General features: G+C 40.3%; 1 protein-coding gene and 2 long non-coding RNA genes across 3 annotated transcripts; 2 read left to right on the top strand and 1 right to left on the bottom strand.

The window, feature by feature from the left end:
- Window positions 1–38,917: 38,917 nt before the first annotated feature.
- LOC122756571 lies at window positions 38,918–47,291 on the top strand. The gene is made up of 4 exons (XM_044006666.1): window positions 38,918–39,040; window positions 44,989–46,091; window positions 46,174–46,639; window positions 47,166–47,291. The coding sequence occupies exons 1-4, from the start codon at window positions 38,918–38,920 to the stop codon at window positions 47,289–47,291; spliced, it is 1,818 nt and encodes a 605-aa protein (XP_043862601.1).
- A 1,376-nt stretch (window positions 47,292–48,667) lies between these two features.
- LOC120457531 lies at window positions 48,668–49,662 on the top strand. Its single transcript, XR_005616994.1, has 3 exons — window positions 48,668–49,162; window positions 49,254–49,493; window positions 49,577–49,662. It is a non-coding gene; the product is annotated as an uncharacterized LOC120457531 (long non-coding RNA).
- A 1,929-nt stretch (window positions 49,663–51,591) lies between these two features.
- Window positions 51,592–53,012, bottom strand: LOC120457530. The gene is made up of 2 exons (XR_005616993.2): window positions 52,120–53,012; window positions 51,592–52,066 (listed from the first exon to the last, which is right to left on the bottom strand). It is a non-coding gene; the product is annotated as an uncharacterized LOC120457530 (long non-coding RNA).
- Between the last annotated feature and the right edge of the window lie 19,077 nt (window positions 53,013–72,089).

The raw sequence follows: 72,089 nt of genomic DNA, 5'->3' as shown, positions 1-72,089 counted from the left end.
CGCCACCGTGCTCCACGGTTTACTTCACGTTACTTGTTGACTGGACTGTGGGATCTCTAGTCCAATACCAAGAGCGTCCATCTGACTCGAAACGATTAATTTTGATTTCATCTGACCATATAACCTGAAAAAAACTAAGATTATTGTCGTACATAAAATAGGAGAGAAGATACTGACCGTTGAAGTCAGAATATGCAACTATTGTTACAGTTTTGCTCGTCAGTGTACATATACATTCGTAAACCAATAATTTGTAAACCAATCGTAACGTAAAATACACAAAAAAAAATATACACTGAGTAAAGGTCGTCTATTTAGATATATTTATATAAATGTACGTTGGTATGAATGTTTTGGCGGGACGCTTCGGCCGCTACCCCAATCTCACATTACTTAAATTGTGCTGGTATCCTGGAGTTTGGTGTAGGATTTGGGGTAGGATTGGGCGGTTTGTGGGCGTTAGAGTGGGCGTGGAAACATGAATCAGTATATCAGAGCCGTGGAATTATCTCGATTCTACAACCTGGCTTGCGTGTCACATCGCCGAGCATTCCATCAGCATGAGGAATGATAGCCCCCTCAAGAAAAGGTATCATGCGAGGAATCCCGCCATGAGAGGCGGTATCGATGGCCAGATTGACAAGCTATTCCGCGACGTCCAAGAGTCCGCATAGTGCTCCGATCGTCATCGTTGCTAAGAAGAACGCTGACATCAGGATGTACCTCGACTACAGGCAGCTCAACGAAAATTCAGTCCCCGATGCGTATCCGCTACCCAGAATACACCACATCCTGGAGCGGCTACGACATGCCCGTTTCATCTCGACGCTAGATCTGACGAATGGATGTTGGCAGATACTAGTGGCCACCGCCAGCCGTGAATGCACCGCGTTCACCGACCCCGGCCGTGATGCCTTTCGGCTTGCACTCGGCCGGGCCGACTGAATAGTCGTCGGGTCAGGTAGCCGCTAGTTCCTCCACTGCTCTGTTGACTCCTTAGCGTTGATCCTGCTCCGTTCCTGGTAGCTCCTCCCGGAGGTCTTGTCGCGGATCGCCGGCCGAACTGAATGCCTTCCAGAGGGCTGGGAGGATAGTGTGCCCGCATATCCCAACTGATTTTATGCTGTAGTAGTGTGGTCGATCTATTTCGGGCCAGTGTGACCCTTCGCTCATGATCTTAGCGCGCGCACCCATTGTGTTTGAATTTAAATGCGGGTTGTGTGTTACTACTATGTGCGCGTTCGACTCTTTCAGTAAATGGGTAGGTACAGTTGCTATCGGATACAACCGGGTTCAACCCCGCCCACCAGCACTGGGCTCTTCAGTTTTCATGCGCCAACAGGTCCTTTCAAACGCGGCCGAAGGATTCGCCGCAAAATACGACGGACCCTATCGGGTCGTAAAATTCCTCCCGCCAAGGAAGGTACCCCGCGCCGCCACCGTCCGTATTCAACATTTCAGCTTTTACAGCTCTCAGCTTGAGATAGGCGCCCTCCGCCGCCATCTTCCATCACCGACGTTGCCGTTTTCACCACATTCAGCCTGTGACAGAGACACGCACCGCTATCGATAAACTATCGTCGACACCAATTAGTGGCCCGATCGCAGCGGTAAACCCTCACTTTGGAAGTGACTGCCAAACCAGACGGACCTATGTAACGAACTGATTTCTTGGGGGAGCTCAGAGAGTTTATTTGTTCCTCCCACCAAATGTATGATATGTGTGATTGCCCGACCAAAGAGAAGACAGAGTTTCTGATTACAATAGCCTTTATTTAGTGACGCTTGACAAAGGGAATCCTGCGTTCCTCGCCTTCGGGTGTGCGTCGTCACTCCTTCGTCGTCCTTCCTCACTGGTCCCGCGTCGCTCTCGACGTCATATTCGTGCTGGCTTGACTGGGGCTTAGTACGTTATGGGGACAGGGTGTATCGTCCATGAGATAAGCTAACGCTCCTCCTCGAACCACCTTTGCGACCAATGACTCCACCGTGCCTTTGCTGGTACGGGGCTTCGAATGTTATGGGGCAGGGTGTATCGTCTGTGAGAAAAGCTAGCGCTCCTCCCCAAACCACCTTTGCGGCCAATGACTCCACCGACGCTCACTAGTCGTACACCTGTTCCGGGTCTCGTTCTGCGTACTTCAACTGTTAACTATTCCGTTGTCGACCTCCGCGTACTTTCACTGACCGCTTGACTGTATAGTTCTCCACGCACTTTTCTTGATTCTGTCCTTTTCCTGAACGACTGTGTTATTCTCCGCGCACTTTCTTGATTGACTGTGTCCGCACCTTCTGAGTCTGCCCCGTCTGCCCGCACGCCCATGTCCTGGCTGCGCGACTCGCGCCCGCGCTCTGCGATTGCTCTTATGACCTACGCGTGTTTAATTGACTGACTGCCCCGAGCCTTCTTATAGGCCGCGGGGATCCCGCTATTTCACTTTTGCGCACGGCTCGCTCGGATACAAGGTCCAACACAAGTCCCGTTAGTCCACGGTGTGTCCTCTTTGTGTTTGTTGCAATTCCTCTAGATCTGCGACTTGGACCTACTAGTCGCTAAAGAGGACCTGTCAAAGGCGTTGGTAAACCAGTTAGCTTTATCGAGAGCCTCCGACCTTTCTTCAGGGATACCCAAACGGCAATAGTAGGCCTGCCGTGCAGCGAGGCACAAGAGGTTCTTGCCAAGGGAAAGCTTAAGGTTGGATGGACATTTGACCTAGGTGCTTTAAGTGCCTTGAGCTCGGCCACATTGCGGCGAGTTGCAAGATCCCTGCGAATCGCAGCGACTGCTGTCTTAAGTGCGGTCAAATCGGGCACAAGATTGCTAGCTGCACGCCTGGGCAGAGGAGTGGGGCTCAGTCCACACGAACGCAAGAGGGAGAACCCTTCAGGGTTCCAAGGACGGAGCACACCTTCAGTCAAGCTGGAGCAGGATCTTCCACAGCCCCACCAGGGAAGAGGCACTTCTCTCTAAAGAAGCTCCAGCGGGACGCGTTCCTGAGGGAATTTGGGAGCCCCGACATAGGTGAGAACGCAGCGGCAAGCGCAATTAGCCTGACTAGAGCAGTTGAGAAGGCAAGTTGAGCTAACATAAGGGTATCGAGAAGCCACCACCGCCACCAGTCTATTGGTGGACCGACGAAATCGCGGAGGCTTGCAGAACTTGCCATCGGGCAAGACGGCGGCAGCAAAGCGAGCACGGCCACCCCAATACCGAGATTCTGAGGCAAGAATACGTTGGCAATCGAAGGGCCTTAAAGAGACTCATTAAGCAGTCGAAGAGGAGATGCTTCCTGGAGCTATGCGATTCAGCCGAGCAGTACCCTTGGGGATCAGCTTATAAAGTAGTAGTAAAAAAGTTAAGCCAGGCGAAACCACTGAAAACAGGCGACGCGGTCACGATGACAGCGATCGTGGAACGTGTTTCCAATAGTGCCCTCGGATCCGTAGCCTGCGCACGCGGCTCCAGGAGACTTGTCGCAGATAGCGTTCCGACCGAATGAAATTCGCAAGGCCGAAAAGAACATGCCGTCGGGAAAGGCACCAGGTCCGGAAGGAATCCCAGACATCGCCGTAAAGCTAGGAATGAACGAGCACCCGGAAGCATTCGCTACCGTCTTCAACCAGTGCGGAAGGCTTCTTCCCAGAGCGCTGGAAGAGACAGAAGCTGGTTCTGCTCCCCAAGCCTAACAAGCCTCCCGAGAGCCCATCCTCATACAGACCGATTTGCCTCATTGACCACATGGGCAAGGCTTTCGAGCGCTGTATCAGCCTCAGACTGCACGAAGCCATCTCCGCTGCAGGGGACCTCTCGGAAATGCAGTTTGGCTTTAGGAAGGCGAGATCGACCGTGGATGCTATAGCAACTGTCAAGGAGATCGCCTCGAAGGCAATTGAAGACACAAGATGGCACGGAGGCTGCAAGGAGTACTGCTTGGTAGTAACACTGGATATTAGAAATGCGTTCAACTCAGCGAGATGGTGCGTCACCATAAGAGCCTTACAGCTCCTAGGGTTACCGGACGCTCTGGTGGACATAGTCAAGTCCTACTTCAGCGACAGAGTGCTACTGTACGACACAGACGGAGGCACACTTGAGTACATGGTAACCTGCGGGGTCCCCCAAGATTCGGTACTCGGGCCGCTGCTATGGAACGCAATGTACGATGGTGTGCTACGGCTGTCACTACCAGGGAGAACCAAGGTGATTGGCTTCGCTGACGATGCAATCGGCATCATAGTGAAGTGGCTCTTAGCGGTCGGCCTGGACATTGAACACCACAAAACGGAGGATGTGATTATATCTAGCCGAAAGCAGGTAGAGACAGCCACCATCCGAGTCAGAGACACCACGGTCACATCGGCGCGAGCGATTCGATACCTAGGGGTCTTGTTAGACACTAGGCTAACGTTCAAGGAGCATCTAGCGGATGCGAACAGGAAGGCGTCGAGCGTCGCTAGGGCTCTAGCGCGAATAATGCTCAACGGCAGGGGCCCAAGGCAGGAACGCAGACTACTCCTACAGTCCGTCTGCAGGGCAACAGCGCTGTACGCAGCCCCAATATGGGCGAAAGCTTCGGAGAAGAGGTCCTAAGGGTGTGCTCCGGCTTACGGATAATCTCCGACGACGCAGCCCAAGTTATAGCGGGAACTCTCCCTATAGACTTGCTGGCCTTGGAGGCGAAGGAGATATACCACGAGGTGAAGAAGATTGTAGGACAGTGCAGCTCGGCCCAGAAGAGAGCCATAAAAGCCAACGCCAGAACCAACAGCTTGGAAAGGTGACAAAGACGGTGGCAGCAGTCGACGAAGGGACGATGGACCTTTAGGATCATGCCGGATGTGGTCACATGGACGCGAAGACGGCATGGCGAAGTACATTTTTGGCTCACCCAAATGCTAAGCGGGCATGGATGCTTCAGGAGCTATCTGGCTAGGTTTGGCCATGACGACGACAGCCACTGCCCAGAATGCGGCATCGACGAGACGGTTGAGCACATCATTTTTAATTGCCAGCGATTCGACCGCGACAGGGAAGGCTTAATGGAGGACATAGTGGACCCTCCTACCCTAGGGGAGCGCATGATCTCGGATCAGACCTTCTGGTTCGCGGCCCCCAGCACTTACCCGCGGAAGACTGTTCTCAAGAGGTCCATGGACTGCAAGCCGGCCCCGATCTCAAGGCCCATGGGGCAGGTCAGGGTGAGAAATTTTTTCGAAGCTTTCTCTTCCGGTGTTTCTCTTTCCGTCAGAAGCTAGTTGCTATGTAACTAGCCAAAGGATCTCGTCGCTGGACGTAGCATACTTTCCTGTGCTGCTGACGAGTATCCTTGGCAGCAACGCATGGAATCCCTGCGAAAATAGCACCATCAAGTTGGGGCTAGTAATAATAGGTGTCAAAGGAGCGCACCAACATCCAAACCAGGCGCTAACGTGGTACACCAAAAAACGGGGCACTGGCGACCGAGCAGGAGCGGGATAAAACTGCAACATAAACCTGGCAGTAGGTATAAAATGCGTCCAAGTGAGGAATGTCGGTAACTAACAGCACTACTCCAGGTGGCATCTCATGTTTGTGGTCCATGACATCCACAGTGTTGAACACATTGACGGTGTTGTCGAATGCCTTGGACTCCTTGCCGCCCATCTTGAGACTTTTTTATATCTATTGGCGCAGCCGGAATGATTCTAGTTCTTCCTTCAGGAGAATTCCTTTCCCGGTCTTTGATTCTTCTACTCTAAGTCCTGGTATCCTGGTATTGGAATCTCGAGAATTAAAGTATTCCATCGGTGGGCTGAGGTCTTTTTATACCGGCTTAGATCTATTTCTGGTCTACTCCGGACATCGGTCTTCTATGCCAAGTGTTCCCACCTAGGAGTCATATTTATACCATATTCAGATATAGAAAACAGTAAAGGACGAGGATATATATATTCTAGTAAGATCTAAGAATTTGTTAAAAACGTTAGTATTGCTCGCTTTAAGAACGGCAGAGAGTCAGAATTAGAGATAATAGGATAGAATCTATTATAGTCAGAACATAATACTCTGGAGGGATCATGCAACTTATAGTTAGATTGATTGATTTAAAATTAGGGGAGCGTAACTTCTAGTGAATCAGCTTGAAACAGTGAAGTTTATCCGACTAACCAAGTCGGGACTATCAACTTCTCCACAAATAAGGTTGAAAAAAAAGACTGTTCCAAGCATTGTTCTACGGTTAGCTATGAAGGGTAAGTTAATTAACATTAGTCTACTGGAATAAGGAGGTAATCTAAGGTTTGCTTCCCAATTAAGGCAAAAAATAAGAGGTTCTTTTGAACCGATTCAATGCGGTCCGAGTAAACTTCGTATTGTGGACTCCAAACAGGTGATTCATACTCGAGGAGATATGAATAAGGTTTTGGTCATGTAGTGGCAAGGGCCCCAATGGCTGAGCAGCGCACGAGAGCTTTGGCCTCTCAGCTCTTTTGGTATATCGGAAACTGGAAAAGCTTCCAGTCCAAAATTGTTTCCTGGCCGTTCCGAATCCGTCTGATTTCTCCATGAGTTTTTCCAGCTTCAATAGAGCAGTCCGAGTAGCTGCGATTATCTAGCGCTTCATAAGTCGATGCAAAAAGCCCGATATATATAGGAAGGCGATTCAAAGGTCTACTACGTTGGCCAACCTTAATCCATTTCTAGATCCAAAGGGAATTATGAGAGCATGTAGACATGTGAAGGCATCAGAGTCCTTAAGCTACGATGAGAAGCATCCGATCATTCTTCCATATTCCAGTAACTTCACACGGCACATGGGTCAATTTACTCACAAGATTTTATTGTATGGCGGGAGCCAGCTCATGACACGGCTCATCCGATCCAAGTGGGTACGGAAGCTAAAAACTTGTTGAAAGCCATAACGAATTCCTTTCGGGTTTGCACAATCCACATGAAAAGACTCCAATCGCAACTCATGGGAGTTCTCTCCAAAGAGCGCTCCATGTTCTTACGTCAGTTTACACACACTTTGCCGGGCCCTTTGAGATCAAAAATTATACTGACAGAGCGTGTTTGATCATGAAAGGGTATGTGTATGTATTTGTGTGTTTCATCACTAGAGCAATCCATCTAGAAGCTGCTTCTGATCTTACCACGGAGATATTTCCTCCTACAAATACACCTTTGAAGAACTCTTAACCTGTAAAATAAAAGCCTACCTGAACTTCAGACTACTTTCTCCCTTCCAGAGGAACAGTCAGGAGACCAGTAGCGAAACTCGTACTTCTTCCAGCTGTGATTCCGGTTCTCTCTTCCATCTACGTGTTTGTTCCGGAAAATAATTTTCAAAATGTTCTATATCGCCTACAAGCAGTTCACAAAGATGACTCCACGACCACGCAGCAGCAACAACTCCCATCCTGAAGTCGCGAGAGAGTCTTCCGGTTCCGCATCTGCCGAGGAGTGCATGCACTGCGGAAGTGCAATCGCTTTCTCAACTTAAGCGACTCCACGCGGTACTTGCCAACCGCTATTGTGTAAATTGTCTGGCAGATCAGCATTTCGGAAGATCTTGCCGCTTAACGGATACTTATCGTGTGTGCCAGGGTGACCACCACACGCTCCTCCACGTTAATGCCGTCGATGGATCGCGCCGACCGAAAGCTACTAGAGTTGAGAGAGCCCCACGGCAACGGTCAACGGCCAGACAGCCAAGGGCCGCGACTCCTGCCGCTCCTGGAATCACCCTCTCTCTCATTCAAATGAGAAGCGTCAGCATCCTGCCGACGGCGACCGTCTTAGTTGACAGCGGAACCAAGACCTTCAACACGTTAGCCATGCTGGACCCATGGTCACCTCTCAGCCGCATCAACGCCTCCATGGCACGGCGTTCGGCCTAACGGTAGCACGCGCTGGCCAGGAGTGGGCGTGCTCGGCGGTTATACGCTCTCCGGTGACGGAAGCCATCAAGATCGAGGAGATCCTCAAGACGGAAACCCAGCTTCAATTTCGTACTCCGTCCAGGGAATTGCCAGGCTTAAGGAATCCTTCGCTAACGTGACACTGGCAAATGAGAGCTTTTTCAAGTCAAGCTCCATTTCCCTGGTGTTCGGCGATGAAGTCTACAGTCGAGTCCTACTGCCCGGAACCATACCCGGGACCTCAGATGCCCCGTCGGCGCAGAACACCGCCTTCGGGTGGGTTCTTTCTGCTCCTGCAGTGGCTGATCGCCCATTCGCCCCCTTCCGTCTCTACACTATTTCAATTATATTGCAAGGGGGCGGAATGTTTAAGTCCATTATTACTCTTTTCCGGATTCGTCCAGTGGAATAAGTCTATTTCATTTTATCACTATTGTTATCGATTTATTTTTAAGTATTTTTATAAGTATCATCAGGATGTTGATATGTGCGATCTCTAGCTTAAGAATTGGCTCATCATTCATCTTTAATTGGATAAATGAAAAGTTGAAACGTGAAAATTCTTCCGGCGGCCAAGCCCCGCAACATAGGGCCCAGCCACACCGGCGGCCAAGCCATCAAGCCCCGCAACATACTCGACCAAGTCCAGCAACACGGAAAGGACACCAATATTGGCAGAGTCCACAGCAGCAGAGCCACACACAAAGCAACGCACCTATATCAGCAGAGCCCAACACAAAGCAACGCACGACATTACCGGCAGAGCCCACCGACCAATACCGGCAGAGGCCGGCGTAACCAGCCGAGCCAACTTAAAAACAACCGGCCGTAGACCGACGCCGCCACGTGGTTTTCCTCCTCCGGTCGGCCGAAAGCGACAACGCTTGTGCGGGCAATGCGGTCGGCGGCAGAGAAGGGTGGCTGGACGCACCGATCGAGGAGTTGGAATCGGACCACCAAGCTGAATGGACGCCCCCGCTGAATAATAAAATATTTAAATACAAGTGGCCAAGTGGACAGGAAAATTACTGGAGGATCGAAAGACTATTGATGATGGCTGGCCATCATCCCGGAGGAGTAAATTTGGGTGAGCCAACCCTCCCTTGCGGGGAAAGCGTGTGTGTGTGTAGGGAAAATTAACAGGAAAATTAATAAAACTGGGATTTAGGGAGTTAATGCATTAATAAAGTAATTTGAATATGTGGCACCGAAAAATAAAACAATTTCAATACTTTCCGCGAGTCATCCTTCCCCCTCTAGCCCCGTTCTGAGATGGCCCCGCGTATCGGGGCCCACCCGATTTCTGGGTGGGACATCATCTTCGCAACGCCCCAGGGGCGACTCTAATTCCCTACATTTTACACATTCTTCATATTAAAACCCAGCAGGCCCCTTTAATCCCGCCTGTCTCACAAATAAATATTTTTGTGGAGGACTCGACTGGCTGAATATATGTATATCCTGGCCCGTAGCATCTTCCTATCGTCACCAGGCCTGGATCGCTTCTATGCCTCGTCCCTGAAAATGCTTCGCTGTTCCCAGTTGTTGGCTGACATCTTCAACAGTTGTTTCCGACTATGGTATTTCCCGAAGTCTTGGAAACGTGCAAAAGTGATACTCATACTCAAACCTGGAAAGTCTGAAGCCAATCTTGCCTCTTATAGACCGATTAGTCTGCTGGCAATCCTCCCCATTTGTAAACGAACGATAACGTAATATACACAAACAAACAATAATACACTTTGTAAAGGTCTTCTATCTAGATATATACATATATATCGTAACATATCCATTCTACACCTACAACTCCCCAACTCACACACTCACATTAATGTCTAAGTACAAAACCACACACACTATTGGAACAACTCACACGTACACATTAATGTCTAAGAACAAAATGTAATCAAAGATCGAGAGCCCTTCGATTAAGCTTAGCTGTCATTTACGCACAGCATCATATTCTAAAGTCTAGACTCTGTGGCGAGCCAACGACGTCCCTTAAACATTCGATTACTTGGCGAGGCCAACTGAAATAACAAATCGTAAACATTTGAGCCAACTGAAATAACAAAAACTTCCGCCCACGCAATGTTCTCAGGATTCTCCAATTACTCCTATTTTTCGGGAGCTTCTCTCTCATATTTTTCGAGAGCTTCTCTCTTAATAAACAATTATAACTTAATTCTCTTAAACTTCACTCTTAAGCTATCCCAATCTGCCTATGTAAATGCAAACATGTCCCCATAAGGCAGTTCAGTTCTAAGTACGTTATCAATTGCGATAGCTTTGCTAAAGCCCATTTCAACTTCGAAATCCATTGTCCAACTAAGTTATAATCCAAAGGCTCTAGTTCTTCCTCTATTGGAATAAATAAAACGTTTAATAAAATATCACAAACCAACCGTGTTATTTTTTTTATTAAACTCTCGGACTGAATTCGTAAATATATATATATATATATATATATGTCGAATCGCAATCACTTTCGTGTCCTGCATCGCTTTCCACCGCGTCAGCGTAACGTTTTCTGGCCGCGCGTTTAATTCGGGAGCGAGGCATGTCTAACTTCTTCGGCGATCAAAAACTTAATGTGAAGAACAAATGTTGCAATAATGCGTAGAACCCGAGTCTACACGCAATACCAACACACTTTGGAGACTTACTTCACTCCACATACATTAATACCAACACACATACTGGCAATTTTGTCTATTCCTTGCTCGTCCCGTTCTTAGCGGGAATATATCTCTCTCCCTCTCGCTCACGCCCGCGACCAGACTACATTCGGCAGAAACAGTTATTTGCCACGCTGTTGCGAAGTAGAAAATGCGTGTTCTAAGAACATGCAAAACGAAAGAGGCGAACACAAAGTAGCAGAAAACGGTCGTTATATTTGAAATTAAAAGTAAATCTGCGACACGGCCTTCCTGACCTCACACACGTCCTCGTGGGTTAATAATTCATAACGCATTTTCCTTTCTCATTTCATTTACATCATTATTATTTTCTGTTTATTCTTTAAGCAACTTAACACATTTCTTCCAAGTTTCATTTCTTAGTTTTATCATTTAATTTTAAGCCATGAGATCCGGATTACCACCAACTTTTATTCAGAACATACCATATTCATAGTGCTTCTCTGAGAGCGTTTACATTCTTAGTTCATTACATTACTTTCTTCCACTAGCGCACGGTTCATCAAACCGGCCAGTCTATACTCTTATTAGCCTAGAGCACAGCTTACAACTCGACAAACCGGCCAACATACATGGCACACGGTTGACGCAGTCTATAAGCCAGCCAAATAACCAGCACCAACAATCGTTTCCGGGATTCGAATTAATCTGCAATCAAATGGCGAACCACATTAACTCGGGCACCCATCTGAAGAGAAAGTCGTCTCCCGAATCGATCCGAAGGTTTACAAAATCTTAATCAATTTCAAGGTCCCAGCCCTCACTGGCTTGATCCTCATCACAGCCCTCACTGGCTTGATTCACAGCGTCTTTTTCTGCGCCTTCATCTTCTAATTCTGTGGTAATCCCCTTCTCAGGCATACTTCGCAAAAATTCGTGAGAATATTTATAAGTTCTATTATTGTTTAATGCTTTGAGCTTATACCTATCTCCTGGTAGTACCTCGGACACCAAAAATGGGCCTCTAAACTTAGGATCTAGTTTGGTCTGGTGCCGCTCTTCATTTTTGAGTAGGACATGGTCACCAACCTTGTGTCTCACAACAGTAGCTTTATTCTTGTCAAATCTTTCTTTATCAATTTTGGCATTTTTTCCATGTTACGTTTTGCTATTTCTCTAACTTTTTCCACATCGACAGTATTTTCATTATTTATGATAGGTGTTAGACCAAACGGCCTTGCTTCTTTGCCAATAAGTATTTCTAACGGGCTAACTTTGGTCACTCTATTGGGCGTGCTATTAAGAGCCAGTTGAATTTCACATAAAGAATCCTGCCAAGATCCCTGGCCAGTTTCAACCGCAGTTAGCATGGATTTGAGAGTACTCATAACTCGTTCTACTTGGCCATTGGCACGACTAGCACCTGTGGCGATTAAGTGCAACTCTATTTTCTGAGCAGAGCAGAAATCACGAAACCCTGAACTAGCAAAACTACGTCCTTGATCAGCGATCAATCGAGAAGGGACACCAAATAACGTTTAATATCGACCTTACTGCCTTAATGCAACTTATAGTATCTAGCTTTATGGTATGGGATAAGAAGACGAATTTGGTAAATGCGTCTATTAGCACAATTATATATTCCTTCTGATCATTTTTGCCGCTAAGTTTCCCGGTAATATCGACATGAACTGTATGCCATGGGATGTCAATCTTAGGAATGGGATGCAGTTCGGCTTGTATTTTGCCAGACGGGGGCTTTGACAACCTGCAAGTAATGCAATTGTCCACAAATTTGCGAACGTATTTGGACATTTTATCAAACCAATAAAACTCGTACATTTTCTCGAGAGTTTTCTCCCAACCAAGGTGCATGATTGACTCGTGGACATTGTTGACAGCAGACCACCTAAATGGCTTTGGGATTATAGGCAAACAACGAGACTTTCCGTTTCTTTGGATTTTCCTATACAGAGTCCCAGACCGTAGTTCGTAGCTTTTAGCCAAATCTCCGGGCAATTCATCATTACGTAATTTAGACACAATAAGAGCGGTTTCTTCGTCTCTTTGCTGTTCGGCCAACAACCAACCATCAGATATTTCTGTCAGATTGATATGCTTTTCCACTATACCTGCTGAATTCCTAACACTTTCTGGAACTGGATTCCGGGACAGAAAGTCAACATGGGCCATACGCTGTCCAGGTCTATACTCTATATCAAAATCAAAACATTGCATGTACGACCACCACCTATGAACCCTGGGAGTTAACTCTATCTTTGTACGAGAGGCCTTAAGCGAATTGCAGTCGGTGAACACAACAAAATAACGGCCATGCAAGTAATGACGGAAGTGTTTTATGGAGTTGTATACGGCAAGAGTCTCCAGTTCGTATGAATGGTAACGCGATTCTGCTGATGACGTCATCTTGCTAAAATATTCGATAACTCGAGGCTTCTTTTCAATTCGGTGCAACAAAATAGCGCCATAGCCATCGGCACTAGCATCCGTGTGAAGCTCGATATCAAATTGTGGGTCAAATATAGTGAGAACAGGTTCATTAGTTAAAATAGATATTACTTGTTGCCGGATTTGCTCATGCTCCAATTCCCACACAAATGGTTTGCTCTTTGAAGTTAAAGCGTAAAGAGGTTTGAGCAGTTGTGAAAACTTTGGTACAAATTGGCGAAAATACGAGGCGAGTCCGATAAATTGTCTCAACTGAGTGATGGACCGCGGAAGTGGCAGATTAACAAGGGCTTGAATTTTTCTAGGGTTTGGTCGAATCTCACCTTCTCTAACTTCAAAACCCAAATACTCTACACAAGACTTAAGAAACGAGCATTTTTCAATATTAAAAGAAAATCCTGCTTGAGTGAGTGTTTGCAATACTACTCGTAGCCTATCAAGCGCCTCTTCCTTTGTATGTGCAACTATCATTACGTCATCCATGTAGACAATTGCGTATGAGTGGGTAAGATCACCTAAGGCACGATTAATGGCTCTTTGGAACACTGCAGGGGCATTTTTGAGTCCGAATGGCATAGTTAAATATTCGAATTGGCCTTCTGGGGTAACGAACGCCGTCCGCTCAATTGAATTCGGGTGAATTGGTATCTGGTGAAACCCGCTTGCCATGTCTATACAACTGAAAAACCTGGCACCACTCAGCCTAGCGATCTGATCTGAAATAAGCGGCAATGGATATTTCTCCGAGACTGTATTTGCATTAAGCTCCCTATAATCCACACAGAGGCGGTCTGTACCATTTTTCTTTCGAACAAGCAACATAGGGCTCGCAAAGGGGGAATAACTAGGTCTTATAATGTTTGATTCTAACAGCTGTTGAATTAGATGCCGAACTTTTGCCTTTTCGTCTACACTCAACCTATACGGGCGTCTTTGAACCGTCTTATTTTGGTCGATCAAGCGAATTTCTAGCTGTCCTGTAGACACACGGCTTTGTGGAATTCCACTAATAAATGAACCCGAATACTCTTGCAAAATTGATAACAATTGGTCTCTATCAGATCCATGCACGTCGGTGTCAACATTAGCCAAGTCAGGATTGCATTCAGAAACTTGAATGGGTAATATAGATTTTTCGTTAAACATAGTAAGGGCCTTTGATGTAATTGTCACGCCGATTCCCTGGCTCAGAATATCTCGACCAATCAGAGCGTCATACTTGATGTAATCATTTAACACTACATGAAACAATATTTCAAATGAACGTTCACTAATCATAACATTTGCCAGTATCTGTAAAGTGCTACAAACAGTATTACTACCAATACCCTTTAAAATGACTACGCTGCTTATTCTAGTTCCGGATAGTCTCTGCGAGGCGGCTTCTTTGATGAGTGAGCATTCAGCTCCGGAATCGAAGCAGAATTGGAACGACTCACCAGATTGCGATACAGTTCCAACGGGCTCAAGGACAGTACAGATGTTGACTTCTTTTACGATATGGGTTTTGATAGATGACGAACGCTCCTGACGATCAGGACACACAGTAGAAACGTGTCCATCTTTTCCGCACTTGTAGCAGGTCACAGAAGACCGATCTCTTCCTCCCATGTAACCAGGGCGTTGTTGGCCGGGTTGCTGGGTATAAACTGCCACTGGTTTTGAGCGACACTCCGCCTTTTTGTGGCCGGTTTTTCCGCAATTATGACACTTGATGTGAGAATAGAGCTTAGCTCGTTTTCCTGGCGGCGCTGATGTATTGTTGGAATGCTGGCTCGGTCTAGCATCAAACGAATAAGCTTTAAGTTCTTGTTGTAATTCGTTCCGAGTGTCGATATTGGTGGTAAAAACTAAACGCCTCAAACGCCTGTCAATTCCAGCTGCATGTGCCAGCGCAACGGAGACTGCAATTTGTTCCACACTCAGCGACTTCCACCTGGCCATAAGCGAAGTAACCATTCGGCTTCCGTATAATGACAGGCACTCTCCTTCCGTAGGGCATCCTTGTAGCAGATTCATAACCGCTGCAGCTAATGTCTCTGTTCCCGCAAAATGTTGCAAAAATAATTCTCGGAACTGAGTCCATGTTATGCCAGGGAAGCACGTCTGAGATAGCCAATGGGACGCGCTCCCTTCCAGCGACTTGCTGAGGGTCATCACAAGAGCGCTGCCGTCCAGTTGATTTTCGGAAAATATATAATCCACCGTTGAGCACCAGGATTGAGCGTCTGAGCCTGAGCGTTCGGGATTAAACTTTGGCAATACGACAGCATTTGAGTTTTTTGGGTCTCTTTGTGAGTTTTGCACTTGTTTTACCAGTTCAGAAAAATGGCGATTTTGCGACTCCAAAATTGTCTGTAAATTATTTTCACTATTGGAAGTAGGAGTAGGCGATCCCACTTCTGATGTCGAATCGCAATCACTTTCGTGTCCTGCATCGCTTTCCACCGCGTCAGCGTAACGTTTTCTGGCCGCGCGTTTAATTCGGGAGCGAGGCATGTCTAACTTCTTCGGCGATCAAAAACTTAATGTGAAGAACAAATGTTGCAATAATGCGTAGAACCCGAGTCTACACGCAATACCAACACACTTTGGAGACTTACTTCACTCCACATACATTAATACCAACACACATACTGGCAATTTTGTCTATTCCTTGCTCGTCCCGTTCTTAGCGGGAATATATCTCTCTCCCTCTCGCTCACGCCCGCGACCAGACTACATTCGGCAGAAACAGTTATTTGCCACGCTGTTGCGAAGTAGAAAATGCGTGTTCTAAGAACATGCAAAACGAAAGAGGCGAACACAAAGTAGCAGAAAACGGTCGTTATATTTGAAATTAAAAGTAAATCTGCGACATATATATATATATATGTTTATTTATATATTATATATATATATATATAATATATATATATATATATATATCAATATCGCGTGTATTGAGTTGACACGACAAAAGGTCATATCTTTACACTTGGTGCCATTTAATACGTTATCACGGCACTAGGTTTGAAAGCTATCTAGATCGGATTGTAAGTCCAAATGGCGAGAAATGTTCTTATACTGGAGAGATAATTTTACATCATCAGCGTACATTAGTACACGCGAATGATTTATTATTAAGGGAAGGTCGTTACTAAATAAGGTAAAAAGGAGCGGACCTAGGTGGTTCCCTTGTGGGAAACCGGATTTGACTCGGAGAATACAAGAAAGAGAATTTCTAATGAGGACCCCTTGCGTGCTGCCATTCAGATAACTTAGAATCCAATTTAGGAGATCAACCTAATAAATCAAGTTTTTTTTTAATAAAATCCGTATAGATGACATCTGTTTGAAGATTATTTTTGAAGCCCTGTACTACGAAGGAGGTTAGCTCCGGAAGGTTAGTAGTTGTTGTTCTGCGTTTCATGAACCCATGCTGACATGGTGATATAATTGACCTACAAAAGTGCTGCAAATGAGGAGTGATAACGTTTTCAAAAAGGTAGGGGTAAGCAGAAAATTTGGAGATTCCTCGGTAATTACTAGCATCCGATTTGCTACCTTTTTTATGGAGAGGGATCACAAAGGACTCCTTCCATATATGAGGGAACTGTGAAGATTCCGGAGATAAGGTAAGCAGTATTAGTAGTAGAGGTTTATACAAGGCTTCCGCACAGAATGTAAGCACACAGCCATGGATTCCGTTGGGGCCTGGCAAATAGAAAGGCTTAACACGCTGAAGATCGTAAAGCAGTGCGCTTTCTTTTAGCTTGGGAAAATATTAAATTCGACTTTGATACAGCGTAAGAGTAAGGCTGCTCGGAATGAGGTAACGGGGAATATGTTGTTTAAAAAAACTGTGCAACTTGATCGGCTATTGCCTGATCCGATGTTACCGTTGTATTTTCAAAAAATAGCGAGGAAGGGTAACTAGTTTCGTTAGTAACGAAATTATAAAACTGTTTGGAATCATGTGCGAGCTGGAACTTACAACGGTTTAAATAATTCCTATAACACAGCATTAAGCACGGTAAAATTTAACCGAGCACTTACATAACAGATTATTTTTGACTTGTCAGCTTTATTACATGACGGCATTTGTTTTGGAAGCAGACAATATTGGTTTCCATATTTAATTGGATTCTGACCACTGTAACAAAACGTACCGCTAGAGCACAGTCTGCACGCTTAGAACTTTAGGATTTTGTGTGGGAGAGCAAGAGAGCGGGTTTAGTATAAAAACAACATCGACCGTTCGCTTTGAAGCTAAAAGAAGCTGTTGTTCTAGGACGAACAAAATGGTCGATAGCATCGTCGCTATGGTCCACATTTATGACGATAATCGTAGGGATGGACTACAATAAAAAATCGGATGCATCGAAGGGATCGTTCCTGGCAAAGATGGATTTATTCGAGTGCACCAAATTCGAACCAGCAAGGGATCAAGTTGTCGACATGTCCACAAACTAGCCGTGCGGCCTATTTTTTGTTCAAAGTGGATACTTTCAAGGGAGCCGGAATGTTAAGTCAAACTCATTAATTTTATCTAAGCCTCTTTATTATTTGAAATGTTACTTATTGAATGGTTTCCTATTATAAACTCTCATTCTCCAGCCCAGAGTCTCCAAACTCTCTTTTTCCGGGCTTCGAACTTGTTGCGTAACTGGCAACGGCAGGCCCTCCTCATGCGATCACCATCCGCATTTGTGCGGAGTTTTAACTCCTCACAGTACCATGATGTCATTTCTAAGTAACTGTAGACATCTATTGTGGAAAAAAAGGTCTGCCCTTCTTCCTGCGATGGATCGTCTTCCATGTTATCCGGTCTGTCCTCATCTTGTTGTTCTTCCCTATCTTCGTCCTCCCCTGCCAGTGTTATCTCCAGTTCAAGATTTTCAAACCTCAGTACGCTGCGGGCTTTTTTTCTGCCACCCTCTCCAGTATGATAAATCACATTGTGAACACTCTCCCTCTAAACTGGATATTTGCCTCGAACCTTCTCACCTTTCGTCGTAAATTTTCGGCATGATTTTTTATTGCCTCAGCTAGTTTCAATTCCGTTATCGTTGCGAATCCGGATCTCCGAGTATACAGTTTTATTTTGCTTCTACAATTCCTGTATATGCGGTCGAATTTTTCCTGTTCCGATAAGTGTCTAACGGGTTCGGTTTCCCGCTGTCTCAACTGTGTAATCTGATTCTCCAAATGTTCCTCATACCTTGGTGGCATGAAGTATTCCAGCAGCTCCGCCGTTAATTGCGTCCATGTGCTCTTGGACGGCGTTATGTTCCACCAGTCGATGGCGGTTCCTTCTAAATGACATCGCCCGTACCAGTTGGTCCTCGTGTATTCCGTACCCAGCTGCCCATTGTTCCATTTTTCTCAGGAATTCCACTCTAATCTGCTCGGACGCCTCCGTGATGGTTAATCGATGGTTTGGGTGGCTTAGTGGTGACCCAGGGTCAGCAGCATACTCTGTCCACGATTTCTGTTTCCACCCTTTTGTCCGTTTTCCTTTATTTTTCTTCTTCCATCTTCGTGATCTGCTCCTTCGTTTGCGTTACTAGGATTTCCGGTGCCGTATTTGCTTCTGCGGTTCTGTACCTTCGCTGTCTTGCTGCTAACTGTGAGATTTGCTGCCTCTGTATGAGCCGTCCTTTTTGCAAACGGAGCCAACAATCGTCTTAGTTCGTAACTTCTTCCTGAATTGTCTAATCCGAACCCATTCTCGTTTTCTATTAGCTCATTTTTTGTTGCCTGACCCAGCTCGACATTACTCTTCCGGTGTCGGTCTATTTCTTGCAACCACTCTAATCTGTTTGGGTGCCACTGTGCCTCGCATTTATTTATTTGTGTCAGATGTGGTAGCTAGAATAGAAAGCCGATACGGGTGTATTACACGGTTATTAAGTAACGGACCTATTTATTTAAGAGAAAATTACAACAGAGTTTGGATTATGTTCGCCAGGGTCCGCACAGCTGGTCTGGACTCGACGTCTGGCAGGACGTCGAACTGGGGCGAGAGCGTCGTGCCGCGGCGCAACGTCGTTCGGTGTCGGAGTGTCGTTCAGTAGCGAGAGCGTAGTGGCCGCCGTTCGTTGTTGCGAACCCTTTGGAAGGGGGCACTGAAAAGAGAAGGAAGAACGGACAATCTCTTGCGCGGCGTTATTGGAGTGACTCCCTTGGTGCCGTTCAGATCAACCGTGAGTTAGTAGTTCCCCTGGGGAGGCCGCTCGGGTCAACCGCAAGAGCGGGAAAAAAGGAATTGCCTGGAGACCGCTGCACTATGGGGAATTTGACACACATGTATTTGTAGTAGTAGTAGTAGCAACAATGAGCCGGAACAATGTTTTGGAAGGCGGCGATGTTCAAAGACTGGAAAATGAGTTGAAAATATTGAAGGTGCAGAATGAGATCGACCAGTTAAAAAATCAACAACAACGAAGTGACGACACAGATACAAGAATTTCTTTCAACATTTTAAAGGAGATCGTTAAGGTATATGATGGCGGAAACAATTTCAAGGTCGGTGACGATATGATGCGTGCGCTGATTCACTACAAAGTTAAGGGCGATGCTGAAATATGGCTGTATTCAGGCACAAGCGCTACCATGGAGACAGCGGATAAAATGTTAAGCCACCTTGAGAAAAGGTTCGTAATGTCCAAAGAGTCAAAGTTGAGTATGCGGCAGAAGCTACAGAACTGCGTCTGGATCGAAGGTGAGGAGTTCCCCAAGTACTACAACGAGAAGTGGCAGCTGGCGGATAATTTAGCACTGGCAGAAGATGAATTTTTGGAATATGTCATTGACGGCATACACGATGTCAATCTACGCCATCTGGCTAAGTCGCGTTCGTTCAAGACCGGATTGGAGCTTTTTTAGGCATTCCGAAACGTTGAGTTGGGCTACGTTCCTAAGCCCAAGTTACCAGAAGAGTGCTACAATTGCCACAGTCGGGGCCACCTGGCCAGAGAGTGCCGCAAGCCTAAGAGACCAGATGGGGCCTGTTACGCATGTGGCTTGCAAGGACATGTGGCTAAGGAGTGCAACCAATACAAGAAGTCGAAGGGCGGAGACAACGATTAAGTTCTATTTTATTAACATTTTGTACAAAGAATAATATGCTGAACCCCATTTTCATAGAATGTCTCATAGGATCTGGCAGCCCAATAAGTATTATTAAAAAACGTTTTATACCAAGTCAAATAAAAATGGAAAAGACTACCTCTTTAAGTTACGTTGGATTAAATTTAAGAAAATTAAAAAATACATGGAAGCGTAAAATGTTCAGTAAAGTTCTCGAGTAAAGGTACTCCTATGTTATTTTAGAGCATATAGTAGACCAACGACCATTGTTTCAGACAGAGGGACATGTTTTACATCAGATATGTTCGAAGAATTTTTGGAATCAAGAAACATTAAGCACGTCAAAATTGCAACAGGCTCACCACAAGCAAATGGACAAGTGGAGCGAATAAATAGAGACCTAGGACCCATGATTAGTAAGCTCGTAGATGTAGAAAAAGACGTACAGTGGCACAAAGTTTTGGAAGAAGTAGAGTATGCAATGAATAATACAAAGCACAGAAGCATAAATGAGCACACAAGTATAATGCTGTTTGGAGTGAATCAATAAGGAAAAATGCCAGATTGTTTAAAAGAAAAGAAATTAATTTAGAGAAAATTAGAAAAAATGCAGAAGTTTGGAAGGAAAAAGTACAGAACTATAACAAGAAATATTTTGACGCTAAACGACTAGAAGCAAATAAATACAAATTAGGAGACTACATTGTGGTCAAGAATTTTGATTCAACAGTTGGAGCGCCTAGGAAATTAATAACCAAATATAAAGGTCCCTATGAAATCGCCAAAGTACTAGATAATGATAGGTATTGTATCAAAGATGTGAAAGGTTTTCAGTTGACACAAAAACCATACGATGGAATATGGGCGGCTCATAATATTAAACCATGGCTTCGAGAAAAGAATTCGCTATCAAATAATAAAAATACAGATAAGAAAAATGATAAAGAACAACAAAAGTCTAAAGTAAATGTAAAAAAGAAAAACAAACCAAATGTAACAAATACTGAAATAAGTAACGAAAATGAAACAAATGTAATGATTACAAGAAGTAGAGCGACGAGGACCAGGAGATCCTAATTATCAGGATGGCCGAGCTGCAGTAGTAGTAGTAGTAGTAATTGTATATAAGTATAGTAGTATAAGCCCCATTGCAATATTACAATGTAAGAACTAATTATAAGAGTCGCGAATGTAAATAGTATATACACACGTGATGAATAAATAAAGAGTCAGTCGTCGTTGAACTGTCACGGAGCGCACACTAAATATTTTTAAAAGTTTTGCAAATTTTGAACATTTTTTTTTTAAACAGATTAAGAATTGATCAAAGATTGATATTATGTAACGCAAATGTAAAATTAACAGTCCAATGTTAAAAGTTACAGCTGTAGAGTCAGCTGTAGCAAACATAAAGCACGTGGTAGCTTCTTTTTTTTAGTGCTTACTAAAATTCATATCTCCTCAGCCACAAGGCCTAAACCTGTCAAATTTGAAATGAATACTACTTTTTGAGGTGTGTACTATGTGTTTCTACTAATATGTTGCTTATTTTGTGCGTGTAAACTTAAAAATTTGTGTATTTAGCAAGTGCTGTCCTCATCCAACTTTCAAAATAAAATATCAACTTTGAATAGAGTTTTAAAATATTTTTGAAATGTTTTGAGTAAGTGTGTTAGCCCATATTGTAGAGTGATTAATTCTCTATTTAGAACACTTAGGTTTCATTTGCGACTTTTCGCGATCAGCAGCACCAGGGAAGTTTTTGGAACATTTATCGCATATGGAGTCATTTTCAGCTGATCATGATTTCCGCTGATGGCCCTGTCCGTCCGTCTGTCCGTCCGTCTGTCCAAAGACATTAGAATAACAATATGCGTAACGCCATACGATTTTTTTGCACACGATTTTTTCGTGGTGGCTTTTCAAGTGGCTCCAGGCTCTCTCGAAATTTTGTTCAAAAGGCAGAGAGCGGAGAGCTCTAGAGCCACCAGCTCTCTTGTACGCATACAGCGACAGCTGACCACTGTATTGGTGCACACGTATGCACATGCATTGTAAAAATGACAAAATATGTCCTTCATTTTAAAAGTTCTTAGACTTTAAATCTATATTATTTTTTATAAATTGCCACCACTTAAAAACTCTAGTTTTGCATTGCCTTAACATAAAAATTATTTAAATTCAACATAGAAATAATAATAGCACAATCTATGTACATAATAATGCATAATAATTTTCAAATATGATTTTATATTAGAATAGTTTTCATTAGAGTATTCAGCGTGCGACGTGTGAAAAATATAAGAAGACAATGATTCTTCGGTGCTTATGTGCGCACTTCGTGCATCAAGAAATCAATTTTGCAATGAACAGTTTCCAAATTTTTATTTATTTTATAAATAATATTTTACTTTATGAATTATTTTATGAAATATTTATTTTTTAAATGTAATTTCTTTTTTTTGAAATTCTTTGTTTTAAATTACAGTAGTTTTTAAAATTTACTTTGTATATGTTTTTATTATTTATTATAGTTATTTAGTCAAATTACTGGTATAAAAATTACAAATTTTCAATATTTAAAATGCAAATAAGATTCAGATAAATTATTTTTTTTTTATTTTGTTTTGATGTTTTTAAAAAAGCGCGCAATTATGGGTGGGAAGAAAAGCGCGCCAATTTTTTTGTTTTTCCTTTAAAAACCTTTTTTTTTTCTCTTAATACGTTTGCTTAAAGCTGACTATACGTAGAGCTCCTCGATTTTTTTTAAATTGTGTTTACAATCAATTAAAGTTGTTTGGTTGCATTGCTAAAGTACGGAAATATATGTGCGATTTATAAATTGCGATTGTTAGTGATAAATAAGAGAAAATTTCAGTTAACTGAATTAAACTTAATTTCGTAATTTTACGCGCTAATACTACGTGCTGCTGCTACTGCTGCTTTTTAAAAAAGGTTAGAGCTAAAATTTATTATTTTTAATATAAAAATATTTTATTGGCCAATTAGAATTGCCTGGCTATGGCCGAAAAGAAAAGGAGAAACATAAGTGGGAACAAGTGCAGTTTACCACACTGCCAAAAATCTAGGCGCGATTTCCCCACCCTTAAATTGTTTAGGTTTCCTGAAAAGGATCCAACAATTTTAATGAAATGGGCGGAAAAGTGTCAATTTACGGAGGATTTTGTGGCAAGCACTTCATCACTGTTTTTATGCCACGATCATTTCTCCCCAGATGATATTGGGGTAAGATATCTGAGGAAAGGAACAATTCCAGATCGAAACCTTATGACATATAATAATAATTATGAAATTAATTTTAATGCTGTAAGGTCGCCTGCGCAAAAAAGATATCGCTCACAGTCCCCTGTTGAAATATGTCGTCAGTGTCATAAAAACACTAAAACATTAAAAGTGTTTAAAAAAAATATATTTCTTATAAAAAAATGTCTGATGAAAGACAAATTCGAATTAAAATGCTGAGGAAAGAAAACTCAAATTTAAAACGAAAGATAATAAGGTTGGAATCTAAGTCCGAAAAAAACCTACTTTCTCAAATTGATAAAATCAATTTAACGGGAAATGAGAAAATATTGGCAAAAATGCACAAATACACGATGGAATGATTCCGAAAAATTGTTTGCTCAGAGCATATATTACAGGTCGACTTCCACATATACGTTTTTAAGGGACTCTTTAAAATTAAATTTTCCCAGTCCATCATCATTACAAAAGTGGAACAGCATTAAAAAATTACAGCCGGGAGACAACGAATGTTTGTACTCAGCCCTTAGAGAAACCATTAAGGAAATGAATGAATCGGATAAAGAATGCATATTAACTTGTGATGAAGTAGCAATAAAAAAAAACTTAACATATAATGTATCAGTTGATATAATAGATGGACTAGAGCATTTAATTGATCGCTCTAATAAAATGGGAAGCCACATTTGCGTATTTGTGATTCGGGGTATTTAAAGAAATGGAAATTTATATTGAACTATTTCGTGCCGGAAACAAATATAAAAGACGATTGCTTAAAAAAGCTTATTTATAAAAACATTAATATTGCTGAAAATATTGTGTTCAAAGTAAGGGGTGTTGTTTATGATCAAGGAGGTAACAACAGAAAATGTACCTCATTACTTGAAGTCACCAATGAGAAACCTTACTTTACCTTAAATAGTAAGAAATATTATATGTTTTATGACATTCCGCATCTTTTCAAGTCTATTAGAAATAATTTTCTAAAAGCTAATTTTGAAACCCCTGACGGACGAGTTGACTTTGATGTCATCCGAGAGGTTTATGAATTAGATCAGGGATCAGTAACGAGAATGACTAAATTAACAAAAAGTCACGTTAATCCAACTAGATTTGAGCTAATGCGGGTATGTTTGGCAACTCAGACACTTAGTCACACAGTTGCAGCGGCAATTAAATCTTGTAACCAAAACAAGCAAGAATACTCTGTATCATTTTCTGAAATTGTAGAAGGCAATGAGAGGTACTTTGACCAAAATATAGATAATTTTTTGTGCAATGATATACCCATTGAATTAACTTCGAGTAGATATTTTGTTGGATATATTGCAAAGGGATCCAGCTGCGATAAATGCAGATCGGTAATTTTAAAAGAAACCGAGCATTTAACAGCTCCGTCAGAGCTTTTTATACATGAGAAAAACTACTCGACAGAATCGGACTTCGGAAAACTAAAGGCACCATCTGATCTATTTTTTAATATTTGTAAAATACACATTAAAGTTTTTGAAAATATTTTTAAAAATAATAAAAAACAAATGTGTATACAAAAATTTATTGTAGACCAATGCATTAAGTGCACAAATGAGAGTAGTGATTTCTCATTATGGTTTCATGTAGAAAATGAATGTTATGAGCATAAAATAGATCTTTTAAAAAAACTTATAAAAGTTTTGCTTTTTAAGCATTGCAAGTGGACTGTTATTGCTAATAGACAAAAAAGTCAAGCTAAACTCAGCATTTTATCTCATAAGTGAAAAAAATATAAACATTCAAATAATTGACGACTTTAAAAATTAAATTATATAATTAAAAAAAGAGGCGATATATAATAAAAAGCAATAGTTAGAAAACTAGCTTAGTTGGGGAACATGGAAATGTTTTAATGTTGAACATTTAAACATTTCAAGTCGACTCGAAGGTCATATAAATATAAGACCCCATTACAATTGTAATGGCCTCCCCGTGGTGTTCCCTGGGTACCGATTATAAGATATATTACATATTATTAATTATCAATATAAATATAAATATGTGAACGGTAGCTAATTCGAGCGGCGCTTTTATCAAACGAATATTAAAAAAAATTCTTTCAAACCATAATAGTTACGAATCGAAATTGACCAAAACATTAATCAAATTTGTTTCTTAGATCAAAATTGATTTCGGCCCGAAAATTGTCTTCTAGCACAAGCACGCACACATACACACTATCTCCTTTATTGTTTTTACTCACACAAGCAAGTCAATTCTATTTTTAGATTTTTACGCTCTCAATTTTTGGCGAGCGAAAAGAGAGCAATTTCGGCCGTCACCAAAAAAGTGGCTGCATAGTGCAAAACCAATGTATGGCCGTTACGCATCTTGTTATTATAATGTCTTTGGTCTGTCCGTCCGTATGAACGTCGAGATCTCAGGAACTACAAAAGCTAGAAAGTTGAGATTAAGCATACAGACTCCAGAGACATAGGCGCAGCGCAAGTTTGTCGATTCATGTTGCCACGCCCACTCTAACGCCCACAAACCGCCCAAAACTGCCACGCCCACACTTTTGAAAAATGTTTTGAAATTTTTTGACTTTTGTTATAGTCTTGTAAATTTCTATCGATATGCCAAAAAACTTTCTGCCACGCCCACTATAACGCCTACAAACCACCAAAAATTGTGTTTAAGACTCTCCTTCTCCCTTCCACTAGCTGAGTAACGGGTATCAGATAGTCGGGGAACTCGACTATAGCGTTCTCTCTTGTTTTCTTTTTAAATTTAAACTATCGCGATATGCGTCGCACAGTGGCGCATTAGATACTTTTGCAATATTAAATTCAAATTTTGATGACAACGGATCGTTGCGTGGACATTCGACAGGTAATAGTTCAAAAGGGTTGAATCCAAAAAATAATTCAAATCGGTTCAGTATTTTAGAAGTTACACGTGTTCAAAGTTGAACCTTGTAGAAAATTCTAACTTTGCGGTCGATTTTTAGGTAAAATATGTAACCGATCGGCTTGGTTATGGTCTCTATGGAAAGGGTCATCAAATCTCGGTAAAACAAAGGTAGAATAAATGTATAATATTCTTTAACAGTGCAGGAATACCTGTTTTGCCGAAGTACTAATTTTCACATATTTTTCAATTTTGATGTTGTATGATCTCAAAAGAGATCTGGTCCCCCCACGTACCACCCCGACTTTCCCAGACAAAAGATACTTTCAACTCAGCGTAAATAACGCGCGGCTTAGAGCAAATTCTGCTACAAGCGCAGTTGCTGCGCAGTACGAAATTGTATGGCGGGCATACATTTTTTCCTGTATTGGCAGCTTGTTTTTCAGTCCCTGACTTTGTAATGATTCATTACATTTTCATTGCATTTTCAGAGAACACAAATGAAAAGTATTTGTCAAAATTGGATACAAATTGAGAAAATTGCCTCCAAAAACATTAATTTTCGAGTATAAAATCTACTATTTATCACACCATATTGTATGACCACTTAATCGAAAGGTATTAAAATTACCTTTCATTTAAAAATTATGAATTATGAAAATATCTCAACTGGTTCAAGAGTTATGATTTTTGTGCATTCAAGTCGTAAATATTTTGTCTGCGAGCTAGGATTTTTTTTGGTTAAATTTTTAACCCGCGGGCGTAGAAAAAAGAAAATAAAAAAAGTGGGAAATTAAAGAAAGCATGTGAGTTTCCCACACCGCTAAAAGGTTTTACCAGGCGTAAATTTTATATTTGAAGATCTTTGCCTGGCGCAGTCATCAAGCAGCAGCGCCGTAAATATAAGGAAAAAGTGATTAGCTTAGCTTAAGCGAAGGCTCTAACTTAGGCGGTCAAAGCGTCCCGGAGAGCTCGAAGGGGCAGCTGCGGAGTACCCCTTTAAGCACCTGGGAAGTACCCCTTCCCATCGATTAACAGAAGACTAAAGAAGCAACCGACCTTGGAAAAGCAGCCGCGGGTATATATATACAACCTACGATTTTTATTTAATTTATAGCCTGGAAAGATATACTAAAATAAATGTGAGCACGTGGACGAAAATAAAATTCAGGGTTAGGAGATATGAATACACCGAGAGAATGCTTCTGCTGAAGAAAACAAAAAATAAATAAAAATTCATGCTTAATTCTGTCGGACGTAACCCTATACCAGTGTGAAATATACCAACTTGCGAATCAACACCAAAAGAAATGTTCTAAATAACTTACATCCGCAAATATTAAAATTATTTAAAATGAATCCTATAACTATGTACTCGAGAAAAAAAATTAATTTTACATTAGATTTGTATTTTTAATTATATTTAATTAATATTTTTTTTAGGATTAACTTTTTTATATTTAACTTAACCAAATTTAATTAGATTGATTCAGTTCCAGTGAGTGCGCGTTTAAATCTTCGGTTGAAATATAGCAAAGGTTTGAAAAATTAAGTGAGAGTATGTGTTCGTATATTTCCAAAGTCTTTGTGGAGAACACCACGCTTTTATTTCAGCTCAACTGCGTCGGGAGTTCGATCTATTGCCGAGGATTAAAATTGAGTGAGTTTTATTTGCGTTAATATTTATTTTGGAAATGATACAATGAAAACGCACTAAGAGAAATTAAATAGAACCAGTTACAAAGAAAAGCCGTAAAATATTCAAATTATACACCGAGAAAAACTAGGGAAACCAAATAGACAAATATAAATAGGTACATTTATTTAAAATTTATCTAAATTAATTTTTTTGTGAAAATATTTTGGAGTTACTGTTTACCGCATCTGAAGGATACAACGGGAACAATTTGTTGAACCAAAAAAATCAAATTTCTGAACCGTCATACCGAATTTACTCGCGAACCACTCTCTCACATTTTTCCATTTACTGATTAAACCAACTGAATTGTCAAGAAGAGCAATGCTGAAACAAATTGATATAAGGAAAATTTATATAAATAGCTGTCGCTGGTCGAATTTGATTATCGATAGTTTATACATTGTCTCAGGTCGGGGATTGTTGGAGGACACACTGCGGTGAGCGATCAATTATTTGGAATATTTTAAGTCTCACTGTAACCCTTCTCAGAATAAAATCACCCATACTCGTACAAGCAGTCGGCGGGTTGGTTTTTTGCAACTCCTGGATGGGCCAACGACAACAATAGTTTTAGAAATATAGGCAATATTTTATCATCTCAGCATCTATTTAATGATAACTCTACCTTATTCTTACAAATTTTACATTTTTCCTAAACTTACGCAAATCTTTATCTAATACCTTACGCTGAACAAATCGAATTTATTTCCACTTATTATGTACTTATTGTTAGTTCCTATGCACATTGTTATTAGTTTTTAGTCCCAAAAGTGATTCCCAAAAGTGAAAATAGAAATGAATATCTAAAAATGTAAATACTAAACTCGGCTGATGTTTCTCCGGACATTGGGAACTAAAAGAGGCCATCAGAGCCATGGAAAGTGGTCACACTGATCACTATCGGCTGCTGAGTGGCGATATACGGCCAAACGCCCGCCTTATATTGGCCACTCTATATTAAGAGTGGCCAGCTCGCGTTGAGCAGTGTGGTCCTTCCCTATAGCAGATTGGCGGGCGCGCGTAATTGTTTAAACTTGTATTTTTATTCATTATTATTAGTTATTTAATTTTTATTTATTTATTTCCATTTATTTTATATTTTCAATTCCATTGTAGTACTATATATTTAATATTAATACTTAATCTAGTATCAGGTATCTGATAGTTTTAGTTTGATACAGAAGAATTTACATCGCAGTGCATATTTATAAGTTACGAAAGAGAATAACAAGAGACGTTTGAATCTCAAAGATTAGAGTTTAGGAAGATTTCCAGATCACAGAAATGAGTGTAAGCAAGTTTAAGGCTATCTATAGGTTAAGTTATAAGGTTAAACTGAAAACCTGAATTTAAGATTGGTTAAGGTTTTGAGTTCTAAACCGAGGAGCAGCGTAGTTGGCAGAGGGCAAACCGCAGTAAGTAATATAAAATTTATAGCTGCTTACACTCATAACAGTCCTTGTGTATTATTATACCCGTTACTCGTAGAGTAAAAGGGTATACTAGATTCGTTGAAAAGTATGTAACAGGCAGAAGGAAGCGTTTCCGACCATATAAAGTATATATATTCTTGATCAGGACCAATAGCCGAGTCGATATGACCATGTCCGTCTGTCTGTCCGTCCGTATGAACGCTGTGATCTCAGGAACTACAAAAGCTAGAAAGTTGAGATTAAGCATACAGACTCCAGAGACATAGACGCAGCGCAAGTTTGTCGATTCATGTTGCCATGCCCACTCTAACGCCCACAAGCCACCCAAAACTGCCACGCCCACACATTTGAAAAATGTTTTGATATTTTTTCATTTTTGTATTAGTCTTGTAATTTTCTATCGATTTCCAAAAAAACTTTCTGCCACGCCCACTATAACACATACAAACCGCCAAAAACTGTGTTTAAGACTCTCCTTCTCCCTTTCACTAGCTGAGTAACGGGTATCAGATAGTCGGGGAACTCGACTATAGCGTTCTCTCTTGTTTTTTTTTTGTATCTCTTTCTTTTATATTTTCTACCTTATGGGGTCCCGTATTTTTCGATTCTAGTTTATGTCCTACTTTATTTCTTAATACAACTTTATCTCCTACTACTATATATAAATTATTTATTTTTAAATCGAAAAGTTCCTTATTTTCCCTGTTATGTTCTTCAATCATATTCCTAGCTATATTACATGCTTCCTCTAACCTGAACATACTTTCCTTAGCGTAATCGTCTATATTGTAGATAACTTCTATTTTATTTAATCTGTTAAAGTGTTTTGGCAAATTATTGGTTCTACCAAATACTAGCTCGTATGGACAATAATTTTATACCATAGAGGGTGTTTAATTAAAACAAAAAACGAAATAATGGAGCCAGATGTCCCAGTCAGTTTTGTCAACTGATATTTAGGATCGTATATATTCATTTAAAGTTCTGAGACTTCTTTCGAATGCTGTGTGTGTGATGGTGATAAGCAATGGAGGTTATATTTTTTATTAATAAGTTTTTGCATAAATCTGTGATTATTGAATACTTATATTCTGTTCCCATGTAATGACGTAGTGAACGTCTTCATCGGACCGTACTTCAGTATACAAGACTGAAAAATCGCCTTTGCTACGGTGTTTGCGTTTTTGTTTGCTATCGGTACGGCCACTAAATATTTTGTTAAGTCGCAAATGAGAGTTATACAGTGCTATTATCCGATTTCGGGTTGAGTATCCCTACTTGTAATATTATCCACATTTTGTTGCCCATATTTTTGAAATCATCTATTGAAATATTTTCAAAGATGTTTTCCCACGGTGACCTAGGTCGAAAATTCCATTAGTGTAGAAATCACCAATGTCATATCTTGCAGTGAATTTTTTTCCATGCTTAAAAACACATAGCATATTGTTCACATGCCAGGAAACTACTTCACGTACCCCGTCATTATGAGTGACTCCGTATACGTTGGGCTAGATATACATACCCCTAATATTAAATCGAACTATTAGTTGAATGAGCGCTATAGAGTAGGCAGTGATCTGGCCACTTGAGGGAAGATTAATTCCCACGGGCCCTTTTTTTATATTTTTATACCCGTTACTCGTAGAGTAAAAGGGTATACTAGATTCGTTGAAAAGTATGTAACAGGCATAAAGAAGCGTTTCCGACCATATAAAGTATATATATTCTTGATCAGGATCAATAGATGAGTCGATCTGGCCATGTCCGTCTGCCTGTCCGTATGAACGTCGAGATCTCAGGATCTATAAAAGCTAGAAAGTTGAGATTAGGCATACAGACTCCAGAGACACAGACGCAGTGCATGTTTGTCGATTCATGTTGCCACGCCCACTCTAACGCCCACAAACCGCCCAAAGCTGCCACGCCCACACTTTTGAAAAATGTTTTAATATTTTTTCATTTTTGTATTAGTCTTGTAAATTTCTATCGATTTGCCAAAAAACTTTTTGCCACGCCCACACAAACGCCCACAAACCGCCAAAAACTGTCAGTGTTGAAGACTCTCCTTCGCACTTCCACTAGGTGAGTAACGGGTATCAGATAGTCGGGGAACTCGACTATATCGTTCTCTCTTGTTGATCTTCGCTTCGAACTCTTTCACAACCATACTATCCGGCCAAAAATCACCAGAACATATGGTCGAGAGTTATCTTGAAAGATGAGATGTCTCTAGCGTCAGAAAAGTTAAATTTTTTCACTTTTATGTTGTCGGCTTTTGTTTTGTCTTGTATATAAGACAGTACATCAGATGATGTTTGATCAGGGGAAAGCCGAGAAACAAAAATTTGTTTCTTTAGTGGAACCACCGAGTGGGGTTTCGGCACTGCAGGTGGTATTTCTGAAGTGCCAACTTGATCCGGTAGTCCGGACTCAATATTTCTTTGTGGTAAACAATTCGGGACGGGTGGAATCACCGGTTGAGAAACCAGTGCGGACAAAACGGAATCTGTAGCAATCCCAGGCTGGACTCCCTCCACAACGGATTGATCGGATTCCTCCGAATCTTTTTTAGCTGCCGATCTAAGCAACATTTGAGGGTTTGCTGCAATCGTCAACTGATCAGCTGTGGATTCCTGTTGATCGCTTGCCGAATGTTGCCGGGCATTCCCCTTAGGAAGCCTACCACCAGCGGCTTTCTTGCGCTTTGGAGATTCCTCCAATAGCTTGAGGCTATTAAATTGTGAATCTAGCACGGAAAGAAGATCATCAGCTCGACGAAAACCATCTCTAGCCAAAACTGCTGATCAGTCCTTTCAAGCCACCTTTAGTTTGGTGCATAAAGAGTTTCATTTCATTTGCAACTCCTAGGCAAGTATCACAACAGTATTTTAGATTAGGGCCTTTAGCTAGGTCATCACTTGTTCATCCGTTGAAGCCAGCGCACTTAGTGTGCACCATTCTATAACATAGCCAACAGGTCATTTTTGACTGCTCAGGCTTTATTACCTGACGGCATTTGTTATGGAAGCAGACAACATTGGTTTCCATGTTTAATTGGGTTTTGACCACTGTACCAAAAGACAAAATCAAAAATGTACCGCAAGAGCGCAGTCTGCACTTTAGAATTTTGTGTGGGAGAGCGAGAGAGCGGGAGAGCGGGTACACCGTACAGTTAAGTACAAAAACAACACCAAACAGCACTACGGACAACGCACGAAAGAGAGAGTAAACAAAACACAAAGACAGAAAGAGATCAGATTGAATTAATTTATTAAAATAATGCACAAATCACAAAAGATTCACTTGCGAAGCGAACGGAACTTTAACTAGTACTGATTATGAAATTCAATTATTCAAGAATTTATTAAAATACACCGCTGGATTTGGCAAAACCAAAATAAATTCAGAGCGCAGAAAAAAAAACACGACCGTTTGCTTTGAAGCTAGAAGACACGCCATTCACATTTTTAAATAATGATGCCAAAGCAATGAGGAAATTTCTTGCTCGCACGCCAACTAGCTAAGTAACGGGCATCTAATAGGCGAGGATATCGTCAACGCAATAGACGGCATAGGGCGTGTCCAAAATGTTTTTGGGGAATATCGATGGAAATTTTTAAGGCATAAAACGGGAAACGAAAATATCCAAATAGTTTTCAAAAGTGTGGGCGTTAAAGGTTTGGCCGGCTTGTGGGCGATAAAGTGGGCGTGGCAAAATTTTTTTTGGCAGATCCATAAAAATTATCAAGACTAATAAAAATATGAAAAAATATCACAAATGTCAAAATTCATCCTGATCAAGAATATATATGGTTGGAAACGCTTCCTTTTACCTGTTACATACATAACACACATACTCAACTATACCATATTACTCTACGAGTAAAGGGAATAAAAATAAGAAATATTTTTAAAATGGAGTAACTATTTTTTCAGTTTTCATAATCAAAGGAATTGTACAAGTTTAAGGCAACTTAAACTTATAACAAACTTAGTCTTAAAATCAGAGATATATTTAAGTGCATTCATATGACGATGATTTTTAGTGATTGAAAATATAATATAAATTTGCTTTTCTTAGGCGTGTCTTAAAAAAAGACGAAGACATAAAATTGTAGAATTAGTATGATTTTTACTATGGAATAAAAACGAAAAACTTCCAGTTTAAGTTTAGCCGAATTATATTAATTTCAAAGATTACAACAATTTGTTAAATAAGCGAACTGGAATCTAATGACGTTTTAATTTTGTTTGTTTTTTGTTACTTTAATTAAAATAAAATAATCATGTATTTGGCGTTTAATAACTGTGTTACAGCTCTTATTTACAATATTTTCTTCGCGCATGCGCTAATTTTAGTGGAAATTCCCAATTTATATATAAAAGTTTACTCTGAATGCAGAAATCTAGAACTTCTGAAGTTCCTTTAAGTAAAATAAAAGTTCTTAGAGAGTTATTTTTTTTCCTTATTCTAAAACTAATTTATATCTTTTTCGACAAAGCCGCTGAAAAGTAAGTGAATAGATGTCGATGTCTGGCGTGCCATATATGAATTTCTTAAATATGCAGACCATTTTCATTGCAACGTTGGTAACAGCTTTGTCAATGCCCTTCTAGGAGTTAAATATAACTAAATGGAAATAAATCAATAACTTGTGTAATATACACAAATACTTTTGTGTTTACAAAATACTTCTGTGTTTACAAAATATTTGGTGGAGGAAAATTAAGTTCCAGAGAGAAGAGAGACAAAATCTTCCATTACGTGAATACGAAGGGCTGGAACGGAATGGGGAGGATTCCAAGTTCTTCCTTTATCTAGTTTCAACCGACAATTCATTGGTTTGATAATCACATCGCGACTTCCATGACAAAATTGTAAATTATAATCATGACAGAAATACACTTTTCTGTGTGTAAATAATTAAAATGTATCTTGGTTATCCTGTGTATTGTGCAATGCTTTCTGCTCATCTAATAAGAAAATGCTTACGTGATAAATAAGTGACATAAAAAACATTTGCAAACATCATTGCAATGCCATTTTATGCATATCTGGCTACCTAACTAATTGTGCTGTTGACCAGAACTAGAATTGAAATACACATTTATAAAATTTACTTCGTATACCATTAATTATATTATCTCCACGCTAAAGGTCTGTATAAATAAAAAGTACTATAAAATATTTAAATGCAAAGAACATACGAGTATATTAGAGGGGATTAAGTTATTTTTATTGTACAGCATTATTCGGACTAATAATAGGCCGCTAAAAGTGTTCAGTGTTTTTGATTTGCGATCCCAAATTAGTATTCACAAGATGTCATGTATCATGTTACTAAGTTTATTTGTAAAACAAGCACTTCCCCACAGACACCACTGGCAAAAAAACTAAAAACAAAAAACCAAATAAAAACAAGAGAGAACGCTATAGTCGAGATCCCCGACAATCTGATACCCGTTACCCAGCTGGTGGAAGTGCAAAGGAGAAGTTTCCACAGTGACTGTTTCTGGCGGCTTGTGGGCGTGGCAAAAAGATTTTTGGCAAATCGAGAGAAATTTATAAGTCTAACAAAAAATTGAAAAAATATCAACAACATTTTCAAAAGTGTGGGCGTGGCAGTTTTGAGCGGGTTGTGGGCGTGGCAAAAATACCCGGAGGACGCACTAACAGAAACGTGGAAAAATTTTTTTTTTGTTTATTTTATGTTTGTAATATCTTTTAACATAAAACAAATTAATTTTTTATTCAAACAAAAAATTTAATAAATTTCATCATGGTTTTTTATTTTAAAAAAAAGCAGAAAAAACTAGAAATATAACGGGACATCTCATGGAATATAGACATGAGGTCTGCACATACACGCTGTAAACATTTTTGTGACGTCGATCACTGATATTTGCATACATTTCTTACAGAGTCGTCTGATGCTTACATTTTTTGGCATTATTTTGTTGTATTTTTTGATGGCACGTCGCAATATCCGGTTGAATTATGAAAAATCTCGTCAGTATTTGTCGCTAAAAGCGGATACGTACTAACCGGAGGTCCTTTCATATAACTTTGTATGGGAGCCATCGAGTTTCCGTCGGACTGACTGACGCTATAAGCGGAGTCGTTATAACCGAATTCTACTGTATTTCATATTATTAAATATAATAAATATGTATTGATTTGTCAAAAAAGTTTTTGCTACGCCGATTCTAACGCCCACAATCTGCATAATCCTGTCAAGCCCGCACTTTATGAAAATATTTTGATATTTTTTATTAGTCTTGTACATTTTTATAGATTTGAAATTTACGTTCGCGTTTCCATTAACCTTAGTAACAAGTATCTGGTAGTCGGGGAACATTTATACTTTGCAAAGGTCGAAAATATTTCGAATAAGTTATTTACTAAGTTTAATAGCTAAACATTGAAAAAATTCAATGCTTAAAGTAGATGAAAGCAACTATGTATATATTAATATCCATTAAAAAGACTAAATTCGTAGAGAATATTTAATTATTTATGATAGTTACTTAAATAATACTTAAATGAAATGTTTTCGATTTAAAAATCTCTTTATCACTGACCTCAATACCATAACACAGGGCGGGATGCAGAATTCGTTTGGCCACTTGCATTCGTATCCGATGTACTATTTGTCAATCTCAAACAAACCTCCTTGATTTAACAAAGAGTTGTTGACACACCTAAGAAATGTAAGATCCAGACTTTAAACAATAATTTAAAAACACGGGTTCTCAGTCTATCCTTTCTAAATATTAAAGTGCTCGGCTAAATTTTACCGCGCTTAATGCTCAGTGTTACCATACTAATTTAAACCGTTGTAAGTTTCAGTTCGTGTAGGATCCTAAACAGTTTTATAATTTTGTTAACACTAAGCGCAAAACAATCTCTTAGCCTTCGTACCCTACCCCTATTTGAAAATATTACGGTAACATCGGAGCAGGCAATAGGCGATCAATTTGCACAGTTTTTTTAAACAACATATTCCCCGTTACCTCATTCCGAGCAGCCTTACTCTTACGCTGTATCAAAGTTATTTTTTTCCAGTTTGGAGCTTTTATTTGTTGTATCTTTTCTGTACCAAAAACTTACAACAACTTAACAAATCTTAAGTGTAAATACTAATTACCAGTACATTTCTTGAACTGTATTATAAAAGCGGCCCTAAAAAAAAAAAGATTACTGCTGGGCTGGCAAGTCGTTTCGACGTAGGCGTGATCGGCTGCTTAGCCTTGTTAGACTCCTCGCGAGCTGGTTAGGATGCGTTGATAGCTTGTTAAGGTACTTTTCCTTTTTTTCCGCATATTCGTCTTTTACAGGTGGCATGTTTAGATCTTTGTGAATGCTGGCGTTTCGAACATACCACGGTGCCCCGGTGATAGTTCTCAATATCTTTGTCTGGGCTCTCTAAACGATGTTGCTGTTGCTGGCATTTCCCCATAGCTGGCAGCCGTAAGTCCAGATTGGTTTTAGCACTGAGTTGTAGAGCAGCACCTTGAAGTCCAAACTGAGTGGTGAGCGGGAGTTGATAAGCCAATGAAGGCTGTTGGCCTTCAGTTTTAAGTGAGTTCTCTTGGCTTCGATGTGTCGGCGCCAAGTTAGCCTTCTATCGAGGTGTACTCCTAGATACGTCACTTCGTTTGCTGTTGGAAGTGCGACGTTGTTTACCGTGAGCGGTGGACAATCTTGCCTGTTAAGGGTGAAAGTTACTTGCTTGCATTTTTGTTCGCTTACCTTTATACGCCAGTCGGATAACCACTTTTCCACGTCAACCAGGTAGATGGCTAGCTGAGATGATGCTTTGATTGGGCATCTGGAGCGGCTGAGAATAGCTGTGTCATCCGCAAATGTCGAAACTGTCAGGTTTCTGCTTGTATGGATGTCTGCTGTGAATAGGACGTATAGTGTTCGGCCTAGTACGCTGCCTTGTGGAACACCGGCTTCAATACTGTGTTCGTCGGATATCGCAGTGTTGCACCTCACTACAAACTTCCTGTTGTAGAGGTACGATTCAAGCAGTTTATGAGTGTTGTTTGGAAGCGTTGTTTTGATTTTGTACATCAGACCGTCCAGCCAAACTCTGTCGAATGCCTGCGAAACATATAGAAATATCGCAGAGCAGTATTCCCGTTTTTTAAACACGTTTCGTATTTCTGATGTTATGCGGTTAGCTTGCTCAATAGTTCCGTGTTTTTCACGAAAGCCAAATTGGTGTGCTGGTATTGTGTTGTGCGTGTCCAGGAATGGAGTAATAGTCAGAGACAGTAGGCATTTTTCCAAAAGTTTCGATAAGCAGGATAGAAGGCTTATGGGTCTGTACGACGATGGAACAGAGTGATCTTTTCCCGGCTATGGTATAATTATTATTGTTGACTTTTTCCATCTTCCTGGAAAGTAGGCAAGTTTGTTGATGACGTTGAAGAGCTGGGTAATGCTGCATACGGCACAGTAAGGCAGCTCGATAATCATCTTAGGGGTAATTATGTCGCACCCTGCAGATTTTTTTGGATTCAGATGTTCTTTGATGATTTTTGAGATTTTGAGAGACACAACTGGTGCATAATGATGCTGGGAGTCGTCTGTTGCGGGCGGAATTTCGAACGTGTTTGTTGCAGAATTCGGTTGGAAGACTTTTTGTAGATGAGTGGCAAATGTGCTGGCTCTATTTTTGTCGCTACGGGCCCAACCACCTGTGTGGTTTCTAATAGGGACCACTGGTACTGTGGGTGAGCCAAGAGTTGGGTGACATTTCCGCAGTGAGTTTTTTGTACTGGATGTTTTTCAATATAAGTACGTTGGGAAAGCTCTTCTTCTTGCATTAAAGCTTTTGTAAGTTTGCGTGTGGCGTCTTTTAACTTTTGTTTTGCCGACGGTGATCTGGAGGACTGCCATTCTCGCTGTAGGCGCCGTTTTTCTAGAACAAGTTGTTCGATTTGCAGGTTGGTCTTTTTGTGATTTGTAATTTTGCTTACTGTTTGCGGCGTTGAGCAACGAGCTGCAGCAACGATGATTGACTCCAGTGAGTTAACAAAACTATCAATGTCAGCTTCAGCCAGTTGCTTTTTACTGAAGCCAACTTATAAGAGAGGTTTGCTGGTTCTGGGTGTCGGAGCAGATTTATTAGGAGGGGCGAGTGGTCAGATGATAGGTCTGAGAGGCACTCGGCGCTTATCAAAGTACGGGGAATGTTTTTGGTGACTGCGAAATCAATTAGTTCAGGTAGTTTGTGGGGTCAGTAGGCCAGTATGTAGGTGTGCCAGGAGAAACGTGATCGAGCTTGTTGTTTGCTTTTATAATGGCGTTGTAGACCTGTTTTCCTTTTGGATTCACGAGTCGAGACCCCCAGTGTGTGCTCGGCATTACAGTCCCCAGCTGCTATAAAATGTTGTACAAGTGAGTTGAAGAATTCCATAAATTGGTCTTCAGATAAAGTGAAACGAGGTGGGCAGTGAACAGCGGCTAAAGTAAGCTGGTTACCATTATCCAAATGAATTTTTATTGATGTTGCTTGTAGATAGTTTTTGGTAGTCTCAATATGACAGTGGTGCTTCAGACGGCTTCTTATCAAAATCCCGGTCCCGCCGTGGGCCTTACCATCAGGGTGATTGGTTCCGTAGAAAATATATCCTCTTATGTTGAGGTTATATTTGTTTGTGAGGTGTGTTTCCGAAAGTAGCATTACGTCGAAGTGCTTTTCGAGTAGGAATTGAGCTAGCTCAAGTTTGTGCTGTGAAACGCCATTGGCGTTCCACGAAGAGATTCTTAGCGAGACCATGAAGATGATTATTTTGATTGTTGTGATACAAGCAGTTGTATCAACATGTTTTGATTGCGCATTAGATCTTGCATGGTTGTACGCATAAACGCCATAAACTACGCCATGCTCTGCTGCAAGGTAAATATCATTGCTTCGAAATTGTTTTGTTGTTGTTCCATTGGCTTTTTGTCTTGTACCGAATTGAAGTCCACATATTTGGCTTGTGAACATGGCGGATTGGAGGCTGGGGGCTCTAGACCTGATCTTAAAGCGCTTGCATATGACGCGTTTTTGGTAACGATTCCTGTACCAAGTGAGGATCTGGCTGCGGTAGAGAAGAAAACTTCTGGGTTGTTTTTGGAGGGTATTTTTGTGATCGGTGCCTTTTGTGAGCGTACAGTGATCTTTGTATACTGGGAAGCCTCTGTAGTTGGCTGTGTTATTGCCTCCACAGTTGCCACACTTTTTTCAGCTTGAGTCTTCTTTGGGTGCACTGCAGCTGGCTTTGTCGTGGAGTTCGCCACAGACTACGCACACTGGGCGCAGCTTACAGTAAGACTTTGTATGGTCGTATTCTTGGCAGTTCATACATTGTACCAGATTGTTACGTTTCTGAGGTTCTTCTACAGTGATTCTACGATGTAGTAAAAATTTGAGTTTGTAGATTGGATGCACATCGTTTCTTTTCGGCATCTTTGCTTCTGGTGCAAGTTCCACCTTGAAGAGTGGTTGCGGCTGTCAATTTTTGTTTAGGATGTTGAAGACTGATTTTGCGGTAAATCCTTTATCCTGTAGCGCCAGCTTTATTTCGTCTGGTGTTACATCAGGCTCTATGCCCTTTAGTACGACTTGCAGACCCTTGCAGCTTTTTAGCTGGTATGTGTAATAGCTTTTTCTCCTTCGTCCAAATACTTTGTTAAGGCTCTAAAGTGTTGTTCAGACTTGGTCTGAACTTTAGTTTCATGAATGTTGCCCCTAACTAAGGGAATTATGTGGAAATTTTCGTCACCTATGAGCTTTATTACATTGTTTACAAATGTACTTGAGCTTTTCTCACGTACAAATATTGGTGGTGGCTTTGGCTTATTTTTGTCGCTTCCATCAGCTTCAACGGGCAGGTCTTCAATAGTGTCTGCCAAAATGTCGAACCTGTTGGCATTGTTCGGTTCTTCGCCTAAAGTTGTGCTGGCGTTGGCGCGTGAGATTTTTGGTTTGTTTACATGTTTTTGGGGGCTTAGCTTTCGTTTTATTTGGATGTAGCGATCCATACCAGTCTGTATGGCCGGCTTTGCGTTTTCGTTTTCGTTTGTTGCAGTTTGTTTTGCAGTCTGCGCAGCTTTCGTTGTGTTAGTATGTGTTGAGCGGGCAGTCGGCATCGGTGTTGTATTAGTAATTGAGGTTGTCTCGACAATTGAAGAGTTTGTGCTTGCTGTTAAAGCTAAGTTCTATTCTCTTTGCTTGGTGTAAGCAGATTTTGTTGGTAAGGGAGACGAAGAGCAAGATTGTTCTTTGACGTTCGCTGTAAGCAGGTGTTCGTTTGGCGGTTTGGGAGTTGCCGATCGCGGGCGGTCGGATTGCGTCGGCCCGATAGATAGAAGCGACGGCGACGGGGAGCAAGAGCGTTCACTGTCGCGTGTTAAGAGAGAAGGATCAGCTGTCGGGTTGGGGGTGATTGACCGCTCGCGGTTCGATTCCGCAGAGACGATGGAAAAGTAAGCGTTGTTGCGTTGCAAAGAGAGCCGTCGCTCATCTTGCTGACGTTGACGCTGCGCGCGAGCTTCGTCTTCACTCATTGTTTTTGGTTGGTTTATTTATATTTGTAATTAGTTAGTTGATGATTAATAACTTATAGATTTGTTAGAAAATCTATAAGTTTGTGCTGTGAAACGCCATTGGCGTTCCACGAAGAGATTCTTAGCGAGACCATGAAGATGATTATTTTGATTGTTGTGATACAAGCAGTTGTATCAACATGTTTTGATTGCGCATTAGATCTTGCATGGTTGTACGCATAAACGCCATAAACTACGCCATGCTCTGCTGCAAGGTAAATATCATTGCTTCGAAATTGTTTTGTTGTTGTTCCATTGGCTTTTTGTCTTGTACCGAATTGAAGTCCACATATTTGGCTTGTGAACATGGCGGATTGGAGGCTGGGGGCTCTAGACCTGAGCGTTCACTGTCGCGTGTTAAGAGAGAAGGATCAGCTGTCGGGTTGGGGGTGATTGACCGCTCGCGGTTCGATTCCGCAGAGACGATGGAAAAGTAAGCGTTGTTGCGTTGCAAAGAGAGCCGTCGCTCATCTTGCTGACGTTGACGCTGCGCGCGAGCTTCGTCTTCACTCATTGTTTTTGGTTGGTTTATTTATATTTGTAATTAGTTAGTTGATGATTAATAACTTATAGATTTGTTAGAAAATCTATATGTGCAGGCATTACACTTAGCGTATTTTCGCTTATGGTTTTATGTTTGGTTCACTTCACTGTTTCGATTTTTGGAATTGTTTAACTGGGCTGTATCAAAGTCGAATTTAATATTTTTCCACGCTAAACGAAAGCGCACTGCTTTACGATCTTCAGCGTGTTAAGCCTTTCTATTTGCCAGGCTCCAACGGAATCCATGGCTGTGGGCTTAGGTTCTGTGCGGAAGCCTTGTATAAACCTCTACTAATACTGCTAACCTTATCTCCGGAATCTTCACCGTTCCCCCATATATGGAAGGAGTCCTTTGTGATCCCTCCCCATAAAAAAGGTAGCAAATTGGATGCAAGTAATTACCGAGGAATCTCCAAATTGTCTGCTATCCCAAAGCTTTTTTGAATACGTTATCACTCCTCATTTGCAGTACCTTTGTAGGTCAATTATATCACCATGTCAGCATGGGTTCATGAAACCCAGATCAACCACTACTAACCATCTGGAGCTAACCTCCTTCGTAGTACAGGGCTTCAAAAATAATCTTCAAACAGATGTAATCTATACGGATTTTAGTAAAACATTCGACTCAGTTAATCATTTATTTTTATTACGGATACTTGATATATTAGGTTTCCCTGTTGATCTCCTAAATTGGATTCTAAGTTATCTGAATGTCAGGACGCAACGGGTCCTCTTTAAAAATTTTTAACTTCAGAACGAAACAAGAGAGAACGCTATAGTCGAGTTCCCCGACTATCTGATACCCGTTACTTAGCTAGTTGATGTGCGAAGAAGAAATTTCAACACTGATAGTTTTTGGCGGTTTGTGGACGTTAGAGTGGGCGTGGCAAAAAGTTTTTTGGCAAATTGATAGAAATTTACAAGACTAATACAAAAATGAAAAAAATATCAAAACATTTTTTAAAAGTGTGGGCGTGGCAGCTTTGGGCAGTTTGTGGGCGTTAGAGTGGGAGTGGCAAAAAGTTTTTTGGCAAATCGATAGAAATTTACAAGACTAATATAAAAATGAAAAATATCAAAACATTTTTCAAAAGTGTGGGCATGGCAGTTTTGGGCGGTTTGTGGGCGTTAGAGTGCGCGTGGCAACATGAATCGACAAACTTGCGCTGCTTCTATGTCTTTGGAGTCTGTATGCCTAATCTCAACTTTATAGCTTTTGTAGTTCCTGAGATCTCAGCGTTCATACGGACGGACAGACGGACGGACAGACGGACAGACAGAAGGACATGGCCAGATCGACTCGGCTATTGATCCTGATCAAGAATATATATACTTTATATGGTCGGAAACGCTTCCTTCTGCCTGTTACATACTTTTCAACGAATCTAGTATACCCTTTTACTCTACGAGTAACGGGTATAAAAAGATATTTAATTTTTTTTAAATAAATTTGCACTAGACCATATATGTATATACGTAGCCCAAAAACTGTTGGCGTTGCACCGTCCCTTATATTTATATTTATTTCGTAAAGGCTTTCTCTAATTTTCTAGTCTAAACAAAAAACAACTGATTTCTTAATAGTGTTTGTATAATAAATTATTTTGCAAAAGTGAAAGAATTTTAATAATAAATATAACAAAAACAAGAGAGAACGCTATAGTCGAGTTCCCCGACTATCTGATACCCGTTACTCAGCTATTCGAAGTGCGAAGGAGAGTCTTCAGCACATACAGTTTTTGGCGGTTTTGTGGGCGTTAGATTGGGCGTGGCAAAAAGTTTTTTGGCAAATCGATAGAAATTTACAAGACTAATACAAAAATGAAAAAATATCAAAACATTTTTCAAAAGTGTGGGCGTGGCAGCTTTGGGCGGTTTGTGGGCGTTAGAGAGGGCGTGGCAAAAAGTTTTTTGGCAAATCGTTAGAAATTTACAAGACTAATACAAAAATGAAAAAATATCGAAACATTTTTCAAAAGTGTGGACGTGGCAGTTTTTGGCGGTTTGTGGGCGTGGCAACATGAATCGACAAACTTGCGCTGCGTCTATGTCCCTGGAGTCTGTATGCTTAATCTCAACTTTCTAGCTTTTGTAGTTCCTGAGATCTCGACGTTCATACGGACGGACAGACGGACAGACGGACGGACAGACGGACATGGCCAAATCGACTCGGCTACTGATCCTGATCAAGAATATATATACTTTATATGGTCGGAAACGCTTCCTTCTGCCTGTTACATACTTTTCAACGAATCTAACATAAACTTTTACTCTACGAGTAACGGGTATAAAAATTCAGTAACTCCTTTTAGCATGAGATTACTATAAATTTTGAAAAGTAGGGTTAAGTCCTAAATAATATAATATCTTCCAAAATCGAAAAAGGTGTAACTTTAAATTACAATAATCTGAACAATAATTAAATAAGCTAAAACATGAGGTACATTTCATTGATGGACTCTGTCGGACTCCCTGTAAATCTCTATTCAAAGTTAGGTCATTTTCAAAAAAAATGCTTTCATAGGGCAACTTACATTGAAGGTGGCAAACACTTAATAGAAAGCCTACTGATTAAAATACTTTTACAGAATGGAAATTAACGCTTTGGTTTCAAAAATATTAGAACTTTTGTAACGAAATAAAAACTTAACGTAGCAGATTGTTGTTTTTTGTAATTTAATATTATTGTAATATTCCGACTTTCAGAAAATGGGTATTGGCCAGGAAAAGGGGTCCAATTTCCCATAGTGCACTGGCAGCGGCTGAGTCACGACAGAATTCGGCTTGACTTCGGTGTTCGAAACTTAGCTAAAAAACGCCTGTGAGATTTGTTTTTGTTTTTTGAACTCTCGAGAGGAAAAATAAGGGCGAGGAATTTTGGTACTAAAGGGTAGTGTCGGGGCCTCGTGGTGTAGTGGATAGCGCAACTACCTGCTAACCACGGGGTCGTGGGTTTAAGCCCCATCCATGACGAGAGCATGGCCATACAAAAACTTTCTCTCTGAAATGCTTTTCTAACTTTTAGAAAGTATTCTTCCACATAATAAATGTCTATTTACAACAATTTTTGGCAACTTCCACTTGCCCCAACGCCCCAACCCCCCTCCTCACTACATGGGATAAAAACGGGGGCACCCACATAGTACCAAGCGCACCCTGTGTTTTTCTGCGAACAGCAACAACAACCAGCAGGGCGAGCGCGTTACCAGACTGTTCGCTTTTCTACGAATAACAACACACCGTAGACGACAATCCGCGATGGCGACAGGTGGCAGCCCTACCACTGGGATAAGCCGCATCTGGCCAATCACCAGATCGGTCGAAAAACTTACAACGATTACTGAAACTAATACAAGAAATTTATACATAAACGGCTCCCAAAATTCGATAACGACTATAGGCATCTAAAAACGGACACGAATTGGACAATGGAACGTTAGATCTCTAAGAGAACCATCTAGGTAACCACAGTTCGAGGCGGAGATGGAAAAACTCCACATTGCAATAGCTGGAATCAGCGAGATGAGGTGGGCTGGCAGTGGGGAAACAACAACATCAGATAGCAATCTAGTCCTACACTGTGGCAACAGTGACGGCAATAGATATGGAGTGGGAATTTTCGTGCCCAAGCGCATGAAAAAGGCACTGGTTTCCTGGGAACCCATTTCTGATAGAATCATGACAGCCAGGTTCAGATGTAGAGCTGGATACATAAACGTTACTCAATGCTATGCCCCGACGGAAGACGCAAACGACGACGCCAAGGACGACTTCTATAATGCCCTTACAGCAACCCTCAGTAAGCTACGGCAAGGTGACACTAACATCCTCATGGGTGACTTCAATGCAAAAATTGGCCCCAACAACACCGGACTAAGATCTGTCATGGGCCAGCATGCAACTGGGACTCGCAACGATAACGGAGAGAGATTAGTGGAACTCTGCCAGCTATTCCAACTGGTCATCGGCGGCACAATATTCCCACACAAAGATGTCCAAAAATACTCTCCAAGTGGTAATACGCGCAACCAGATCGACCACATATGCATTAGCAGGAAATGCAGACACTCGCTACTGGACGTACGGAACAAAAGGGGAGCAGCCATAGACAGTGACCATGAGTTTGTCATTGGAGAACTTTCAATAAAGCTCAACCGCAACCACTCAAGGAACACTGGCAACAGTCAACACCGGCGAGCGCCCCCTCTGAACCTGCACCTCCTTAGCGACTACTACTACTCTGAAGACGAGAAGCTGATCCCCCTAGAAGACCACCCATGGGAGCACACCTGCAGGCAACTAAGGACCACGGCGGAGGAAATACTCGGCCTGCAACAACGCGGAAGATCGGACTGGATATCTGAAGGGACCTGGGACCTGATTAGAAGGAGGAACCACCTGAAGCCTCTGACGGACCAGCTCATACAGTACCGTGAGGAGTATCACGGACTATGCAGAGCGGTTAAAAGGTCGGCCAGAAAGGACAAAAGAGCAGAGCTAGATAGACTTGCGGCAGACGCAGAACGAGCAGCCGGCGAGAACAACATGCGCTCGCTATACCAGCAGATTGCACGGTTCACAGGAGCCCATCACAAACAGAACAAACCAGTCAGAGATCTAGAAGGTAACCTCTTATGATGACGCACAAATTCGAAGATGGCGCCAACACTTCATGGGAATTAGCCACACCACATCACCAAACGTGGCCATAGACTACAGGAGTGTTGTGCCGCCAAGTGGGAGTAGCAGGATACCCTCTGCACCCCCGAATGTAAGAGAAATCGTGAATGCAATAAAGAAGCTGAATCACAACAGGGCAGCTGGCGAAGACAACATACCAGCCGAATTGCTTCAAGTTGACACCCAACTGATGGCTGAAATATTGCATCCACATCTCTCACGCATATGGGAAGGCGAGACGGTGCCAGCCTCCTGGAAAAGCGGAATCATTGTGAAACTTCCCAAAAAAGGCGACCTTAGTGACTGCAACAACTGGAGAGGGATAACACTGCTCAACACCTGCTACAAGGTCTTAGCTACACTTCTGAACGAACGCCTCCAGGAAAAAATTGAGCCAACAATCCGAGACGAACAGGCAGGCTTCAGACCATACAGGAGTTGCGTAGACCAGGCAAATAAACTACGCATAATAACCAAGCAAGCTGTGGAATGGAGAGCCCCGCTTTACCTCCTGTTCATCGACTTCAAGAAGGCATTCGACTAAGTTGAAAGAGCAGCAATATGGCGAGCACTTGCAAGAAAAGGAGTACCTGCAAATCTCATCGACATCAGACAAACACCGGAATTCGGCAAGGATGCCCGCTGTCACCACTCCTCTTCGACATCTTAGTCGATGAGTTAATGAGCGAAGTCTGCTCTTCCAAGCGCGGAATTACGTGAAACCTCACCAGACACCTTGAGGACTTGGACTTCGCAGACGACATCTGTCTCATATCGCACAGACTCGACGACATACAGAGGAAAAGTGACGACCTCGTCAGGAGCCAGCAGCGAGGGCTCGAGATAAACATAGCGAAAACAAAAGCTATGCGTTTCAACCACTCCAGCCAAGGAAACATCAACATAAATGGGAACCCAATCGAGTTCATTACCAGTTTCCCATACCTTGGCACCATCATATCCAACAGTGGTGGATGAAGATGTCTCCAGTCGTCTTGGCAAAGCCCGCTCAGCATTTGGGAGATTATACCGCATATGGAGAGACCGACAAATCAGCCGACGAACAAAGATCAGGATCTACAATGCGTGTGTGAAATCCATACTGCTATACGGAAGTGAGACATGGCTCGCCACGAAGAAAATAACGCAGAAGCTTTCAGCAACAAATGCCTGAGAGTCATATGTGGGGTATTCTGGCCAAACAGAATATCCAACACAGAACTGTGGCGCGTTACAGACGAGTCCCCGATTCACATACAAATAAGGAAGAAAAAATGGATGTGGATGGGGCACGCTCTCAGAAGAAACCCGAGTAGCATAGTGAGGATGGCACTAGACTGGAACCCCCAAGGAAGCAGACGAGTAGGAAGGCCAAGAGCAACCTGGAGAAGAACCGCTGCCCAAGAACTAGCCCAAATAAACACCACATGGGCAAGTGCAAAACAGACAGCTCAAAATAGAGTTAGATGGTCTCGTAGAAGCCCTAAGTTTCCGAGAGGCAAAATTTTTTTTGGCAAATTGATAGAAATTTACAATACTAATACAAAAATGAAAAAATATCAAAACATTTTTTAAAAGTGTGGGCGTGGCAGCTTTGGGCGGCTTGTGGGCGTTAGTGTGGGCGTGGCAAAAAGTTTTTTGGCGAATCGATAGAAATTTACAAGACCAATACAAAAATGAAAAAATATCAAACATTTTTCAAAAGTGTGGGCGTGGCAGTTTTGGGCGGTTTGTGGGCGTTAGTGTGGGCGTGGCAACATGAATCGACAATGTCTCTGGAGTCTGTATGCTTAATCTCAACTTTCTAGCTTTTGTAGTTCCTGAGATCTCGACGTTCATACGGACGGACAGACGGACGGACAGACGGACACGGACAGACGGACGGACAGACGGACATGACCAGATCGACTCGGCTATTGATCCTGATCAAGAATATATATACTTTATATGGTTGCACACGCTTCCTTCTGCCTGTTACATACTTTTCAACGAATCTAGTGTACCCTTTTACTCTACGAGTAACGGGTATAAAAAAAAAAAAAAAACATATTTGTGTGTTGATGTATAGATGTTTAATTAACTTCCATCTAATCCCTTCAGTATCAAAATTCCTCGCCCGTATTTTTCCTTTCGAGAGTTCGAAAAAACAAATCTCACAGGCCATTTTTAGGCAAGTTTCAAACACCGAAGTCAAGACGAATTTTGTCGTGGATCTGCTGCTGCCTATGTTCGAAGTTCATTTTTTCCAAGTAATTCAGAGCAGTTACCGAAAATGAGAGATGAGAGAAGACGAAATCAGAGTAGAGAAAAAACACTATTAGGCATGCCGGTAACCGAATTCGTGAGAGTTTTACGATTTCGATTTGAAATCGTAAAATTGGTGCTCCGGTTTTCGAAATCGTAAGAATTTTTCGATTTGTAAAACGGGCACTTTTGTCTGGCCGAAATGAAAAGCTTATTTACTAAGGGAAAAAAATAGTTAACACAGTGGTCTATTGATGTTAATTCCACATCCCCACAAATTCATTCTGCCACTTAGTTATTTTATAAAAAAATATATTTCTGACACCACCTCAGATTTGACAAACAAAATTTTGCCGTCGGCAACAACAATTTACGATTTGGTAAGGGGTTGAAGTACGTCACAAAAGCCATCCCGAAGGTTGCCATACTGTTCGTGGGCAGGCAGATAAAAGTACTTATAAAATATAAAAGAATTCATTAATTAATTAAAAGGAGGGCCACACGTGTTCTTTGTAAATAATGCTATATAATTTAGTTACTAAAATGGTCAAGGTGCAGTAAAAAAGTAATTGCGAACATCGGAATTAAAGCTGTGAAAAAGGTGGCAACTCAAGATTTTCTCTAGCAAAAATTTGGCGAAAACCAGAGCACCTAAAAACGAAATCGTACGATTTGGCCCAAATCGAAATCGAAAAAATCTTACGATTACCGGAGCATGCCTGTATGTATAGACTTCTGAATACCGTTCTAATAATTGGTGGGGTATTTTTATATTTTTAAGTGTATATTTTATATTTTTTTGTTGATTTAAGGATTTTAAATTTTGATAGAAATTGAACTGTCGCTATAGCCAACGCCAATGCGTCCGTGTTTAATTATTTGTTTATGTAAAACTAATTACACGGGATCATTACGGTAGAGTATACCCTGCATGCCTGTTAGAATTTTCGGTTTCGTTTTTGGTCACTCCCTTTTCTTTTGCATTTGCATTCAATTGTAGAACGTGACACGTGGTATTTTGGAAAATTTTCAACGTGAAATATATAAAACCGGTAAGTAGTGTTTCGCATTGGTTAATTATCATTGCTAATAGTATTCCAATTAATATATATTATTTTAATATTTTTCTTTACAGATAGCATAAGCATATTAAAAGGACAGCCCAGCAGCCATCGGAGAAGGCTTGCCCCACTGGCCGCACTGGCATGTGTTGAAAAGAACGCAAACGAAAATAGGAAAAAATTAATGAAATAAACAATAAAAATAAAATTTGAATTTACCAATTAAATAAATTTGTTACGTTTTTTGGGACATTTTTCTGGACTTACAGGTATTTTTCCGAAGAATTTACGAGGACAAAACTAGAGGAAATTCCGAGGAATTCCTAAAAAATACTAAAGGGATTGCCCAGTTATTCCTCGCGAATTTCTCCAGTCTTCCTCCTTGCTTATTTTTCGATATTCCCCAGAAATTCTACAGAAATTCCTCAGAAATTTCTTGGGTACTTCGAATTCCTCGCGACAAACGCCTGTTGTATGGAAATTCCTCGCAGATTTGTATGGAAATTTCCTCGTGAGTCCTCTAGGATTCCTCGAGACACCCTAGGGATTCCTTTGGTAATCCTTTGGGACTGGTACTGAAGGGACCCTCGGAGTTCCTTTGGTACTCCTTTGGGACTGGTACTGAAGGGAAATTTTAAGCAACCATGATAACATCTATGTTCATCGCAAATTGATCTGCTTTCAAGAGTGTATTATTGTGGTAGTAGTTGGGTTGTTGAGGGGAAGATTTTTTTCCTTGCAGGGTAGTCAGCGTTTGATTCCACGTCGCTTTAACATAATTAAATACTGGTACGTTGCTTGGCCGTTTATATTTCGGCAATGATTATCGCATGTGATCCCATACAACCAATTATACGTCGTTCATAAATGTAGTAAATCTTGGATAATTGTGATTTTTTTTGTTTTGTTTGGCACTGGCACCTGGCACCGGTCGGTAATTATCACATTTGATTTCATTTGACTTGTCGGGTGTCATCCAGCTTGTAATTTTATGCTTGGGCTAACCTGTGGTTTGATTCCATTAAAGCATATTGCAAATTACGAGTGATGTTTATGTTTTTTTTATTTTGGTTTGAAATATTTAAGCTGCATTTTGCATTACGTTGCTTAGTATATATACGTTTGTTTGTATTTAAATTTTTACAGAAATATGTTTTAATTATTTTTTTGTTTTTAAGTGAACATACCATACGAGACTATTGTCAGAATTAGTTATAGGTGGGATAATCGACAACGTTGGGACGACTATAAGTTAGGCACTTATGAGCTGTGTTCAAACTGAATCTTTTTTTGCGTGATGCGGAAATTATATCATTTTTGGTAGTAATTCCATGAATGATAAAAGCGACGAAGAGCTATTCCTCGCGTTTGTTGCTGAAATTATTTGCGAAGACACGGATGTTGTTGTGTTCGCTTTAGGCCCACCCAACATCATCTTTCGGAGAAGCATGGCTCCGATGATCCCTTGAAACCTTGCGACCGCGGAGTCATCAGTAGAGTCGGTAAAGGAAATGTTTAGTTGCTCATGCTTTCGTTAAACATTCAATTTAATAAACATAAAGTAGTTAAGTCTAACATCATACATAGGTAGTTTAATTATAAGCCTAGATAGTTATAAGAATATCTATGTATCGCATGATTTAATAATATGTAGTATAGAATGTGGTGATTTAGATTTAAATGTTAACTTTGATAAGAATTAAATTAATAAGAAACTGTTTCGATTATCTAATTTAATTCATTGGTAGACAACTTCTCCTTTAACTCCATTGTGAACTTTCTCTTAATTAAATTAAACTTCATTTTAATTCACGACAAATTTTTAAAAAAATCGAATTTATTACAGCGATAGCTAATTTTGGTTGTTGCGGCAAAAAAATTTATTCTAATTCTTCAGAGGTTTTCTCATCAAATATTCATGGCTTCTAGTAATAGCAATCAAATTTACAAAGCATTTTAGATGAGTGTCGTAAAGGTTATGAAACTCGATACAGGGTAGGACCAATTTGTGGCGAAAATGACAAGAAATTTAATTCGGCAGAACTGGGTTAAAACCCATTTAATGGTTTTGATTTAACGCACAAGAAAATTTACAGTCGGAAATCGGATGCTTTATTCCGCACCAATAGCACTGATCTACACTACCCCTTGGGGTTATTTTCACTTTCTACATTTTTTTAGGTTAATCCCACATGGGTGCTAGGGTTAATTGGGGTCAAAATTATTGGGACACTTTTAGCACTGCCAATTTCCCATTAGAAGTTCCATAAAACGCCAACGCTGGCCACTGAAGAATTTTGCGAATGCGCGCTGTTGGCCAGTTAAACCGCACTCGATATTATTTGTTAACATTCTCCTACTGCTTCTGCTGCTGCTCCCTTAGTACTCCATCATGTCCCTCCCAGGGGTGCTCCTCGGGACAGGGACGCAAACTCGGCTTGCTGAGCTCGATCCGCTGGTTGAGCCCCGATGAAGATAAGGGTTTTCCAGATGGAAAATTCCGACCTTTGGCACTGGCTGCCAGTCCGCCGCATGGTCGCCTCCGTTGACACTCTTTCCGTGACCTGGGCAACAAAAGGTTATGCATCTGTATGCAAATGAACACGGCTTTACTCACTTGAGTTTGGTTAAGCTTTCGCCGAACACTTTTCCCCGCAAACAGATTTTCACAATCCACGTGGGCACTGCCACTATGTGATTATTCTGGCTCTTATCACCAATTGCAACGATGTGCACTCTAACGGATCTCAAAAGGAAAAGAATTTAGCACGGAAACGGATGGAGTCGCTTAGCCCCTTTTCTCTGCCACAGCATAAATTTCCTAATCAGACTAAAGCTTTCCAGATCTTCCCTGGCGCATCGATGAGCTAACTGATATTTTTTTTCAAAACTCTGTTCCGGCAGAAATGCAGCTAGCTAATAAAAAAATGCATGTGCATCAAAGCTAGGCTTAAACTTCGTAAAGCTTTTATCGAAATGCATCGACGTTATTCCCGTCGCGTAAGGCTAGGCTCAGAGTATCACGTAATTTAGTGCATACTTCTAGGCAGAAAATGTTTATCAGGCATGCTCCGGTAATCGTAAGATTTTTTCGATTTCGATTTGGGCCAAATCGTACGATTTCGTTTTTAGGTGCTCTGGTTTTCGCCAAATTTTTGCTTGAGAAAATCTTAAGTTGCCACCTTTTTCAGAGTTTTAATTCCGATGTTCGCAATTACTTTTTAACCGCACTTTGACCATTTAAGTAATTAAATTATATAGCATTAGATACAAAGAACACGTGTGGCCATCCTTTTAATTAATTAATGAATTTTATAAGTACTTTTATCTGCCTGTCCACGAACAGTATGGCAACCTTCGGGATGGCTTTTGCGACGTACTTCGACCCCTTACCAAATCGTAAATTGTTGTTGCCGACGGCAACATTTTGTTTGTCAAATCTGAGGTGGTGTCAGAAATATATTTTTTATAAAATAACTAAGTGGCAGAATGATTTTGTGGGGATGTGGAATTAACATCAATAGACCACTGAGTTAAATATTTTTTTCCCTTAGTAAATAAGATCTGATTTGATATAAAAAAAGAGAGAACGCTATAGTCGAGTTCCCCGACTATCTGATACCCGTTACTCAGCTAGTGGATGTGCAAAGGAGAGTCTTCAGCACTGACAGTTTTTGGCGGTTTGTGGGCGTTAGAGTGGGCGTGGCAAAAAGTTTTTTGGCAAATTGATAGAAATTTACAAGACTAATACAAAAATGAAAAAATATCAAAATATTTTTCAAAAGTGTGGGTGTGGCAGCTTTGGGCGGTTTGTGGGCGTTAGAGTGGACGTGGCAAAAAGTTGTTCGGCAAATCGATAAAAATTTAAAAGACTAATACAAAAATGAAAAAATATCAAAACATTTTTCAAAAGTGTGGGCGTGGCAGTTTTGGGCGGTTTGTGGGCGTTAGAGTGTGCGTGGGAACATGAATCGACAAACTTGCGCTGCTTCTATGTCTCTGGAGTCTGTATGCTTAATCTCAACTTTCTAGCTTTTGTAGTTCCTGAGATCTCAGCGTTCATACGGACGGACAGACGGACAGACGGACGGACAGACGGACGGACAGACGGACATGGCCAGATCGACTCGGCTATTGATCCTGATCATGAATATATATACTTTATATGGTCGGAAACGATTCCTTCTGCCTGTTACATACTTTTCAACGAATCTAGTATACCCTTTTACTCTACGAGTAACGGGTATAAAAAGGCATTGGCTTTTCATTTCGGCCAGACAAATGTGCCCGTTTTAGAAATCGAAAAATTCTTACGATTTCGAAAACCGGAGCACCAATTATACGATTTTAAATCGAAATCGTAAAAATCTTACGAATTCGATTACCGGAGCATGCCTGTATAATTTATTTAGCGGCTCTTCAGTCGCCACTACACCACTTTGCGAAAACCAGTGGAACCGTAAAATTGTCACCCCTTTGTATTCTAAAATAGCAAACAAGGAATAGCTAAAAATAGTTTGGCGATCGAGCGCTGGTTCTGGCTTTCATTTTCGTGTAAATTTAGGGCGGGGAGTAATTTGCATCGCAGCTACTTGTTCGGCACGTATCAAAGTCCTTATTTAATTCGCGTGCTATGACACAATCTCCACAAAAACAGACCATGGGACCAACGGACGACTGGACTAAGAACGAACAAGAATAACACAAATTTTTCCGACAGCAGCTATTATGATGTCGATACCCATCCCACAGTAACATAAATAGTAATCCTAACAAGTATGCTACACTGAATGTAAAATTACATTTTCATATGTAGAAATAAAGTAGAAAGTAAATATGTGTGCAATAATTATACCCGTTACTCGTAGAGTAAAAGGGTATACAAGATTCAATGAAAAGTATTTAACAGGCTGAAGAAAGCGTTTCCGACCATATAAAGTATATATATTCTTGATCAGGATCAATAGTAGAGTTGATATGACCATGTCCGTCTGTCCGACTGTCTGTCCGTCCGTATGAACGCTGAGATTTCAGAAACTACAAAAGCTAGAAAGTTGAGACTAAGCATACCAACTCCAGAGACATAGACGCATGTTGACACGCCCACTCTAACGCCCAAAAACCGCCAAAAGCTGCCACGCCCACACATTTGAAAAATGTTTTCATATTTTTTTATTTTTGTATTAGTCATGTAAATTTCTATCGGTATGCAAAAAAACTGTTTGCCACGCGCACTCTAACGCCCACAAACCGCCCAAAGCTGCTACGCCCACACTTTAAAAAATTTTTTTAATATTTTTTCTTTTTTATATTAGTCTTGTAAATTTCTATAGATTTCTGCCGATTTCTATAACTTTCTGCCGCGTCCACTCTAACGCCTACAAACTGCCACAAACTGTCAGTGTTTAAGACTCTCCTTCTCCCTTCCACTAGCTGAGTAACGGGTATCAGATAGTCGGGGAACTCGACTATAGCGTTCTCTCTTGTTTTTTTTTTTGGCCTAGATGTTGGTTGAGGGAGGGTTTATTTATTTGGGCCCTTTATGTTACTTTTGTATATTTTCTATTTAGGATTTACGAAAATTAAGATTTTAAATTATTATAAATTATATGTTTTCCCGTTTTCTTTTGAAGTTTTCCCTTAAAGCTTTTTGAGACAAGTTAGAGCATAGAAAGTCTTAGCCCAATCACTAGCTGACCTTTATTATTTGTTAATAATTAGGCTGTGTTTCTCATAACTTAAATGTTTTTCATACTTTAATACATCCTACGACGAAGCGCTTCATGTAGACTGCCTGTGAAAGAGAAGAAGAGCTTAAGCCGCCTTAAGCTTCAAAGAGAGATCTTTTTGGGTCACTATTTTGAGCCGCTCTTTATTCCTCTACCGCTGCGGTAAATTTTCTCTCCCCTTATTTTGCCACGCCCACTTTAACGAACACAATCCAACATTGGTATTGGTAATTGTGGAACCACCAAACTAAAATTCCATTCCATTCACCACCTTGCCGCAAAAATTGATCTTTTCCAAGGTGTTATGTGTCTCTTAAATGTATCTGAAACTATGCGAAGGTCGTCCAGATTCTCAAATCTGCAGGTATTCATCAACCTGCACGTAGACTGGGGAGAATGCAATGTTTAACTTTATCTGTTTTTTGATTTTTGACAAGGATTACTGGAGAGGTCTAAGCAGGGCCGGCGACACAGTTTCATTTGGGGTGGGGAATGGATTTGCTTGAACACTTTTTTGCAAAATCATTTCAAATTTAGAATCTCGCGAAGTTTGCAAAACAAAGTCAACTGCTTAATTTTTTTGCACGATTTGATTATGCTCAATTCAGTATTTTGCAGATCTTTGTTGAGGATTTCTATTCTGTTTCATTTATATAACATATAACACCATGATTAATGACCGATTCTTTTATAATTTCTTGCGTAATTTCTGACTCTTCAATAAAACCTAACTTAAGCATACTTGTATATCAGTTTTTTTTTGTTGCAGTCGATTCGTTATAGTGCCCTTGCTTCACTGGTTTTAAATGAACCACATCAATAGAGTGAGTGATCAGATGGGGGTCTTCTTTAAAACTTTTTTCGCGTACGACGGGAAAAGTTAAACAACGTGAAGAAGTGCATGTTGCTGACTTTGAGTGAGCTCTCGAGCTAAAGGCTCTTCTAAGGCAAATTAGGAATACAGTTTTTTAAAACACTTTCAGCTGATCGGGTGATCAGCTGCTAAAGACAGGACTACATATCAGCTTATTTTCGTTTCTAAATGACACGTCAGAATATATACGTCCGACTAACGCTGACTGATGCCCCTGTATCCCGTAAACTCACTCTTGTGATTGTAAGTATTAATTCATAACATCCCCAATATAACTAAGAGAAGCAGCTACCGTCCTTCTTTTCTTAATTCTTTAAAATTGTCACTATGGATTTGCGAAGTGGGTGTATTAGTTCACTCCAGCTTTTGTTGGATCTGGTCCATCTATTTGTAGGTTGTGCATTTGTGTCACGCACTAGTTGTTTTTTTCTGTGGCGTAACTAGCACATTTGCTGCATGAAGGCTTATACGTATCAGATTTACCGCAGCCATAACAGAAAACGTGTCTGTCCCTTTTCCGTTCCTTTTCCGTTTCAGGACTGCAAGTCCTGCAAAGCTAAATCTATGTTTTCTTCTGTCTGTTCGCTTTCCGATTCGGACTCTATCCGGCATTGAACGTCCCAAACCTGTCACAAGGCACACCTGACATTGTAAAAATCCCTGAGCCTTCCCTACGCTTTGCATAAAGATTTCAAGACTCCTTACAAACCTTAAAGTACCCTTTCAGTACGGCGCATAATTCATAGCAGCGTACCTCGGGTACAATTTGGTGGTACCGGCGATACCAATCGCTCGCAATGCTCTTAAATAATGTACTGACTGTAATTGTGTGTTTGCCCAAAAGCTCCAGCGAAACATTTAGTTTGCTGGGGCCATGCAGCCGTGATGGCTTTCGAGATAGCTGATCTTACACTTTCTGCCATTTCTGCCTGACCTTAGCAAGTCGTGGTAAGAATTTTAATGGGATAAAAAATATTTTTGGCGCATATAGGACAAATATTTTTAAAAATTTTGGTTGTCTTAATTGTGTGCAATGGGTATTTCTGAAGTCTATGTTTTAGACCGACTTATACTTACATCTTAATGGATATATAATAAAATCAATATAGTGACATATCCATAAGTCCCTAAGACTTAAGCACATGCCTACACACTAATACACATACAACATGTACACCCAAGCACACCCAAACACCCTACACAACTCTGGATGTACCCAACAGATACCAGATACCTGATAAGTCACCCACTGGTAGACTAGACATCCGTTGTCTAATTTAAACAATCTATGCTTAAGCCCTCGCATCATCGTTGCGTTCCCACGTTCAAAGCTCGGACTCGCAATCCCGAAAAACAGAAGTATTAGATTTCAATAAACAAAATTATAAGAATCTAAGAGCACTTGTATCCAAGAGCGAATGCACTTGAATCCAAGAGAAATGCAAAGACTATTAAAGTCAGCAACTCCAAAGCTTTCTCTCTTCATTTGATCAGAACCCTTAAGTCTAAAGTCCATATTAGAAAAGCTCGAAACCGAGGATTGAACGTCAATCAAATCAGAATAATTATCAGAGTTCAGTTTGAGACCTAATTATAATCGGTCGGTGTTCTTCTCAACTAAAAATATTGTAATCATTCAGTTAAATAAAATTATATTTTTTTTACATATGAGTATTGCGATTATTTAATTGGCGCAGTCGGTAGGATCTGTTAAATAAAGAGTCCTTTTAGTACGGTACTGATCCATAGAAGGATACGCTATACAACTAGCTATCCAGGATCGGCGAATTAAAACAGTGATTCTAAAATTATTTTGAGATCCGCAAAAGAATCTACGTGAAAGTGGTATTCAAGAAAAATCCCGTGTATTCAGTAACATTTGCAAAACAATTTAAAATCCCGTGCGGTCGGATTTTTAATTTTAATTTTTTAATTTTTAATTCCGTAACTTAAAACAAAAAATTAAAATAAACACCGTATATCCAGAAACTTATACAAATACACCATGGCAGTTCCGCAACTTTCGGAAACCCACCTAAATCAATTATTAAATCAAATGAAAGAACTGAACTACAGTGGCAAGCTGTGTTTGTTAACCAGGTCGAGCAGCTACTCAACTTATACCCTACCCAAGATGCCAGACAAGCACACGTTATCTACGGAGCAGTAAAACGGTTACTAGTGGATGCAGCATTGGAGGTCGTGACCCAAGAAAGAGTAAACACATGGCTAGATACAAAGACAGTCCTGGCGATGGCATTCAAGGATCACAGGCCCTACATAAAACTTATAAGACAACTTATACCCCGGAAGCATCTGTAAGTTCATCGAGAAGCTCGAATCACAATATTGGATTATGTTTGACAAGATAGAATTAGAAAACGACCCTGTAGATAAATCAAATTACACTGAAATGTTAAAAAGAACTGTTAAATCTGTAATAGATCGAAAATTTCAGGATAGAATTTATATGTCATTGGCACGCAAAGATATTGATACTATTTATAAATTAAAACAAGCTTCAATGGAGCAAGGCCTCTATGACGCCAGTCCAGAAAATCAGCGTTCTAATAGATCAGAAGAGAACAGACGCAGGAAAAAGGGAAATCATAGTCAAAGCAATAATCAAAGATATTACAATAATAGAAATTACAATCACAGCAATTATTATCCTGGAACGAATCAGAATAACAATACGCAACATCAAAATTCTAATCAACCTACAATAAATCAAAATCAGTATTCCACTCGTCCCATACCGGTTAATCAAAGGGGAAATTATTACACGTTTAGAAGGGAGTTAACACAAGGCCAACAAAACAATCCTCTTAACAATTCCCTTAATTTCCAACCTTCAACTTCAAATAATACTAACGGTCAGATGCCGGTAAAAAGACAACGCGAGAGTCAAAGTGGCCAAAGCAGAATGGATGTAAATTTTCATCAAACTGCCTCGGACACTCAAGTGACACAGGAGGACGTACCAGTCCCCATGTAAGAATAGGTTATCATAACAAAATTTACAAGGGAATGATCGATACAGGTTCATCCATCAATATCATAAGGGAAAATTTTGAAAATTTAGAAGAAAAAGAAGAAGATCTAACAGTGTATACCATTAAAGGGGCAATAAAATTAAAGAAAAGCATAATAAGGAAACCCACTTCAGTATGTCCGTCTGTTCAGAAATTCTATATCCACAAATTTTCCGACAATTATGATTTCCTGTTAGGTCGAAAGTATCTAGAGGATACGAAAGCTAAGATAGATTATGATAACGAGACGGTAAATTTAGGTTCAAGAACCTTTAAGTTTGTGTATGGAGAAAAGAAGGGCGAGACCGCATCTAAATGCCTCGACCCACATCAAAAAGATGATTCTGCTCCAGTGGAGGAAATCAATCCAAAGATGCAAAAGGTTAAGACCGCACCTAAATGCCTTAAACCAAAGCATCAACAACAGAAGAAGGAGACCGCATTACCAAAATGCCTCACTTCAAAAGTTGTTAGTGACACAGTGGACAATGATGTAACACATCTCGATCCCATGTCCGTTGACAACGATATAGTCAACTTCGCGATCAACAATGAGTTACGCGAATGTAACGAGTACAGACTCGAACACCTAAATGTAGAGGAAATTGAATGTTTAAAGAAAGTTCTATACGGATATAGAGACATTCAGTACAAGGAAGGCGAAAATTTGACCTTCACCGGTACTATTAAACATGTCATCCAGACTCAGCATGAGGATCCAGTATACCGTAAACCCTATAAGTACCCCCAAAGTGTTGACCAAGAAGTCAACAATCAAATCAAAGAAATGATAGAACAAGGGATCGTTCGCAAATCGAAGTCCCCTTATTGTTCTCCTATTTGGGTGGTCCCCAAGAAGGCAGACGCCTCTGGGAAACAAAAATTTAGGTTGGTAGTTGATTACAGGAATCTAAACGAGATAACTGTTAATGACAAATTCCCCATTCCTCGAATGGATGAGATATTGGATAAATTGGGTAGATGCCAATATTTTACCACCATTGATCTAGCTAAGGGTTTTCACCAAATCCAGATGGACGAAAATTCTATTGCAAAAACAGCTTTTTCAACTAAGCATGGGCATTACGAATATACACGTATGCCTTTTGGCCTAAAGAATGCTCCAGCTACATTTAATCATTCAATACAATGCAATCACAAATTTTCCGTTACCTAAGACACCTAAACAGATAAAATCATTTTTGGGATTATGTGGGTTCTATCGCAAGTTTATTCCTAACTTTGCCAAGATAGTTAAACCCATGACCCTCAAACTAAAGAAAGGTGCTGTAATAGATCGAATCATTTGAAAGACTAAAGGTTTTGATAACTTCAGATCCGATATTAATCTACCCCGATTTTTCGAAGACCTTTTCTCTAACAACCGACGCGAGTAATGTAGCTATTGGTGCAGTGCTCTCACAGAACCATAAGCCCGTTTGTTAAGCCAGCAGAACGCTGAACGAACACGAAATCAACTATGCTACCATTGAAAAAGAATTGTTAGCTATAGTTTGGGCGACAAAATATTTCAGGTCATACTTATTCGGCAGGCCATTTGAAATAATGAGTGATCACAAGCCATTGGTATGGTTGAATAATATCAAAGAGCCGAACATGAAATTACAAAGGTGGAAAATCAAACTTAATGAATTCGATTATAAAATAAAATATCTTCCAGGTAAAGAAAACTATGTCGCGGATGCTCTTTCCCGCACAAAGATAGAAGAAGTCATGATTGGCGAAGTCGCAAACAGCGCAGACGCAACTATACATAGTGCTAATGAAGATAATTTAAATTATATATCCATAACGGAGAGACCAATCCATTTCTTCTCTAGAGATAGAAAAAGGCGACAGTGACACAACAAGTGTAAGCCACTACTTTCAAAAACTAAAGATTAAAATAATCTATAAAGAAATGACACTTGAACTCGCCAAAACACGCATTAAGGAATATGTGTGCACCAAGAAAAGCGCAATTTACTTCCCTAGCGATGAGGATTTTCTGATCTTCCAGAGGGCATTTACCGAAATCATATGTGGTGGGATCAGTCTCCTGCGGAATTCTCGTGAGCGTGGAAATTGGCGCAGTATTTGTTAATAAGGAATGCTCGCAGACGCATTTCAGCGCTGAGCTTTAGGAACCTCGAGCACAGTCAAAGAGTATGGATACCGCAGCAGACTCGGCAACGGTAGGATTGAATACTGCTGCGGGTAGTTGAATGGTGAAAGGAGATCGAAAACGGAATGAAAAAGAATGGATGATTATTGCTAGTGAACTACAACTTAGGACGAGAGGCGCCCCTATTTATTGTTGAAATTCGGAAGACTCCGTTGGCTAAAGCACCACTTTTGCCACTGGACGTTTAACAACTCCACGTGCAGTACGGATATTTACTACACGGACGTTGCCGTCGGCTCATGGGAAGACAGACTCAATTCTGCCGAGCCGCCTTGATGACGACCATGTCATCGATGCGGAGATTTTTGGAAGGGGCCTGCCATTTATTGCGCTTGTGGAGTTCTTTGAGGTACTCTTCTTTCCATCGCACACGGAACTGCTGATGGAGAGCCTTCAAATGCTGCCACCGATTTAGAATGGATTTCGTTTGTCCCTTTACTTCGGGTTCCACCGTGGACATAAGGGGTCCCCAGACAAGGAAATGACCTGGCGTTAGAACCAGCAAATCTGTAGGATCCTCAGACATAGGAGAGAGCGGCCTGGAGTTAAGGCACGCTTCTATTTTTACCAAGAGCGTGGAGAGCTCTTCGAACGTGTATTTTGGTGTGGCAGTGCATTTGTAAAATATCGTCTTAAAACTTTTTACGCCTGCTTCCCAAAGGCCTCCCATATGGGGTGCCCCCGGAGGAATAAATTGTCATTGCATCTCTTGATGACTATAGGCATTCGTCACCGACTCTTTTACGGCTTGAAGGAAATCGCGGGAACGCAGGGTGGCAGCGCCAACAAAGGTTTTGCCATTGTCTGACTGGACTTGACGTGGACACCCTCTTCTGGATACAAAACGAGCGAAAGCGGCAAGAAACTTTTCGGTCGTTAAGTCAGATGTAGGCTCTAAATGGATGGCCTTGGTGGAGAAACAAACAAAAACTAACACATACCCCTTTGTAAAAAGACATGCTCTTCCCGTACAGTTTTTTATATCGAACGGACCGGCGTAACCCATGACAGAATACGTGAATGGTCGGGAGAACGATGCTCTTTCTTTGGACAGGACACCCATCAGTTGGCTTTGCAACCGCTTTTTGTGGATCACACATACCTTACACGAATTTACTACTGCTTTCATCAGGTTCTTAATTCTCGAAATCCAGTATTTCGACCGAATGAGGCGCACCATTAACTGGTTACCACCATGGAGAGTTATGCGATGAGTGAAATTCCCAAGAAGGCGAGGAAGCAGGCAGTGAAACGGAAGAATCACTGGATGCCGTTCACTGTATTGAAGGCTTTCGCAAGCCGCTACACGGCCGCACGCCCTGATCAGTCCTTGCGGATCTAGAAACGGGTTCATGCTTAGGATGGAACTTGAACTTGGCACTGGACGCTTTTCACTTAGGCAGTGATATTTCACAGGGAATTCTTTGCGCTGAGTGTTCGAAATTAGGAACCGCTCGGCGGCGGCGATTTCAGTGGCCAGCAAATGCACATCAGATGGAGATGTCTGCTTCCTGCACCGCTGTATGAAGCGATGAACATAAGCAAGGACCCGTAGAGCTTTCTCAAGCTTGGAAAAACGTGCCAACAACTCTTCAGAAGGAGCTTTTGCGAGATGGACTTTCAGAGCACGCTTCTCCACCGGTCACCGGAGCGTTTTCGACCTGAGTTGGCCATTGGTTGCGTGGATTTTGCAGCCAAGTCTGTCCGTGCCACCATAACTAACTATCGGCTAGATCTTGGAGGGAAACTCCTCTACTTGCCAGGTCTACTGGATTATGCTCAGATTGAACATGAGACCAATTCTCTGTTTTTGTGGCCTGTGCGATCTTCGTCACCCTACAAATGGCTACAAATGTGGTCCTCTGTCACGCTGGCTTGCTTAACCATGCAAGCACTATTGTGGAGTCCGTCCAGCAGTAAAGTTTGGAATTGATCGTAGGCATCTGTGGAATGATGGCTGCAGCCATTTCGGAAAGCAATAACGCTCCAGTCGTGGGAGCGAAACCGTTTTGACTGGTGCTACCCGGGTTTTCGCGGTTAGGAGTTGCACCATAATGGTGCTGCCCACTTCTACGCGGACATATATTACCGCCCCATAAGCCTTTTGCGATAAATCGATAAACTCGACCTTGAAATCTGGATGAAACGAGAGCCAGCGTGGAATGCGTATCTGCTCTAAAACCAAATAACTTTGGAGAAAATTAAGACATCGCTGAAAAAGCTCATTTGGAATGTTTGGACTTTGACTTTCACGAATGTGATAGATAGAATTTTGTAGTCTTTATTTCTATCATATGATATATAATATCATATATCGCGTCCAGTCGGTCGGTCAGTCGCGTCCAGTCGGGGTGGAGGCTCACTTGGCGCCCCCACCTAATCGCCAAACGACACCAGGCCGACCTGCGCCTCAAGCAACTCCATTGGCTCATCGGGAAAAGGTCCAAACTTAGGGAGAACCTAAAACTCCTCCTGTACAAGGCCATCCTGAAGCCAATTTGGACTTATGGGATTCAGTTGTGGGGCACTGCAAGCGTCTCTAACCGAATCCGCATACAACGCTTTCAAAACAAGTGCCTGAGGCTAATCTCTGACGCTCACCCATACCACGAGAACTCGACAATCCATAAGGAGCTAGGAATACCGTGGGTAGCAGAGGAAATCTCCCGATTCAGTGCGAGATACGCCAAGCGTCTAGACAACCACCCAAACCATCTGGCTATCAACCTCCTGGACAATAGTGAAACCATCAGGCGCCTCCAGAGGAAACACCCGCTTGATCTCCCCCACTTATAACCCACTACAATGAACCCCCGACCTATCTACAACTTTGTAATCCCTTAAGTTAATGCCCCCCCCACCCAAACATTTAATTATTGTCCACATGGACAGATTTTAAATTAATAAATGTACGATACAACAAAAAAAAAAAAAAAAAAAACCAAGAAAAGCGCAATTTATTTCCCTTATGATGAGGATTTTCTGATCTTCCAGAGGGCATTTACCGAAATCATAAGCCCTAACAATTTCACAAAACTATTGAGATGTAACGCGAAGCTAATTGATATACTAACTTATGCGGAATTTAAGGATTTAATCCTAAAAAGACATAAGGAAGCTTTACATCCAGGCATAGAAAAAACAATTAATTGGTTTAAAGAAAAATACTATTACCCAGATAGTCAAAAGCTAATTCAAAATATTATCAACGAATGCGAAATCTGTAATCTGGCAAAAACAGAACATAGAGACACTAAATTGACATTTGAAACAACACCAGAAATATTTAACACAAGGGAAAAATACGTGATAGATTTTTATCTCACGGGTAACCAGATCTTCTTATCTTGTATTGATATTTATTCAAAATTTGCCTCACTAGTTGAAGTAAAAAGTAGAGATTGGCTAGAAGCGAAAAGAGCCATTACTAAAATATTCAATGATATGGGAAAGCCACAAGAAATTAAAGCAGACAAAGATTCAGCTTTTATGTGCATAGCTTTGCAAAATTGGTTAAGATCCGAAGGCGTACAAATTTCTGTAACAACCAGCAAAAATGGTGTATCCGATATAGAACGATTTCACAAGACCGTAAACGAAAAGCTAAGAATCATCGGTAGTAAACAAAATATCGAAGATAGGTTTACAAGGTTCGAAACAATTTTATACGTCTATAATCATTAAACTAAACATAATAGTACAAAACGATCTCCGGCAGACATTTTTCTATATGCAGGCAGCCCAGACTTTAACGTACAACAAAACAAAATTGATAAGATCGAATATCTTAATAAGAATAGGCATGATTTTGAAGTTGATATAAAATATAGACAGGCTCCACTCGTAAAGAGTAAAATCACCAATCCATTTAAAAAGACAGGAAGAATTGAGCAAGTAGACAGTAAACATTTTGAGGAAACAAACCGCGGCAGGAAAATCGTTCCTTATAAATCAAAATTCAAGAAACAAAAAAAGATTAATAAGAGCAAATACCATAACTCCAGACCAGCCAGAGAAGCGCAAAGTACGCAATATATTTCTAATAATGCTTAGTTGCATGTTATCACTTATCACTATGGTCAAATGCAGCAACATCGAAGTAAACCCAATAAGTGCGAAAAATGGATACCTTATATTCCAAACCGGAACGATGGAAATTCCAACCAGCTACGAAATACACTATTTGAGTATAAACATAACAAAGACAATGCTTATGTTCGAAAATCTAGTAACTGAAGCAAATGACTATTCCAATGTACCTCAGATACAATATTTAGTCGATAAACTAAAACGGGAAATAAATGGATTAAGAATTATTAACAGAAGCAAAAGAGGTCTCTTGAACGTAGTAGGGAAGGCATATAAATACTTATTTGGTAGATTAGATGAAGACGACAGGGAGGAGTTAGAGGAAAAAATTAATAACATGTCAGAAGATTCCGTTAAAACCCATGATCTAAACATGGTTATCGACATAATCAACAGTGGTATAGACATAATTAATAGGCTCAAGGTGGAAAAAGAACAGAACCAACAAATTGCGATACTGATATTCAACCTACAGCAGTTTACAGAATACATAGAAGACATCGAGTTAACCAGTTTAGGAATCTTTAACCCAAAATTACTAAAACACGATTATTTGAAACATTTAAATTCGGAGAAAATGCTTAAGATAAAAACATAAACTTGGCTCAAGACAGACACGAACGAAATTTTGATTATATCCCACGTTCCTAGCGAGGTCACTAAAGTTCCGATATTTCAAATAGTTCCGTACCCAGATGAACATAACTATATTCTAACCGAGCAAATATTCGATAAGTTTTATGTATTCAATAACCAAATATTTCATAAAGATACAGATAAATTAATATTCGACAAATGTATTGTTGGACTTATTAAACAAGAGCAAACTCAATGTAATGTAATGTGCACACATATCGAATAAGCACTGTATCAAATCAGAACATTGGGAACAATCACATTGTAGCACTTTTGCAACAATGTTTATGTAAGACTTTTCAGTTCCCAGGCATATCTTGAGTGCTCAGCAATCTGACCACACAAGAATGCTATTCAGACCAGAAGTGCAGAGTCGGCATAATTAGCATGCGCGACTGCTCGATCTTTATGTGCACATGACTCTCTTAGACAGCGGCGCTCTCGCTGCCAAAGTTAAGTACATAAGAGCAAAGCAACGTCTCTGCCGACGGCCTCTCTGCCGGCGCAGACGGATTGCATTTGGCTAGCTTGGACTCTTCAAGACCAAGTACAAGGCAGTCGTAAAAGAGTCGTCAAAGAGCCTTCAACATGTCCTAATTGAATATTAATGAGTCTTAACAGAAGTTACAATTTTACTGATATCATACTGAATCTCTATTTCAATAAAAGTAATATAAAGAACACAAAAATGCATTACAATTATTACATGGCGACCGTGACATGGTCACTTAAGCCTGTAAAACAATAATAAAAAGAAATATATAAAAGTTAAAATGTGAACAATGTAAAACAACAATAAAAAGAAATATATAAAAGTTAAAATGCGAACAGTGACCATTAAAAAATAAAATTGTGACAATTGATCAAACCCAGACGACAACAGAAGCCGCAAACTGGAGGACTCTGCTCCTATCGAGCAAAGGGACGCACCTACTCTACAAGAGGCACTAGAGGTGTGTCCAAACGATGGACCACGCCCACTCACAATAGCTGAGTATAGGGCAAGAAGACAGCCGAAACCAAAAATAAAGAAGAAAAGAAGCGGCAAAAGGATCAAGCTTCTTCAACAACGGAGATTAATAAAGGACCTTATAAAGACGGCAACTACGGAGGAAGAGAAAACTAACCAAACCAAAAATCTGGAAGCGATTGAAGCCAAATTGTGCAGTGGTGCGCAATAACGCAGTTGAGGCTGTATTTAATACCAATGCCCCAATCTGCCTTAATATTAAGAATAAATACCTCAAGCCGATGCGTGAAAACGCTGCTTGAAAAATACTAATCTCTGTTAGGCTTTTACTAAAAACATGTGTACGGTATTGAATTATATAGAGCAAAACATTGTAAACCGTACACATGCCCTCTAACTAACTTTTTCTTGGACAGACATACGTGTAGGAAGAAATTATAGCAATATACAATTTTTAATCAAAATTTAATAAATAAAAATAAATAATAATAATCGTTCAATTAACAACTATGGGTTGGTTCGGATATGACGATAGTCAGACCAAAGACAACACGGCTAATGTCGTGAACAACGTCTCGAAATATAACATCCTTTTCTACGAGCAGTGGCTCTTATCGCTTCACGCGACTACCATACGGATTAAAAATAGCTCCAAATTCCTTTCAACGAATGATGACAATGGCATTTACAGGTCTGGAACCATCTCAAGCATTTCTGTACATGGATGACTTAATTGTCATAGGCTGTTCTGAAAAACACATGACCAAGAATCTTACAAATGTTTTTGAACTATGCAGGAAAAACAACCTCAAACTGCATCCAGATAAGTGCTCATTTTTCATGAGTGAAGTCACTTTTCTTGGACACAAATGTACTGATAAAGGCATATTGCCTGACGATACTAAATATGATGCTATACAGAGATATCCAGTTCCTACTGACGCAGACAGTGCCAGAAGATTCGTAGCATTTTGTAACTATTATAGACGTTTTATAAAAAATTTTGCAGATTATTCCCGTCACATAACAAGATTATGTAAGAAAAATGTAAAGTTCGAATGGACAGCTGATTGCCAGCATGCCTTCGAACACCTTAAAAAAGAACTAATGAATCCAACTTTGCTGAAATACCCCGACTTTAGCAAAGAGTTCTGTATCATAACTGATGCTAGCAAAGAGGCATGCGGAGCGGTATTGACCAAGAACTATAATGGTATCCATTTGCCAGTAGCTTATGCATCCCGTAGCTTCACTAAGGGTGAGAGCAACAAGTCAACAACAGAGCAAGAGTTGTCAGCAATACATTGGGCGATAAATCATTTCAAACCATATATATATGGTAGACACTTCACCGTCAAAACAGATCACAGACCGTTAACATACTTGTTCTCGATGGTTAATCCAAGTTCAAAACTGACCAGAATGAGGCTTGATTTAGAAGAATATGAATTTACTGTGGAATATCTTAAGGGAAAAGACAATTATGTAGCAGATGCGTTATCCAGAATAACAATCGACCAACTAAAAAATATATCCAAACAAGTACTTAAAGTCACTACAAGAAATCAAAGTAGACAGGAATCCTGCGCAGGAAATAAAAATGATAAAGTAGAATTGCCTAAGCAAACTACCCAAGAAGCTTCTAAGCCCAAAGTATACGGAGTCATTAATAATGACGAAGTACGCAAAGTAGTGACATTGCATGTAAATAATATGATATGTTTTTTTAAACATGGAAAAAAAATTACTGCAAGATACAACGTTGAAGATTTGTATATTAATGGAACTCTCGACTTAGGTCAATTCTTCCACAGGCTTGAAAAGCAGGCCGGTATGCATAATATCAATCAACTTCAAATGGCACCGTGGGAAAATATCTTTGATAACATTTCAATAGATACATTTAAGAAAATGGGCAATAAAACATTAAAACTATTAAGAGTAGCGCTACTCAACCCGGAGACCTTAGTGAATACAAAGAAAGAAAAAGAAGCAATCCTGTCTACACACCACGACGATCCAACACAAGGAGGACACGCAGGCATTACAAAAACCCTGGCCAGGATTAAAAGACATTACTTTTGGAAAGGTATGACTCGGGAAATAACAGAGTACATACGGAAATGTCCAAAATGCCAAAAAGCTAAAATTATGAAACACACAAAAACTCCTTTATCAATTACAGAGACACCAATAAGCGCATTTGACAGAGTCATAGTGGATACGATAGGTCCACTACCAAAGTCAGAAAACGGTAATGAATATGCTGTTACACTTATATGCGACCTGACAAAATATTTGGTAACCATTCCAATCGCAAATAAAAGCGCAAATACAGTAGCGAAAGCAATATTTGAATCTTTTGTACTAAAGTTCGGTCCAATGAAGACGTTCATTTCGGACATGGGAACTGAATACAGAAATTCAATTATCAAAGACTTATGCAAATACCTGAAAGTAGAAAATATAACTTCTTCAGCACACCATCATCAGACGGTAGGAACAGTGGAAAGAAGTCATAGAACTTTTAACGAATACATCCGGTCATACATATCGGTTGATAAAACTGACTGGGACGTATGGATAAAATATTTCGAATTTTGTTTTAATACTACACCCTCTATGGCACATAATTATTGTCCATATGAGTTGATTTTTGGTAAAACATGCAATTTACCAAAGCATTTTAATAGCACGGATAGAATAGAACCCATTTATAATATAGAAGACTATGCTAAAGAAAGTAAATATAGGTTAGAAGTAGCATATAACAGAGCAAGAATTATGCTCGAAGAACAGAAGAAAAAGAATAAAGAATTATATGACTTAAAATTAAACGATATAAGTATATCAATAGGAGATAAGGTGTTATTAAAAAACGAAACCGGACATAAATTAGATTTCAAATATACTGGACCATATACGGTAGTAAAGATTGAAGAAAGGGATAATATACTCGTAGTAATATCAAATGATAAGAAAAAACCACAAACGGTACATAAGGATAGGTTAAAATTGTTTAGTTCTTAAAAAAAAAAAAAATAAATAATATGGCAAAAAAATATATATATAGAGAAAAGAGTTAACCCCACATAAGTGCATTGAATGTAAGAAAACATTTTTCTTTTATCATCTTTGATGGTTGAACGATTATAAACAAAAAATTTGAATTTAAAAAAAAAAAAACCCAAGAACACGTATGTTTGTACAGAATATTCCTTAAATTTCCTTAACATTAAAATTACTTCCTTAAAAAAAAAAAAAAAAAAAAAAAAAAAAAAAAATATATATATATATATAATTATTTTTGTAAATCAACTTAACAAAAAAAATTTTTTTAATTATAAAATAACTTCATAAAATTACGTTATTTTCCAAAAGGAGGGAGATGTAATGTGCACACATATCGAATAAGCACTGTATCAAATCAGAACATTGGGAACAATCACATTGTAGCACTTTTGCAACAATGTTTATGTAAGACTTTTCAGTTCCCAGGCATATCTTGAGTGCTCAGCAATCTGACCACACAAGAATGCTATTCAGACCAGAAGTGCAGAGTCGGCATAATTAGCATGCGCGACTGCTCGATCTTTATGTGCACATGACTCTCTTAGACAGCGGCGCTCTCGCTGCCAAAGTTAAGTACATAAGAGCAAAGCAACGTCTCTGCCGACGGCCTCTCTGCCGGCGCAGACGGATTGCATTTGGCTAGCTTGGACTCTTCAAGACCAAGTACAAGGCAGTCGTAAAAGAGTCGTCAAAGAGCCTTCAACATGTCCTAATTGAATATTAATGAGTCTTAACAGAAGTTACAATTTTACTGATATCATACTGAATCTCTATTTCAATAAAAGTAATATAAAGAACACAAAAATGCATTACAATTATTACAGTAAATACATTAAAACCTACTACACTACACTACAACTTTTTCCAAATTATATGCATTACAACTTTTGTCATCATGATAATTAGTTTGACTCTGTATTTAGCATATAAGTTTAAAAATATACCTAAGAAAATTATTGTCAAATACTGTAAACAAAAAGAAGAACATCCGCACCTTGAAACTAATGTCAAGGAAAATATTCAACCAGAAAACCATGTTATGATATATCCAAATTTAACGACCTGAGGACAGGCTAAATTCAATGATTGGGGGAGTGACATATCCATAAGTCCCTAAGACTTAAGCACATGCCTACACACTAATACACATACAACATGTACACCCAAACATACCCACACAGCCTACACAACTCTGGATGTACCCAACAGATACCAGATACCTGATAAGTCACCCACTGGTAGACTAGACATCCGTTGTCTAATTTAAACAATCTATGCTTAAGCCCTCGCATCATCGTTGCGTTCCCACGTTCAAAGCTCGGACTCGCTATCCCGAAAAACAGAAGTATTAGATTTCAATAAACAAAATTATAAGAATCTAAGAGCACTTGTATCCAAGAGCGAATGCACTTGAATCCAAGAGAAATGCAAAGACTATTAAAGTCAGCAACTCCAAAGCTTTCTCTCTTCATTTGATCAGAACCCTTAAGTCTAAAGTCCATATTAGAAAAGCTCGAAACCGAGGCTTGAACGTCAATCAAATCAGAATAATTATCAGAGTTCAGTTTGAGACCTAATTATAATCGGTCGGTGTTCTTCTCAACTAAAAATATTGTAATCATTCAGTAAAATAAAATTATATTTTTTTTACATATGAGTATTGCGATTATTTAATTATATATATATAATAAATAAATGTTGTGATTATTCTAAAAGAAAATAAAAATTAAACCTATTAAAAAAGAAACAAGAACACAACAAGAGAGAAAGCTATAGTCGAGTTCCCCGACTATCTGATACCCGTTACTCAGCTAGTGGAAGTGCGAAGGAGAGACTTCAACACGGACAGCTTTTGGCGGTTTGTGGGCGTTAGAGTGGGCGTGGCAACATGAATCGACAAACAAGCTTCTATGTCTCTGGAGTCTGCATGCTTAATCTCAGCTCACTTTCTAGCTTTTGTAGTTCCTGAGATCTCGACGTTCATACGGACGGACAGA

The sequence above is a fragment of the Drosophila santomea genome, unplaced genomic scaffold, assembly GCF_016746245.2.
Source record: "Drosophila santomea strain STO CAGO 1482 unplaced genomic scaffold, Prin_Dsan_1.1 Segkk13_quiver_pilon_scaf, whole genome shotgun sequence".
Taxonomy (NCBI): domain Eukaryota; kingdom Metazoa; phylum Arthropoda; class Insecta; order Diptera; family Drosophilidae; genus Drosophila; species Drosophila santomea.
Note: the sequence above shows the minus strand (reverse complement) of the source record. Positions and strands in the feature narration are given on the sequence as shown.

Bases quoted from the DNA above. Each gene is read 5' to 3' on its own strand.
- LOC122756571 (XM_044006666.1), top strand. From the start codon at position 38,918: ATGACAGTGGTGCTTCAGACGGCTTCTTATCAAAATCCCGGTCCCGCC. The intron at 46,092-46,173 runs GTTCACAGGAGC...ACAAATTCGAAG, and splicing joins CTATACCAGCAGATTGCACG to ATGGCGCCAACACTTCATGG. The intron at 46,640-47,165 runs GTAGACCAGGCA...CATATCCAACAG, and splicing joins TCAGACCATACAGGAGTTGC to TGGTGGATGAAGATGTCTCC.